Genomic DNA, 62,683 nt, shown 5'->3' on the forward strand with positions numbered 1-62,683 from the left:
ACTCGAAAAAGTCCTCGGAAAAGCTCATGTTTCCACAGCCAATAGATCTAGATCTAGAAGCTTTTCGATCAAACGCAACTTGATATGGGCTCTTATTCTCCCCCACTACCACAAACTCCTCTCTCTTGTTCGCCGACATATACGAGCAAGATCCAATTGAAGAAGCCTCTACTATTGAAGATGCCTCTACTATTGAAGATGATGTGTAGTAAATCTCTTTACAAGCATATGAAGAACTCCATTTGCAATCCACGATATACATATACATATATAAATATATGTGTGTGTATATATAAAGAGAGAGGAGAGAGAGAGACAGAGAGAGAGAGCAGAGAAGGGGGCTTACACTTGTGCTATGTGTTTTGTATTCAAAAGATGGTGATGATTTTGTTGTGAAAAGGGAAGAGGGATACGGAAATAAGGGTGGTGAAACTGGGTCTTGGTGATCTGAGGAGAGTAGAATAAGGGCCAGACAACTCCCATCTTCAGTCCATAAATTCTATAGTAGTGAAGGGATGAGGAGGGTTAGCCACCACCACCAGTGGTGGTGGCTGGTAGAATTGTAGAGGTGTAAAATAAGAGAGGGTGAGTTTGGGTAGGAGATGGTGGGTTTGCATCTATCATTTGAAATTTGGTGCCAAAAAGCAATTTTTAAAACTTTTTCCTTTTCAAATTTGATGGCAGGAGTGAAATTGATACGATTTCAAAAACTTTAGGGATAAAATTGAAATTATTCGAAGTCTGGGAGTGTCATAAAATATCGTGTGAAAGTATAGGGGTACAAATGAAATTTGCTCATTATTTTCGACCTAGCATTGGCTTGACTCGACTGAACCCTAAAACATATGAGTTGGGCTTAGGCTAAAGAATATGAATTCTAGGCATGGTGGGCGTCTTGAGACCTGACCCAAAACTCGACCCATAAGACCATCCCAAAAGCCCACATTGGACCCATATACACAAAATAATTGATTTATTTTTTATCTATTCCCCCCCTCCATCTTACATGTATGAATATATGCATTTTTAGTAAGTAATAATTTTAACAATAAAAACTGAGTGTCTAGCATGCCAGCGATATGAAACTAGTAATTAAATTTCTATGAGATTAAAGATGCATACAATTCATAACATAATCATAACATATGTAATTTTGTATTTCAATAATTAAAGATTTTTTTTTTAAAAAAAAATCATGATTCAAAAAGTGACTATAGTTGTTTTAATGTATTTCAAAATTTTGTATTACAATTCTTTACTTTTTAATAAATTTGGAATTTAATAAAAAAAATATATGAATCAAAGTCGAAACTTGTATCAAATTAGGGCCATATGAGCCAAGTCTATTATTGACCGGTCAAAGTTTGTAGACGTGGGCTGTGTTAAAGCATTCAGCTTAAAAACAAATTGATTAAGAGTGGAGAGACTCTAATCACGCTAATGTTGTACTATTAGTTATATTCATGAATATTTCCAACTGGACCACATAAATTGAAATTAAAACCTTTAAGGACTAAAAATAAACGAAGTTGATAATGTAAGTATGAAATAAATAAAATTGTGATAAAATTATAATTAACTCAAAATAATTAAAATAAAGAAGTATTTGTTACTTAATATTATAATACAAAATTAATGACAACAAAATAAAAATATTAGCTTTGTGTTCTTTAATCTTATTAAAAGAAAAGTCAACATAACTACAGTTAATTGGTGAAGAATCAATTCCTGCGGGGTCACATGTTATTTAGTCTAAGGTTTAATCTTTTTTTGGTAATAAGGACATGTGTTGAAAAGTTGTCTTTGTCGAAAAAATCTTTGGAAAATTGATAGAAAAAGTAGCCTGTGGTTAGTGGCGATGAAGTAGACAGATACGTGACATTGAATAGATGGGTGAATAAATAGGTGACACGTGTACAAATATGTGAACATTTGAATAGATAGGTGATATGTGTACAAATAGATAACATTTTGAACAGATAGACAAATAGCTAAGATTTGAACAGACATGTGTCATTGGTCAAATAATGGCCCAACAAGGTTTAAGGTTGGGCCTATTGGCCAAAAAGTTTCAAGAATGGACCTTCAGCCTAAGAGCATCCACAATGAGCTTTTTAAAAGAGGCATGTTGGTTATTTTTTTGATCAGCAAAAAAAAAAAAAAATGATTAAAACATGAAATTAAAGATACAAGAAGATGACAAGCATCGAGAGAGGCATGTTGGATATTGTAGCTACCATTATCCTATTTTACCACCTCCAATGGACTAGCTACGACAAAAATCATTTTAACAAATAATTTCAAAGCTAGCTACATATGGAGAGTTTTGGAAGGCTCTATAAACAGTTTGTGTGGTTAAATAAGTAAAATAAAGAGTAGCGTTGTAGTTTCTCTACGTGCCCATATAAACTATACCAAATTTATAAAATTTATTGCATTTTTTTATATAAAAACTCAAAAAATTATAAGATAAATTATAAATATATCCCTTGACATTTACATAAAAGACAGATTATCCCCTGTGATTTTGAAAATTACATCTTACCTTTTCAAATTTCTATTCGCATAGTAATGACCTGTTTTAGTTTCGATTGGCTAAAGAGATTGGGGCTAAATTAGCCACTAAAACACAAAATAAGCTAAAAAGTCAATAAGACAAAATGTCACATTCAAATTATAATTATTTCATTTTTTCTCTCATAAAAGTCAAAAAAGCAAACCCAAACGAACTTTTTAGTCCCAAGGTAAAAAGGCCCCAACTCAAAAAAGCCAACTAAAAAAGTTTTTGTCAAACGACAACTTTATTAATAAATCATCAGCTCAATTAGTAATTTTTAATGATGTCATAAATATATTTTAAAATATGGAAAAATTAGTGAAACATCCTCTACAACTTTGTATAGTAAGAGAGTTCCAAGATATTTTTTTTATTAGCTAAGGTCCCTCAAAATTTTCACAGAAAATTCGACTCAGAGAAATTTCACCCGACTCAGAGAAATTTCACCCGACTCAGAGAAATTTTGGTCCTGCCTTAGAGAAATCTCGAAATTTCTCTATGAAAATTAAAATTTCTCTAAGTCGGGGTGAAATTTATCTAAGTCATGCAAAATTTCTCTGAATCAAATTTTCTCTGTAGAAATATTAACCGACCTTCACTACTATGAAAATATTATATGTCCTTTATTTTATAAAATCTTAATATCAGGGGCCTTAAAAAAAAATTTCTATTTTTTTTTCTTGGGGCCATTTATAATTTTGAGGTAATAAAAGGGATTTTTGTATTTTTTGATAGTGTAAGGGAATTTCATAATTTTGCCAAATTTAAAAGAGGAAAATTTTTAAAATCTTAATGCTCATACGATTTAGGATAAATTAAACTAATCTCCATTAAGATAAGTACACAAGTTTGGTACAATTATATTTATATTATAACCGGAAAAATAATTTTCATAAAAAATATTTTGTCCTTTAATCATGCTATTAGTACCTGAAAAATGATAATACCAACGTTTTGACATTAAAATTTTTATGTTTTTTTATTTAATTATACGTGTGTCTATATATAATTGGTATTAGTTATACTTGTTTTATCACCGGTGTTAGTTACACTCCAGTAAATTTTTTGATAAAACATTAAGAATCTTTAGTATTTTTTTTTCTTTCAAAAATAACATTTCATGGAAGTTATTTGAAAGGGGAAGGAGGGTCTCTAATTCACTATATGAATCGAATGGTATTGTTAGACTCGTGAGACTCATCACGGGTCCTATTTTGATAATTCGAACCGTTCAATGTGTAGAGGTTGTTGAGTACTTCATTTCTATAAAAAATCACATTAATCTGATAAGGATAGTCCTTTGATCAGAATACATTTTTATTGACAATTTATTTTTAAAATCTTATTTACCATTAACAAAAATACGATTTGATCAAGGGACTATTGATATTTTATCAACGTAATTTTTTGCAGGGATGAAGTACTCGGGGAGCACTACACATTAAACAGTTTAAATTATCAAAATAGAATCCGTGGTGGAACTCACAAACCCAATAATACCGTTCAATCTATAAAGTGAATGGAGACCATCCTTTTTTTTATTTGAAAATATCATCATTGCTGCTAGCACTTTTCCCTAAACATCTTGTACAAGATTACAATAGTTAATTATTGTCTCCTAACTATTTATTTTCTTATTTGTTATAAGTTGACATATTATTTCTCTATTGTTTATATATATATTTTTTTAAAAATATAACGCAAATTCTAAACCATCCAATATGGGAGATTATAGAAAGATAAAAGAAGTGTCATCATTATATGAGACAAAGAGTACTATTTAAAAAATTTCATTATTACACAATAATAACAAGAAGGGTGATGTTATGGTACACACCCTCAAAAGTTTGGGAGACTTATGTGTAGGTTATAATAAGTGAACTTATTATTCAATAGGTCTTATGATAATTAATGACATTTTTTTTATGAAACACTATTAAAAAAATTCTCAATAATTGTTAATTTTCAGTGACAATTTGAAAATTTTGTCACTAATTATAAGTTTTAACGACAGTTTAAAAAAATATCACAAAAAAATCACTAAGTTTTAACTTTTAGTGACAGTTTGAAAAATTCGTTACAAAAAAATGTCACTAATTGTAAGTTTTAGTGACAATTTATAAAAATCGTAACAAAAAAGAAAGTCACTAATTGTCAATTTTTAGTGACATGTGTAAACAATTGTCACAAAAAATTACCTTTAGCGACGATTTTACTAAGATTTATTTTCAATAGGATTTAATGAAAATTAAGTCAAATTATTATGACCTATTGATAGTTTATCCAAATGTTATAAGAACATTGTCCATAACCAACAATGTATTTTTGCTATATTAAAATATATATGTTTAAAGTTTAACAAATAATAGATTCATGATTCTATTCCCCATTTACTTCTTTAGTTGTTGGGCCACCAGAAATAAAGCTTGAAGATAGTCTACCACCTTCTTGTCCACTTGGATTGCCTTGGCAACAACATCATCAGAAGTTTTTGGATTCGACCCTAACACTACATTTGCAATGGTAATAACACTAGGGTTTTGGCTACTCAGACCAGAGATAGCCACTGCATTAGTCTTTCCCTCATTAAATTGGAAGTGAATGAGACCTTTTAGAAACAAAAAAACATCTTTTGGGTACAAGACCTTGGTGAAGAGATGATTTTCTAGATTGGAATTTACGAAACCAACGTAGAGGTACCCTCCAAGATCACAAGGATCTCAGTTTCGCGAAGGTGTGTATGGGGTGGGTTGAGGCCGAAAGGTGCGAAGTCGATGCAAGCTAAGGAGATGCCGAGAGTGTTGAGGCCTGGGATTTGCATAACTTTTACAGGAGTGACAATCGACCTAGCTGGGGTTGATGTATTTTGGGGAGTAAAGAGGCCAAAAAAAATAAAAATAAAAACTTGCTTTTGGCGAGTTTTGGGTCATTGTAGAACTTGCCATCCACGAAAACTGCATGAAAATGAAATATAGATGTGTTTCAGTAAGTATTTGGTGAAAGAAATAAAATGTTAAACAAACTAATTAGCTTCAGTAATGTTACATGATGAGAAAATAAAAATCGACCCTTCATAAAACTAAAACAATTAAAATTTTGGGATCAAAATGAAATAAAATTGTATAGTTTAGGAACCAAATGAGTAATTTTTTATTTCAAAAATACTATTTATTTTGACAATGAATATTGGCGACGTCAACTAGTGTGACAACTTTAATGCATATTTTGATAATGAAATTGTCAAAATTAAAATGTTGAAAACTAAAATGACACCAAACATATATTTTTGAAGGCACAATGTTATGAGATAGAAGTGAGTATATAGTATATTAGTAGATTTGGAGTCCTTAACATCAACACATAAATCTTGTAGAGAATCGGAATCAAGAGCAAAGATAAGTGTGGAGGCCAAGGCCACTATGGCCATGGTTACAAGGAAAAAGTGAGTGGACATTTTAATTGAAGCAAATTGCAATTGATTGAAAGAAGGATTAACGATAACTAGCATGGCAATTTGTCATTATATTTTTGACAACACCAAGTCTTCAATGGTTAACTTTTTTTCTTCAATCATCTTGAAATGATGAACCATGAACCGTTCTTCAACAACTTTACTAGTTTATAATTTCTTGTTGGGAAAATTACGTGGATAATCCTTATATTTTATTTTTTGTATCATTTTAGTTCTTACATTTTCAGTTTGTTCAATTTTTGATATTTAATTTTAAATTTTCTGTCCATTTGGTCTAATTGAGTATAAGTTCAAATGACAACATGCAGTCTCAAGATGAAGGACAGCTGCCAAGGCCACAGTTGCAGCAACAGATGTAGCTCTCTCAACACAGGTGTATGCCAATGTATGGCATAAGGAATACGTTAGAGACAAGAGGTTCATGTAGTGAGAGAAATGTAGGAGTGGGTTAGATTCAGTTAGTTAGATATAGTTAGTTAAGAGTTTGTTATAACAAACTCTTAACCACTTTGTATAAATACTTGTAATCAAGATATTTTGGAAGAAGAAAACAAATCATTCAGTTTTTTTCTTTTTTTTTTTTCATGGTATCAGAGCCCTGAGCTCTCATGAGCACCAAAGTGCTTCAATGGAAAATCCTCTTTCTTGTATCTCTGTTTCTCCATCCATTCCACAGAACCTAAACCTTCTACTTTCAAACTTCAATTCCTTGGTAACAGTAAAATTAGATTCTACAAATTTTCTGATTTGGAAGAATCAAGTTCAAAATATCTTATGAGCAACTGATCTTCTTGAGTTCGTTCTTGGATCGGTTTCTTGTCCAATCTCTGAAATCCTTGATTCATTTGGAAAAGCTACAGTCAATCCAGAATTTCTTCAATGGAAGATGATGGATGCACATCTACTCAGTTTCCTCACTGCTACACTATCATCTCCTATATATGCTTCAGTGCTTCAATATCAACATCGCTTTGAAGTTTGGCTTGCTTTGGAAAAGCGATACACTTCTCTATCTCGTTCGCATATTCATCAATTGAAGAATAAGCAGCAGAATGTTACGAAAAAAGGTTACATCGTGAGTGAATATCTGACTCAAATCGAAGAGATCTCAAATCAACTTCGACTTGCTTCATTAATGATTGATGATGAAGATCTTGTGCTCTTAACTCTGAATGGCTTACCAGAGGAGCATGATGCTTTCAAAACAACCATACGTGCTCGAGTAGAATCCATTACAATGGATGATCTGTGTTCACTCTTAAGTTCTGAAGAAATTCATATTGAGAATAAAGCTAAAATTGTTGTTCATGACTCTCCAGTAGCATATGCTACAACCAAAGGTTCTGAAAATTCACAGTCTTATCCTCAAGCTTCAAGATCACATTTCACAACTCCTCAAGGTTACAGAGGTCATGGTCAATCTCGTGGTTATAGAGGAGGTTGAAACAAAGGTGAGGTTTAATAATAGGCCTAACAAAGGGAGATATGGAGGAAATAGCTATCATTCAAACAGTAATGGTTGTTAGATCTGTGGAGGTTATAATCATAGTGCCTTTGAATGTTGGTGGCGAATGGATCCTAATTTTCAACCTCTACATTCAAATCCTTCCTTGCAATCCTCTTCTAATGTTGTGTCTCAACAAAGAGCTTATTCAGTCATAAGTGCTTAATCCTTTTCTTCATCTGCTTCTCCCACTCCTTGGTACATTGATTCCGCAGCCACAAATCACATTACCAATGATCTCACCAATCTTCAACTCTATCAACCATATCATGGTCAAGATTTGGTCACTGTAGGTGATGGACAAACTGTTCCTATACAGCACATTGGTAAGGGTTTGTTACTAACTCCTCACTACTCCTTTAAACTTAATCATCTTCTTCATACTCCACATATTGCTTCAAATCTACTTTTTGTTCATCAATTAGCCAAAGACAATAATTGTTTAGTTACTTTTGATGCTGATTCATTTTTTATTCAGGACAAACATACGAGCTAAATACTGCATAAAGGATCTAATGTGAATGATCTGTATCACTTTGATGTCTCTACACCTGCATCTTCACCTTAGGCTCATCTCACTCAATCACAAGTTTCATTATCTGTTTGGCATCAAAGACTTGGTCATCCATCTCCTTTAAATTTTATCATGTTGCCAAGCATCTCCCTACTGTTTTTCAGAATAAGGAATACCAGAACTTTGTTTGTACTCCATGTAGTGTTGCTAAGGTCCACCGATTGCCTTTCAAATTGTCAAGTACTACTGTTAAACAACCTTTTCCCCTTGTTCATAGTGATGTGTGGGGACCTTTTAATCTTTCTATTTCTAGTTATAAATACTACTTGTTGTTTGTTGATGATTTTACCAGATTTACATGGATCTATCCTCTTCATGTTAAGAGTGTAGTGGTTTCTACTTTCTTACACTTCAAATCTTATGCTGAAACTCAGTTTTCTACTTCATTACAAGTTTTAAGAACAAATAATGGGACAGAATTTGTTAACAATCAAATGCATGATTATCTTGTTGCTAATGGTATTCTTTGTCATCTTACTTGTCCATATATTGCTGAGCAAAACAGAGTGGTTGAGAGAAAACATCAACACATCACTAAGACTGCTATTGCTTTGTTGTATCAATCCTCGGTTCCTTTTCAGTTTTGGTTTGAGGCTATGGCTACTGCAGTCCTTCTCATCAATAGATTGCCTAGTTTGTCTTTTGGTCATAAGTCTCCTTTTGAGTTACTTTTTAAAACCTTACCTGATTATACCTTCCTTAAAGTCTTTGGTTGTCAGTGTTTTCCATGGCTTAGGCCTTATGTAGCTCACAAATTGGCTCTAAGGTTTGTCCTTTGTGTGTTCATAGGCTACCACTCTACTGTCAAAGGCTACAGGTGTTTGGATCCTACCTCAGGAAAGATTTTCCTCTCTAGACATGTTACTTTCAATGAAACTTGTTTTCCCTATGCTGCTAATTCGTCCCACTCTTCTAGCTTGTCTACCATTCAATCTTTCTTTCAAACCCCTTTTGTTTCTGCTAACCCTATTTCTCCTATTCTTCCTAGCTCTTCTTCTATTCCTTATTTTTTTCCTCCTGTTCCCCTTCTATCAGTGTCAGTTCCCTTTATATATGTGCCTTCTACTGACTTACCTACTACTATTCCTGTTTCCTACCACTATCTACATCTATTTGTCTATCTCCACCTTCTGTCCCTACAGCTTCTATCAGTCCTCCTCCTGTCTCTCCTATCCCTAGTTCTCCTATTCCTATTCAATCAATTGTTATTCATCTTCCTAAGCTCCCTTCTGTGCCTACCCTTGACACATATCCTATGATCACTCGGTCCAAAGCTTGTAATCTTACTACTTCCTCTCCTCTTGATCTCTCTACTACTGAGCCTACTACCTCTACTGCTCAGGCTCTCTCTTCTCCTCTATGGACTGTAGCCATGAATGCAGAATTTCAGGCCCTTTAACAGCAGGGTACCTAGACATTAGTCTCCTTACCTCCTCATAAAACTGCTATTAGTTGCATGTAATCGCCCGTATTTTATTACTCGGATAACCTTGTCAATATTCATTAACTAAGTCTATTTACAAATAACATTTCAAAAAAATTGCTTTTTTGAAATCAATCTTATCTTTTTAATCAAAATTAATTTAGGAATTTTGCGATTGAATTAATCTAATATCACATTTGTCCCTGTGGATCGATACCTGGACTTGCCATTATTCTGATAGAATTTGGTATAGTTTAGTGATTATTTTTGGTGTGTTCAACGACCCATCAAATTTTGGCGCCGTTGCCGGGGACTTCTGGCGAAATTAGTTAATTTAGAGTTACATTCTTATTTTAATTTTTAGTTTAGGATTTTATGCTTTTGTGTTGCTAAGTGTGTAGAGAGTTTGAAATTGGAGCTATCACCGAAGTGCAAGCGGAGCACAACCGAGTTTAAAAAAAAAAAAATGCAGCACTAAAGTGCGTAAATAGAAGCAAATACTTGCAAGCAAAGCACCAAAGTGCTAAAAAGAAAAACGAAGCTCAATTAGAGGTTGGAGACAACGTCTACACGTCAAGCACTCGCAAGACGAGTAAAGCGTTTTCGTTAAATCGCTATGAGTATTTCTCCCTTTAGTATTTTGCTTTCGTAACTTAGTGTACAGAGTCGAAACTTTTTGTGTGTGTGGGTAGTGTATGCACGGGCGTCGTTCTTGTCGCCCTGAATTGTGGAGTTTGGACCTTGAACTAGAAAGGACCCTTAGGGGACTTAGGGCCTTTGCCCGTGTTCCTAGGCTTGAATATTCATATTCATACATTGAGCCATTAAAGATGGCAGATCCTGATGTCCCGAATGTGCCTAACCGGACCCTTAAGGATTATTTCACATCCACTGCATATACATCACCATCATGCATCCAATTACCCATCACCACTGCTGCTCATTATGAGATTAAGTCCAGCACCATACAAATGCTCCCCTCATTCCATGGACTAACTCATGACGATCCTTGTAAGCATTTATTTGCTCGACATTGAGGATTCAGAATTTCACAAATGAGGCCTTAATGTTATGATTGCTTTCATTCTCATTAAAGGATAAAGCCAAACATTGGCTAAATTCTACCTGCTAATTCAATCACAACTTGGGACCAATTACAGCAACGGTTCTTGAAGAAGTACTTTCCCATAGGTATAACCAACCAACTTAGGCGAGCCATCACAAACTTTGCTCAAATGGATGGTGAGCAATTCCATGAGACCTGGGAAAGACTTCGAGACCTTCTCCAACAGTGTCCCTGCCACCAAGTGCCTAATTGGCAACTTGTTCAAACATTTTGTTATGGCTTAACGGAGCCGCACCGCCAAATAGTGGATTCGTCCTGTGGTGGGACATTCATGTCTAAAAATGATGTCGAGGCATGGCAATTGTTTGAGAACCTAAGTGATAATTCCCTTCACCATGCCTCTGCAGCCCGGCAAGTCTGGCAACCAATAGTTGGAGCCCCGAAAAGAGGGGGCATTTATGAGGTCGGGCAAAACTTAGAGTTAGCCCAACAAGTAGAGGCATTGTCCCGCAAGATGGACCAATTATTAGCTACGGGACGTGCCCCTACCCAGCAAGATCAACCTCAATTTCATGAGGCATGTGTTATTTGTGTGAGCCCTGCTCATGACTTGAGTGAGTGCCCTTCGGCATCACAATATCCGGAGTTTGTCCAGGAGCATGTGAATGCGGCTCAAGGATTCTCCAACCTGGGTAATGATCAATATTCCAACACATACAATCCAGAATAGAGAAATCACCCTAATTTCTCATGGAGACCCCCTTCACAAGGCACTTCTTACAATCCTCCACCACCAAGGTAGAATTTTAATAATTTTGCCAACCAACATCTTACCGACCACCGCAACCTTATAGACCCCCACAACCGTATCGGAAACCATAACCCCCGCCCGTTCCTCAGGGCAACTCTGCCTTTGAGACTCAGGTGTTGGAAGTTCTCTCAGAACTTAAGGGGTTAGCACCGGTAGTTCATTCCCACACTCACTCTATTGCCAAGCTAGAGACCCAATTGGGTCAAATGGCTAACAACATGAATCGGAGAGAGGAGGGGAAATTACCAAGTCAAACTGTGGCCAACCTTAAGGGACAATACAGGGCAGAGAGTTCGGGTGGGAATGGAAAGCACCATGAGCAGGTGCAAGCAGTGATTAGTTTGATAAGTGGGAGGGAGTTAGAGCCTCAGTCAGTTGTGTCTGATGCAACTAGAGTTAAGAAGGGTGACCACGGTGGTTCACTTAGTGAGAGCAAGGGTGAGGGGGAAACACTTAAGAGGGATGACTTAATCCCTAACACTTCACATGAGCCCAAGGCACCATATGTGCCTAAGGCACCCTTTCGCCAATGCCTTGATACACCGTCCCCTTTTAATAAGATGGCGGCATCTATGGAGGCAATGATGGAGGTCTTTAAACAGGTAAAAATCAACCTCCCCTTGTTGGAGGCGATTAAGCAAGTACCATCCTATGCCAAATTTTTGAAGGACCTTTGTACGCAAAAGCGTAAATCTAGGACACATGTGTCCCAAAAGGTCCTACTCACGGAGCAAGTAAGCTCCATCTTGTTAAATGACACACCTCCTAAGCTTAAGGACCCGAGTGCCCCAACCATTGCATGCATTATAGGGGACCATTTCATTGATAGGGCCTTGTTAGATTTAGGGGCTAGTGTCAATTTGTTGCCGTACTCTGTGTACGAGGAATTTGGGCTTGGCGAGTTGAAGCCCACTACTGTCACTCTTCAATTGGCTGACCGGTCCCTCAAAGTGCCACGTGGCATGATTGAGGATGTGCTAGTGAAGGTCGATAGGTTTTACTTTCCTGTTGACTTTTTGGTTTAGATATGGAACCGGTATCCAGTTCTAGGAAACAAATCCCGGTGATCTTAGGTCGACCTTCTTGGCTACGGCCAATGCTTGTATTAATTGTCGGACTGGGGTTATGGAAGTTTCATTTGGTAACATGCAAGTGAAACTTAATGTTTTCCAAGCATCCCAACAACCTCATGAGAGAAATGAGTTCTTATTAGTGGATGTTGTGGATGAGATTGTGGAGGAGGCTTTGCCCTTCATTCTTGTAGAGGACCCTTTAGATGCTTGTCTAGCTCATTTTGGGTTTGAAAATTTTGATATTGATGGGTCAGTTGAGGAGGTGAATGTCTTTCTTAATGCTTCTTCTACACTGGATTTTCTTCCGTGAAAAGCCCGGTTTGAGTCACTTCCTCCTATGTTGAGAGAGCCTGCCATACCATCTTTGGTCACACCACCTACACTTGAGTTGAAGCCACTCCCGGCCACACTCAAGTATGCATTTTTAGGGCCCCAATATACTTTACCAGTCATCATTGCATTTGACTTGACTGTAGAGCAGGAGAGTCAGTTGATGAGTGTTCTCATGGCACATCAGAGTGCTATAGGGTGGTCAGTGGCTGATTTAAAAGGGATAGATCCCTCTGTGTGCATGCATTATATACACCTAGAGGAGGATACCAAACCTTCTCACGAAATGCAACAGAGACTGAATCCTAATATGAAAGAGGTGGTGAAAAAGGAAGTATTGAAATTGTTGGATGCAGGTATCATATACCCCATCTCAGATAGCAAGTGGGTGAGTGCCACACAAGTGGTGCCCAAGAAATCAGGCATCACCGTTGTTGAGATTGAGAAAGGAGAGTTAGTCCCCACACGAACCACTACTGGGTGGCGAGTGTGCATTGATTATAGGAGACTAAATTCCTCGACTAGGATGGACCATTTTCCCTTACCTTTCATTGACCAAATCCTAGAGCGGTTAGCGGCGTAGGGTTTCTATTATTTTTTTGATGGCTACTCGGGATATAATCAAGTCTCGATGTACCCCGCTGACCAGAAAAAGACCACATTCACATGCCCTTTTGGCAATTTTGCTTACAGGCGCATGCCCTTTGGGCTATGTAATGCACCAGCGACTTTTCAATGGTATATGATGGCCATTTTCTCCGATATGATGGAGAAATTCTTAGAGGTTTTTATGGATGACTTTTCGGTGTTTGGACCGTCTTTTGAGGAATGTCTTAGGAACTTGACTAGAGTGTTAGAACGATGTACTGAGGCAAACCTAATCTTGAGTTGGGAAAAGAGCCATTTTATGGTTCGTGAGGGTATAGTATTGGGACACATTGTGTCCCCTTGAGGTATAGAGGTAGACAAGGCTAAGGTTAACCTCATTGCAGGCCTTCCTCCACCCAATTTCGTGCATTAAATTAGGTCTTTCTTAGGGCATGCAGGTTTTTACTGTAGGTTCATCAAAGACTTTGGTAAGATATCACGTCCTTTGTGTAGTTTACTGGTTAAGGACGTGCCTTTTATCTTTGATGAGGCATGCTTAAAGGCATTTGAAACACTGAGAATGGCCATGACCACTGCCCCAATCATGAAATCCCTAGATTGGTCGCTTCCTTTTGAAATCATGTGTGATGCCTCCGATTATGCTGTTGGGGCTGTGTTGGGCCAAAGGGTCAATAAGGCACCATTTTCTATATACTATGCTAGTTGCACTCTCTTGGATGCACAATTTAATTACACTACCACCGAGAAAGAGTTGCTAGTTGTGGTCTTTGCCTTAGACAAATTCCGATCTTATCTCCTAGGTTCCAAGGTCATAGTCTTCACTGATCATGCCACTTTGCGGTATTTACTATCTAAGAAAGAGACCAAACCTAGGTTGATTAGGTGGATTTTGTTGCTTCAGGAATTTGACTTAGAGATCCGTGATAAGGAAGGATCTGAGAATGTGGTGGCGGATCATCTCTCCTGAATCCTCGTTGAGTATACTAGTGACCCTCTTATTTTGCATGATTCATTTCCGGACGAACAACTCTTTGGTTTGCACATATTGTGAATTACTTGGCCATTGGGCAAATTTCGCAGAATTGGTCTAAGCAAGACAAAGACCGATTCTTTTCGTAGGTCAGGTATTACTTTTGGGAGGATCTGGAGTTGTTTAAACATTGCTCCGACCAAGTGATCTGACATTGTGTGCCGGAGAGTGAGGTGCATTGCATTCTTACATTTTGTCATTGTTTTGCTTGTGGTGGTCATTTTAGTGGGCATAAAACGGCCGCCAAGATTTTACAGAGCGGGTTTTATTGGCCCACAATTTTTAAAGATGCCCATCAATTTTGTAGAACTTGCATGCACTGTCAGCAAATGGGTTCGATGTCTCGGCGTGACATGATGCCAATGTCCCCTATTCTTGTGGTAGAAATATTTGATGTTTGGGGGATTGATTTTATGGGCCCTTTCCCATCGTCGTTCGGGTTTGAGTACATTCTCTTGGCAGTAGATTATGTGTCTAAGTGGGTGGAGGCAATAGCTACCCGAACAAACGATCATAGAGTGGTAATCAAATTTTTGCATGAAAATATCTTTAGTCGTTTTGGGTTTTCTAGAGTCATAATAAGTGATCAGGGTACACATTTTTGTAACCGGTTCTTTGAGTCGGTAGTTAAGAAATACTCTATCACTTATAAAGTTGGCACTCCATACGACCCTCAAACTAGTGGCCAAGTGGAAGTCTCAAATACAGAGGTAAGGCAAATAATTGAGAAAATGGTGAGGCTGGATAGGAAAGATTGGTTACAACGGTTAATTGATGCATTATGGGCTTACCGCACTGCTTATAAGACACCCATTGGGATGTCACCATATAGAGCGGTGTTCGGCAAAGCTTGCCATCTCCCGGTTGAACTTGAGCACCGAGCATTGTGGACCATAAAGAAGTTTAACTTCGATATGGCCGCGGCTGGGCTCAACCGGAAATTGCAACTCAATGAGCTGGAGGAAATCCGGAATGATGCATATGAGAGTTCGAGAGTTTTTAAAGCTCGGACTAAAGAATTCCATGACAAGCACATTAATAGAAAATCCTTTGAACCCAGCCAAAAAGTGTGGCTTTTTAATTCAAAATTGAGACTCTTTCCGGGTAAGCTAAGATCTAGATGGGATGAACCTTTTGTGGTGGTTGAGGCATTTGTTCATGGCACCGTTGAGGTGCAAGATCCAAAGAATGGCCACACTTTCAAAGTGAATGGCCAAAGACTGAAACCATATATAGAGGGGATTGGGAATGGGGATATGATTGAGTCCATTGCTTTGATGGACCCTTTTTACTATGATTGAGAGATTAATGTCTTCTTTTCTTTTCTTTCCCTTCTATTCTAGTCTATTTTTCTTTATTCTTGTTGTGCTTTACTTGCATCTAGGAGACTTTAAATCCTCTAAAGGTGTAATTCCTTTGGTGTTTGTCGTGCCCGAACGGCATCTAACGGTCTGGTATAGCCACCTAACCGTGTTTGTAGTGAGTTCCTAGGAGACCAACTGAGACAGTGGAAACTAGAGTTCGAATGGCAAAGCCTAGAACACAAAGGTTTGGGATTTTCGAGACTAGAGTCTGGTTTAAATACCTAGGGGTGTGGAGATTGTTTCAAAACTACCTCGGCTTGAACTCTGTATGGCAGCCCCATAGGTTAAGGTAGCTTTATGCGCCTCGATTCTGGATACCGAATCAACCTAGTCTGTCACCCTGTTGGAGAAGAGGGAAAGTTACAAACACAGTTAGGGAGAAAAGTAGTACCCGTGGTTTTCGCGTGAAGATTATATCTTTAGTAGGCATTCTGATATTTTCTAAAATGCTATACTTATTTCGGATGTCAATTGAAGGTAGGAATGGTTAAGTATACTTTGGGCTGTACTTGGTTTTTGTTAATTGTTGTTTTTGGTTAGTAGCTCGAAGGCTATAAACTACGCTGGGTATTATTACCTGGGGGATTCTGAAGTGGCAACTTTATGCCATAACTCTGGTGCCTTTTGTTAGGTGGTGGGAGTTAGTTTTTCATTTTCTTGAAGCATGTACGCTTGCGAGTGCTTCTTTTTTTTTGTTAAACTATGCTATTGCAAAGTAGCAGAAAAAGGTCATTGCATGCGTGTGGGTAGAAGGGACCTTCCGTAGCCTGCGTAAGGCATTGATGTGTGTTTTTATTTTTAGTTTGTGGCACATCTCTTATTAATTAATTTCTGAGATGCTTAGCTCTTTGTGGTCTCAGTCATATTTAAGAGCAATTTAAGGTGCTTAGACTTTTGTGGCATTATCTTATTTACAGTAAGGCAACCTTGCATTTTTCTTTTTCTTTCTAGTAAGTTTTCTATTAAAAAAATAAAAAATAAAAAAAATTTGTTATACCTGTTCAATTTTAAACAAATACATATATAAAAAAGGGGGTTATACTTGTGCAATTTAAAAATAAAAAAGAAAAAAGAAAAAAAAAGAAAAAAGAGAGGCAGCCCAGACCGCTCAAGCGGCCCAACGTGAGATGGGTACTGCTTATCGCTGCTGGAGCGTCCCAAATGCGCCATAGGAGCGGCCCAAAATCACCGCTCATGCGGCCCCACTTGGCGCACGAGTGGCCCAGCTCGAAAAAAAAAAAAGAGCGCACGAGCGGTGGGCACGCTGCACGAGCGGCCCAACCCAAATCGGCTACTGTCTAACGCCGTAGGAGCGGCCCAAATTAAAAATAAAAAAAATGCAGATTTTGTTTTGTTTTTATTTTTATTATTATTATTCTTATTCTTATTTACTTATTAAAAAATTGAAAAAAAAATTGTTTTGTTTTTCTTATTATTATTATTATTTACTTATTTGAAAAAGAAAAAAAAAATTATTTCTTTGTTCCACTTCTTTTATTTATTTTATTCTATTTATTTTGTTTTATTTTCGTTTAAAAAAAAAGAAGACAAAGACAAAGACAAAAATTGACCTTATCTACACACCAAACACACACTCCCAATCTCAATCAATCTCAGATTTCGTTATCTCTCTCTCTCTCTCTCTCTTTCACAACCCCACACAAACCCACATTATTCTTTTTCTCCTTCTTCCTTTTTCTTCCCATTTCTTCTTCTTTCTTCTTCCTCACCACCATCATCTCACTGCCGACATCACTTCCCTCTCCGTCCGACGAATCTCCGGCGACCACTATTTTTTCCGGCGGATCTCTACTCTTTTTCTCTCTTTCTCCACTTTTTCAAGGTAATTTTTTTTTTTTTGTGTAGATTTATGAGTGTAGGAGTTAATTTGTAACATCTTTATCTTTGCTTGTTGATGATCTGGTTCTAACTTTCCCAAAAAAAAAAAAAATTTGCAGTGAAGAAGACGATCGGCGCACGTGCGGGCATCTCCGGCGCACGTGCGGGCCAAGCCAAAAAAAAAAAAAAAACCTCAGAAATCATGGTGCTAATAATAATACTAATTTAGTTTTTTTTTATTTGCTATATTTGTTTAGTTTAAATTGTTTCATTGGTGAATCTGGTTAGTTTAATTAGTTAGTGGATTGTTTTTATTTTTATTTTGCTTGTTTAGTTAGTGATTTCATTTTTATTTTTTTATTGTATGATGTAATTGTTCATTTAATTATTAAGGTGTCGTTTGGTAATACTTACGTTTTCAGTTTTATATTTATATTTACAAAAATTTTAAAAACTCAAATAAAAACTTGTTTGGTAAATTTTTAATTTATAAATCAATGCTCTCAGTTTTTAAATTTGGCTAAAAAATATAAACTCAAAAAATATGTTCCGGTTTTGAGTTTTGAGTTTTTTTTTTTTTTACCACCCAACACTAGCCACCACCCGCCACCATTTTTCACCGCCGTATTTCGTCACCACCACCCAACCCCCACCACCACCCGCCACCCACTCGCCACCACCACCCACCCCCTGCTGCCACCACCCACCCGCCACCACCCACCATCCACCCACCCACCCGCCGCCACCACCACCACCACCACCACCCACACCCACCCGCCACCGCCACCGCCACTACCCACCTGCCACTCACCCGTCACTCGCTACTACCATCCATCCGCCCGCCACCACCCGCCACTACCATTCATCCGCCCCCCATCACTACCACTACCTACCACCCGCCACGTACCCGCCACCAGCCACTTGTCACCACCATCCACCACCTGCTACCATTAGCTACCAGCCACCACCACCCACCAGCCACCTACCACCCACCCGCCACCACCACCCACAACCCACCACCACCACCACCATCACCCACCACCCACCGTCTTCCGCCACCACCACCCGCCATCATTTTCCACCACCGTTTTCTGCCGCCACCACTTGTTATTTCCCACTCTTTTTTATATTTTTAAACTTTTTAAGTATTTTGTCTAAGCCAAACGCATTTATAGTTTATATTTTTGTAAAAATAAATAAAAATTAATTTATAAATTTTTTATAAATATAACTCAAAACGTAAACGTACCGCACAAACTAGGGGTGTTCGCGGATCGGTTTTGTGCGGTTTGCGGTTCGGTTTTGACCCGCCCGCATCTATGCGGTTTGGGAAAAAGTCAACCCGAAACCGCCCGCAGTGCGGTTTGCGGTTTGTGCGGATAGGGTTTGCAAATGCGCGGGCGGTTGCGGGCGGTTTGCGGTTTACACTTTTTTTCTTTAAAAATTAATTTTTGAGTCTTTTTTTCCCAGCGAATTTAGGCATCAAATTCATTTTATATATTTGTGATAACAATTTTTTGATGAGTTTACAAATAAAAGTTGAATATCAATGCATTAAATGAAAGTACCCAAAACAAAGAGACCCTACACTAACATTTTTGCCAGGAAAAAAATGTATATCAATACATTAAAGGTTGTACTCAATTAGAATTGCCAGTTCAGTAATCAATAATCAAACTATAAGTTCCATCAACCATTAGAAGGAAAATTTTATTAGGAAAAAGTGGATGAATCACTAATGAAAATCATATAAGAAATCAAGTTTAGGACTTGATAATTCTACGGCATTAAGAAAGTTGAGAAATACTTAAAAATAAGGATCCTATAGTGTCATAGATAATATAATGGTACTCTTGTAAAAGTTACAAAGTTGGTATATAAAAAGTAATAATAATAATAATAATAATAATAATTAAAGTGCGGGCGGTTTTTGCAGGTTGCGGGTTTACCGCAACCCGCCCGCAACCCGCAAATTTGTCATATTTTAAACCGCATCCGCCCGCATTATATTTGCGAAACCGCCCATTTATATGCGAATTAGGCGGATTGAACGGTTTGAGCGGTTCGGATAAACCGTTGTCCATCCCTAGCACAAATATGCAGTGGCAACCATTTTCCCCTGAACCTCCCTAAAACCCAATTCTTCCTCTCTCTGCTCCCACCGCAGTCCAGACTGTCACAGAGAGAGAGAGAGAGAATGGCAGTCTCTCGCCTCCTTCAAGCAAAATCAGAACTTCATTTGCAAAGAGTAGGTAAACCCCAATCTCACACAAACACAATCATTTGTTTCCGCACCACACCCAAATGTTGGTGTTGTTTTTGAAAAATCACCTCTTTTCATGTTTCGAACTACAGTGGGTTTTGATTCTATTTGTAGGACTTGTCAGCCCAACAAGGTGGTTTTGCTCCACCTCTTCCAATAATGGCGATGCCCAGAAGTCATCGCAGTCCAAGAAACCGCCAAGGAACAGAAGACTCTCGCTGTTGAATCATTCGTGAAGGAGTGAGTTTCTTTTCAAAACCCTTGATTATAATCTCTATAGAATTTAGTTAGGGTTGTGTTTTTATCAATTGCTTCAAGTTTAAGGTTGTGTTTGGATCTTGGATTTGTGCAAGAATATAAGATTCAAACACAGCCTAAATGATAAGAAAATTGAATTTGCTAAAAAATAAGTAGTGGGTATTTTAATTTGAATCCATATAAAGGAATTTGTCATTTCTCTATTGATCACTTCTTGTAATATGCTCTTAAATACCTTGAATATATATATATATATATATATATATATTTGTTTTTTGAAAAATGCGTTTTGTTTTCCAGGATCCAACTTATGTATGTATATATTTTGTTAGCTCTACAAAGTGATGCAATCTTATCTGGAAGTAGGATTGTTTTGGCGCATGGAACGTGAACTAAAACTCGGTACCCATTATACTCTATGATATGGGCGGGGTTATGTTGACCACATAGTTAATTTAATACATTTTGAGGTACTTTTATTTCTTTCTAAAATTGACTATTAATTAGACAGTTATTGAAATACTTGAGTTATCTATTTACATTTAGAATTTTCTTTCTTATATTAGAATAAATCATGTAAAAATGGACAACTAAGTCTATTTCAATGCTTTGTCCCTTTTGCAATCTACTCCTGCCAAACCATACATTGGCTTTTAGATTAATATGCTAGAATTATTTATTTTACCTCTTAAAATGTATAAAATTGGGAGAAGAAATAGGAAAAAAAAATTGGATTACAAATGTAGCATATTAGAATGGAATACCATTTTCTAAAAATGTGTATGATGCAGGTATTTTTGTATTTTAGGGCTAGACTGCAAGGAAAAAGTGGTGGCCTGGAAGATTTCAACTCTAGTTGCCTGTTATTGCAAGGGGGCCATTATGTATATATTTAATGAACTCTACAGATGAGAAGAAACTTTCTTAAAGTTGTCGCATAGAAACCATAATGGATACCAACTCCTGCAAAATAGGCAGTTTCTAAACAAGTAACAGGTTGGATTGTAGCTTAAGAATAGACTCATAACCAACAAAAAGTAAAAATCTTAAAAAATAGGAAACTCTCACCAAACTGGAATCTAAAGAACATAGAAACCTTAACTAAGAAGGATTTAAATATATATATATATATATATAATGAAATAAATAACCCCAATTTGTAAGAACACTGGAATGCCACTATACAATAACTAATTACTTGTGTTTGGGATGGGATTTTGTCTTATTGTCACTCGCACATCAATGCATTTAAAACTCAAATCACTGTATAATTGTGGTTTTCAATTGCTCTGCTATTATGATCTAATTGGTTTGATTTAGTCAACATGGTTACTTCCATAGAGGAGCATTGTCAGTCAAAATATTGGATTCCTTGAGAAATGCCCCCAACACTTGTTGGATGAGTCCATTATAAGCATTTTTACACTTTTTCTTAAAAATTTGGTTATTCCTTATTATGTGAAGACTTAATTGTGAAGTTGCTTAATGCTTTCCTTCCTCCTCTGCTCCCTCAATTCAACCCAACATAAAGAACAAAAACCACCTTCCATTCCCTAGGAATACTTCCTCTACCCCTCCTACTTTTCCACCTCACCAATTTTATTTTATTTTTCTTGGTACAAGATACAGAATTAAACACTTGGCTGACACAACATCATGGCCATTTCTAATGATCTTGAAAATGAATGGCGACACAATGCAATATACACAATTTAATCCAAGGTAAATATTTTTTTTTTATAAAGTTGATATAAGGTTAATGTCACTATGAATAAAACAAAATAAGTATGATATTTGTATCTCAACATTCTTGGCTTGTTCATGTCCTTTTTTACATTTTTCATTTTCTTGTTTTCACATTTTTTCCCCCTTTGGTAAGCTTTTTTTGTTTTATGTTCGTATCTATGTATCTTTGTTGTGTTGTGTGTCCATGCCTCATTTTATGTCTATGCTACCAAGCTTTAGTGATCTTTCACTTTGCAATTGATTAGAATTTAGCATAATTTTCCCATTTGCAAACTTTCACGAGAGGCACCATGAATGCCTCTTCTCTTGATATCTCAGCATTCAGCTGGTTCAACTGTTTAAAAGGTCAGTTGAGGTGTTTGTATACAAGTATTGACTATCTGCATGTCTGTGTGCTCTTGTGGGTGAGAAAAAGTGCCCAGATGGGTGTTTGCAACATTTCTCATAGTCTCATAGTTGCAACTGGAGTCATATCTGAAACCAATTGTTTTTAAGTATATGCTCTCTGAACCCTTTATATTGTACTTTTTGAATTTACAGATATATGGAAACACATCCAGGGACCTTCCCTAAAGCAACACAAGTCCAGAACAAAGTGGGAGGATCATGGTACACACTGAAAGACGTTCTCTCCAACCTAAAGGAAAAGATGTTGGGAAATCCTCAACTTCAGAATCATGCTACCAATGATGCATCAGATTCTACAGTTGATGCAACAGTTTTGGAGGTTATTACAACTCATAATAGTAAAAATCTTAGTGAATTTGAGTTTTATTTCATCAAAGATTGAATCTTTTGTCCATTTTTCGTCAAGCGATCTGAGAGTTGTTGTCAGTTGATTTTTGAGATTTGATGTTGTGTTCTATGCCGTAGTACTCTTTGTAATTCAGTTTTGTTTTCTTCTGTTTTAGATTTTGTCTTGAATATGATCTAGGACGATTGGAATCAATGCTTGTTCAGTTAGTACACTTTTGATAGTACCTTGGATTTTTGTATTTTAGGTGTATGCTATGCTTTTATGTTCATTTCACCTATCCACTGTGCCAAAGGTGTGGTTTTGCATCATTCAGTTAGATTCTTTCCATTGATTTTTCGAGAATACATGATAAATTTGTTTGCCAAAATTTTATAGATAAAGCTTGTCGAGCAATGAAGCGTTATAGATTATTTGGAGGATGTAGATCCTAGGGACATGGTTTTGCCTCTAAATTAATTATATTTAACTTGGTGAATTGAAGTTGAAGTGAATTAGTTACAGAACAGTTTGTTTTTTAGTACTTTTGCTGATAAAAATTTTGGGAATGATTGGACTTTTATAATGGAAATAAATAGAAAAGGAAAACATTTTGGTCTAAGAAGCACGAATTCAAACTCAGGACACATACACGACACAATACAAACACATGAACACAATAATTTTAAAAACAAAATAAAAGTAGGACACTAGTCGACACAGGTAATTTTTGTAAAAATAGGATTAGACACTGCTAGGGTACACATGAACGTATTAACTAACTACATTTTTATTTTATTCTTTTACTTTACTTAGACCATCTCCAACGGTTCATCAAACCTGGTATCAAATTTCAAATTTGATGAAAAAGTCACTTTTTTGAGCTCCAACGGTTTCACCAAATCGATATCAAATCGAAAATTCAGCAAATCTTTTACCAAAATGAGAACAGGTGAAGCATTTCACCAAATCACTGCTCCTGACCGTTGGGAGAGACCAACCGGTCAACCAGCCGGTTGCCCGGCCGGTTGACCAACCGGTCGACCGCCTAAAGGTTCAAACGGTTTGAAGAAAAGGTTCAAACAGTAAAAAAAAAAAAATTTGCCTAACCGGTTGACCAGCCGGTTGAACACTAAAAGGTTCAAAAAGTTCAAAAAAAAAAAATTTCACTTAACCGGTCGACCAACCGGTTGTCCCCGGCACAAATTTGATGAAAGTGCACCGTTGGAGCAAGTGGTATCAAATTTGGTAAAATTGGTCATTTTTTACTCAAATTTGGTGAAAAATCTGATTCACCGTTGGAGATGCTCTTACAAATACATTTAAATCTATCTGTAAAAATTGGGAAATTATTTTCTACATTGTACATATTGGAAAAAGGTATGAACCAAAAGTCGTAGTGTCTATTTTAGAAAGTTTTATTCATAAACAAATTGGATGTTTTGGACTTTAGAATTCCTAAAATAAAAAAATAAAAAAAAGGGAGTAGGGATTTATTAAAACAACAATGATAGAGATCACTAATTTTGGAGTTCTAAAAAGAACACTAATGACATGGCACTCAATAAAAAAAGAAAAAAAATACAACACTAAGGCCAAAATATCAAATCATTCATGGTGGGACCCACTGTCACATCATTAGTGGTAGCACTAATTAGTGCTCTCACTCATTTTCCTTATTAAAAAAACATGTCCAAGCCGAGGATGCTTTAGAACATAAAAGGATTGACGGGATTGAACAAACAATTCCCCAATTTAGCGACTAGTGCATATCATGCAGTTGTTTGGCTGGAACTATTTACCCATAAAAATATTTATCTTGTCTATCATATCCTCTTTCTTTTTTCTTTTTCTTCTTTTTTTTTTCTTTTTTTCCAGTTTTTTTTTTTTGTGCTAGATAAAAAAATTATTATACTAATGGATTATGAGCTTTTATTATTTGAATCAATTACTTGAAAAAATTATTAATTACTGCCAGCATTTTTTGAGCTTTGAATTTCTGATATAAATTTAATCCGGTCATTTTCTTCTTTTTTTTAGACATATGTATCACTAATACCTGCTAATTTTTTACCGTAATCTTGTCTGACTTGTGAAATCCTTTCAAATTCAATAAAAAATTCACTAAAAAATATTTGCCCCATTACATGTCAAATCTTATCAATTTCAAATAGTATAAAAGCTTTATTATTAGGAAAAATTACACAAAATAGTGAAAAAAAAAGTAAGAAAAATATTTACCATTTAGTGGGATGCTTTCTAAAATTACACAACAAATAATAAAGATGAAAATACTTCCAAGGACGTGAAATTTAGAGTTACATTTATCATTTTTCCCTCACCACTCGCACTACTTTTGCCTCATGCACACGTTTTTATACGTATGTGTTTCTCTCTTTCTCTACCTCGCACACACTTCACTCAACACACAATTGTATATCTACATCTCTCTCTACATTTTTTTTTTTACTTTTTATTTTATTTTGATAAAACATATGTAGTTTTTTAAAATGTTAATCCAATTTTTATAGAATTAATACTATTAAAAAGATATCGATGATACCTTCAAAACTAGACTTATATTAAATATATTTAATAAAAAAATTAAAATAAAATAATCACTTTGTTTGGTTATGTTTTCAAAATATTTTTTTTTAAATAAAATTAATTTAACAAAAATAGTATTTAAAATTCTCAAAATTTTCTTTCATTCTTAATAGATGAATGAACCACATAATGAAAATTTCAAAGCATTCATTCTTTTTATATTATTTTTCTATTTATACAAAAGTAATTTTTAAAAATGATTTTTTATAATGTCTACTTTTACCAAATTAAATTTTAGTAGTTTTTTTAGAAAACTGACAACTAAACAGATACCTTTATTGTTTCCTTTTCACCAAAAAGGCAAAGACAATGGTTAATCCAATGGTTAAAATTTTGTGTACTTCAACCAGAGGCCGTAGGGTTCTCCCTTCACCTTCCATGTATTAATATTAATAATAATAATAATAATAATAATAGTTTGAGAAGCGTTAAATTAATATATTTTTTGACTTTTTATAAAAAAAAATATAAAATATGGGTTGGGTTTTAGGTAATGTAGTAGAGAGGTGATGCGACTTCAATAAGATGATTGTGATCTAAATAGGATAATATGCTAAAATAGTATGTGCTATTTTAGCACATGCCAAACAACCATTTAAGAACTCATTTGAAAATTGACATTTTAGTAAATTTTTTTATTAAAATCTAAGATTAAAAAAATAATATACTTGGAAAGAATCTTTCTATAAAAGAAAATGAAAAAAAAAAAGAAAGAAGTAAAATGAAAGGAAAAAATCTTTGGCTGTATTTGGTTGTGCTCTCCAAATGTATTTCCACCCTCATATTTGCTCTCCAAAGTGTGGCTATTCAATGTGATTATTTTACCTTTGACATAAGATGTTAGATTATTCTCTCCAACTTCTCCCTCTCAAGTGAACATAAAATAAATACACAAGACATGAATATACTTTTTGTAGTAAATTGATTAAATTTAGTCATCCCATCGTCTCAAGTTTGTTCACCAACAGAGGATCATATTGACGAGGGAGATTTACCCTTTTTGCGATAACAATTGGTCGGTTGTTCAAAAGCTTGTTCATGATTGTAAGTGAGAAAATCAACAGTTGGATAAGCCTGTTGTTGCTGTTGTTGGCGTGGTGGAGGGTTAGTGGTTTTACCATGTTCTGGTCTTACTCTTTTTGTTCTGGGCATGACTTCTGAAGGTAAGCAAAAGGTATGGAAGGTTTCGGTTGCTGCTGTGAGGAAATAGTGTGCAAAAGGTCAGAAACAGGATAGCCAAATGAAGTCTCAGGTTGAGCAAAAAAAAAAATTGTGAAAAGGTGGAGCCGATTGACCGGTCGGAAGACCTCCGGTTGATCGGTTCTTTGATGGATTCGGCTCCTGCTGCTATTGTGAACCTCTGCTGCTGTTGTGAAGCTCTGAACTTAATCAAAGCTCTTCATCTCTTCTTGTTTTACATGGAAACTAATGTAAATATATTGATTGAATTTGTGAAATTAATTGTAGAAGGTAGTGGACTGAATTTGGATTCGGGTGTTGTTGTGAAGCTCTGTACAAAAAGAAAGCTCTTCCTCTCTTCTTGTTTTACACGATCAAGATTTGTAAATATATAGACTGAATTTTTGAAATTTATTGAGGTAGGTGGTGAACTGAATTTGTGAAAGTAATTGAGGTAGCTGGTGGAGGAGCTGGTTATATGTTTCAAGTTAGTGGTGGTTGTATTGACACTATTCAACGATGAAGATAAATGAAGATGGTGAAAAAGTTGCTGAAGGCATTGAAGTAATGAAAGTTGTTGGGTGTATTGAAGTCAGGCTATGAGGCTATTATAGTCTCAATTTCACAACGTTCCAAAGAGCTTTACGCATCATTTTTTGTTTTTTTTGTTTTTTTTATCAGAAACTGAGGTTTGGCAGAAAAGGGCCATGAGTGTGCAGGACAGGTTTGCAGGTACATAAGGTTTGGTTAAGAGTGTTCACAGGTTTGGTTCAGTCATCAGGTGAGGCACAATAATATAAACGATGAAGGTACATAGGGTTCACTGGTTTCCCATGAAGGTACATAGGTTTTTGGTTTCCCACACAATTGATGAAATTTAACAAATGAAAAAATTCCAATAATATTGAATTATGTGTGATAAATTGTGTAGATACGAATGAAATGATATTTTAATTTTTGTTTGACTATCAATGTATATAATACTTTCTAATTTTGTGGCCATTTGTTTGAAAAATAATAATATAATAACTAGCAAATGATTTGTGATAGTAATTATTAAAAATATAAAAATATTTTAACTAAAAAATATTGAAAAAAATATAATTCGAATCAAATATACAATCATGAGTTCAGTATGATCAGTAATTGAATATTTATTGTGACCTTCAAATTATTTTGTTTATAAAATTTTGAATAAAAAAAATTTTAATTGAAATTTTTTTATTAATAATCAATTTTTTGAATTGAATTTGAAAAAGAGTTTGGTTATGACTATTATTTTTTTGTTAATCATTAATTTTTTTCAATTGAATTTTAAAAAGAGTTTGGTTAAGAGTGTTCCTTTTTGTTAACAATTAATTTTTTGAATTGAATTTTAAAAAGAGTTTGGTTATGACTGTTGATTAGAGATTTTAATGGAGTTTTTTTCACACCCCGACTTTTATTATCCAAATCCATTACCAAATCCTTTATAACAATTCCATCTAGTTGAGAATAACTAGAATAAATAATAACATTCTCTCACGATAACAATGATGATATAAATAAGACATGATACAATGCCCTTAGGCTTACATTGAATAACCACAAATAAAATAAAGGGATTTACTCTTATACAATACATGGCACTCGACCTACAAATAAAGGGCCCCGTGGCCAACAGTTAAGAGACTTCAAATCATACACGATTCCTCCAGCATTGTACCTGAAAAAGGTCATCAACACGTGAGATGAGCAATAAGCCCAATAGAGATCCCGAAGATCCTAACCAATCACAACATATAGATAAAAATGATCATGAATGCATCAGGACATACCGTATAAGTAATGTGACATTTATTATACAAAATGTACTCATATAACTGTGTTTTTCTTGAAATGTTCCTCTTGACACAAGTCAATATAAAATGATTTCTTTTCTTTCTCATTCCCATCATTACTTCCAAAAGAAAATGTTTTAAAAACCTTATCTTTTTTGTAATAAAACTTCTCATTTCAACACAAAAAATCTCACTTAAACAACCATTCTCGAAATTCAACTCTGCATGCAAATCATAATCAATATCCAACCTCTCTACACACCATAAACATTCATGTCCCAACATATAAATACACTAGCGTATGCCCGTGCCTGAAGGCACGGTGTAGATAATATTAAGATTATAATATAATTGTAATTACAACACTATTTAAATTTAAAATTAAAATGTAATTATAAAAATCTATTTAATAGAGAAATACAGTCTCAAAACTAAGTCACTCTCTCACTCTGTTTTTCTATTTCTCTCTTTAAATTGAAAAACAACCAACACCAATGAGAGGATGTCAAAACACTGTACAGAGAGAGTGAGGGAGAGAGAGCCGATGTTAAAACACCCACCCAAACCATTAAGATCTCAGTGTATAAGCTAAAGAGAAATACAATTTCAAAACTAACGCACTCTCTCACTCTGTTTTTCTATAGCTCTTCAAATTGAAGAACACCCAAGACCAATGAGAGGATGTCAAAACACTGTATAGAGAGAGTGAGGGAGAGAGTGCCAATATCAAAACACCCAAACCATTAAGATCTGTGCATCAGATCAGCTACAGAGAAATAGTAAACTAAAGGGAAAGATTTTTTCGAAAATGGTAATAGTGGTTTTTTGCAGCAGTGATATAAAATATCCAGTGCAAGAGGAATCACTGAATTCTTGAAAACAACTCCAAAAAGACAGTCTAATTTTAACTCAAACTTGCTGGATTTGTAATAGCGAGAGATTCGTGCCATGCTTCACATTTGACTATGAATTGGAATTTCTAATTGTTCTAACTTAGCAAGGCTGTTTAGGAGTTTGCTAAACTATTGAAAGGGAAAGAAAGTTTTTCATGCCATAGTCAGGACAATGAAGTTACAATACTGACTCTTTACTTTCTCAAATTTGACTCTATACAGTATGTACCAGAGTAAGACCAAGGATTGGGCCAGTAGATGAGGTGCTCCCTTGCCAGGGGTAATGGTTGGGTTCGAGTCTTACCTGTTGTGTGATGCAACTTCCTAGGATAATATTTACATTATGTAATGGTTATTATAGCATTTTCTGTCAAATTTTTAACAAAAATTATTTTTAAGATTCAATTAAAAAAAAAAACTTAAAATCTAAAAAATTAAATAAAAAGATGATTAAACATAAATGAGTATAGTATAATTTATCAAAATATTTTTTTGTTGTTTACTATTTAATTGGCAAAAATGGATGGTCATAATTCAATGGTCAAAAAAGGTTCCTTCCTCATTTATCCGATATCATTCTATGTATTTGTTTCCACAATCCGTGTTCAATTTCCATGATCCATACTTCCCATACCAATTCCATTGAAAATTGGATCACCCATTGTTTTCAAAATAATATCATTATGGTGTAACTTACATTTTATTAATTTTAAATCAATTTCCATGATCCATACTTCCCATACCAATTCCATGTTGTTTTCAAAATAATAACATCATTATTATGTGACTTACATTTTATTAATTTTAAATTTATATTGTACACTAAAATTTTGAAATATTTTCCAGGTTAAAAATTCTGGATTTATACCATTTCCATTACCAAAAAATTATTACTAATTTAGAAGAGAATTATTCTTGAAAACAATATTCTGCACCAATTTGGCAAGCAGTAAGGTTGCCTTATCCAATATTTTTTTAAGGGTTAATTTTTTGTTGATTTTTTTGTTGGTGATTTTTTTTTTTAAATTATATAAAATATTTTTACATTTTAAAACATGACTGCCAACCTAATAGTTTTTAAGAATATTGAAGTTAAACCTCCTTTATAAAACTTGGCAAAACAAAAAAAATTCCTTTATAAAAGTTTGTTAATATTTTATAAAAAGAGAATGAAGTATTGACATGTAACATTTACATAAAAAACCAAAATTCAAAATTTACACTTTTCTTTCCTCATTTTTGATAAATAACTTGGTTATAAAGACAAATGAACCCCAAAAACATACTTAAATAAAAATGAATATACCATCGAATTGCATATTTTTATACTATTTTTCAAAAGAAAAACTTATTGTTTATTTTTTTGGTTATCAATCATAAGTCATTGATATCCGATTAATATGATTTTTGGTAGACATGAAGTACTCAACAAACCCTACAACATGAATAGTTCAGATTATAAAAATAAATCCATAACGCACCACAAAATGAGGCACAACAGTCAGTGACCCCAATTCCTATTCGAAATTAACATTTGCATATCATAAATCAAAATGAAATGAAGATGCCATGTTTTAAGGTTGTGAGACTGTGAGAATATATTGTGTATATATGGCATTGTATATATTAGGAATAGGTAAGAATAAGGCAAGGTTGTGGTGTAAGTAAACAGGAAACTTTGTATTTCCTTTTTCAATCATAGATTTAGGTATGTCCCATGGGTAACAATATTTGAGAACATTTTGAGGAGCCCTGTACTCATTCATTGTACTTATTTTGCATAATCAGAGTCCAACTTTTGAAAGTCCTAGAGGCAGAAAAGTGTACTGCAGAAAGAACAAGGCATGGCCTTTGCACATGTAGTAGCTGCTGTTTTTTACATTGATCACATGGCGCCACTGGTGTTATTTGCTGAATGCCTTGGAGCCTCGCGTTTAATGTAAGCAGCAATTCCTTGTTTGCAGATTTTGATTGCCATCCCCCACCTCCTCACCCCCTTTCTTACTGATTTTCTTCTTCTTTTTTCTTTTTTAATTCATGTTTGTGCTCATGGAGCCCACTTCGATATTGCATTGAATGGAGCTTTTTATTCCCTCTTTTCCACAATTGTCACGCCAGTTTTTCTTTGTAGATACCATTTTTTTGTATGATGTTAGATTTGCCCATGCTACAGGGATGCATGCTCGTGGTTCATAGATCTGTGGAAGGGAAAGCATGAGACTGGACAGTGGCTTGAAATTGAAGCAGCAGAAGCAATGTACAACAGATCAGACTTCTCTGCCATGAATGCATCAGGCATTATGCTTTCTAGCATGGCCAACAAACAGAATGAATCACATGGTGACTTGGCTTCGGAGGACAATGGAAAAGCAGCCATTGATGCAAGTGCAGGTACGTACACCAAGTCATAAATGAGTGGTCCTACCAACAAAAGATGTTATCCTTTCTTTCTTCTGATCATATCACAGAGTTCACTGGACTCCCCTTATTCCATTTACACCGTTCCTTCAAATTTCACACCGGTTTGGTAGATTTCAGGGCTTTAAAGGATTAAGCGATGAACATGAAGTTTGTACTCTGCTGCAGTAGATGCTGAATATATTAATTTTTAAATTTAATTTATTTTTTATGGTATTGAGTTACATTCAAAATTCTGGGCAGGCGACAAAACCGTGACTGATGCTAATGAGGAAAGAGCAATTGTTCTTTACAAGGTAACTCCACATCAAATCAAGTATTGTCTTCAAATGTTGGACTTATCATATATGCAATCATAATATGGTTTCTTGTACTGGCAGCCTGATTCGCATCCACCTGAGGCAAATGGTTCCATCGCACAGGAAGGAAATTCAAAGTATATTCTAGTGCTACGTTGGGTGATAAAATTATCTGTGAAATTTCTTTTGTTACTCAAGGGTTTAAACATTAGGGTGGTTGTAATTTTTCTCTAATAATTCTAAATTGATTTTCATCGATATAGATGGTTATAATATACTTTGCCGGGTGCACTGATAAGTACGAACTAAATCTGGACATAACCAATGTCAAATGGTATCCAATAAGCACAATTTAATATAAATTGGAATGTCAAAATAGTACGGCAAGGTTCCCATAATTATGCTTGTATTGCATCATTGGGCACCCATATACACAGAATAGATTCATGCAGCCTCTATCTTTAAATTTGTCTCAAGTTTTCCTAATGTCACAAAACTGCTTTGGATTCAATACCATTTCATTTCTGCTTGACATGTAAAGTATACTTGTATTACTATCTTTTAGTTTGAATGCTGAAGAGGTAAATGCAACTCAATGATCTTTTTGTCCTCAAGAAGGAACGTGGAAACTTTGATTACAGTGGTATGGGTGAAATGTGTCTTCAAGTGTGTTTCACAAAATCTCATTTGCGGCTGCACAGTTGTTGTGTTCAAGTGGCTAGATTCTGGAGTTTTGTTTTATTTATTTATTGTTTTTTTATGCCTGTCTGTTTCCAAGTGCAATCGCTGTGTGTGTCCCCATGGATATGGCGCCTAAGCTATTTGCCTGAATGCAATGTAGTTACTAGAATATCTCTATGGATGATTCTATTCCATGTCACTTATTTGCTCTAGCCTAAGTATTGTCTTTGATAGTGGTTCAGTACCTTACACCTACCTATATAGTGGTGGGCCAGCCTAATGACATAAGTTGTATAAATATACACGCACACACACAAAAGTCTCCTTATTGTGTGGGGAAACCTGAAAATTCATTGATATTGGTTCTGCATTATTTGCTTTCTTATTCATACTCATATAAATTTGTGAAATGTCCAGATGTTTCTTTCTCAAGAATGAACCAATTTTATTTGAAATAAACATTTGCATATCACAAATCAAAATGAAATGAAGATGACATGTTTTAAGGTTGTGAGACATGTTGTCATCTGCTTGTATGTCCAATGGGTAACAATATTTGAAAACATTTTGAGGAGCCCTGTACTCATTGTACTTATTTTGCATATTTAATCAGAGTCCAACTTTTGAAAGTCCTAGAGACACGGAAAAGTGTACTGCAGAAAGAACAAGGCATGGCCTTTGCACGTGCAGTAGCTGCTGGTTTTGACATTGATCACATGGCACCACTGGTGTCATTTGCTGAATGCTTTGGAGCCTCGCGTTTAATGTAAGCAGCAATTTCTTGTTTGCAGATGTTGATTGCCATCCCCCACCTCCTCAACCCCTTTCTTACCGATTTTCTTCTTCTTTTTTCTTTTTTAATTCATGTTTGTGCTCATAGAGCCCACTTCGATATTGCATTGAATGGAGCTTTTTATTCCCTCTTTTCCACAATTGTCACACCAGTTTTTCTTTGTAGATACCATTTTTTTGTATGATGTTAGATTTGCCCATGCTACAGGGATGCATGCTCGAGGTTCGTAGATTTGTGGAAGGGAAAGCATGAGACTGGACAGTGGCTTGAAATTGAAGCAGCAGAAGCAATGTCCAACAGATCAGACTTCTCTGCCATGAATGCATCAGGCATTATGCTTTCTAGCATGGCCAACAAACAGAATGAATCACATGGTGACTTGCCTTCAAAGGACAATGGAAAAGCAGCCATTGATGCAAGTGCAGGTATGTACACCAAGTCATAAATGAGTGGTCCTACCAACAAAAGATGTTATCCTTTCTTTCTTCTGATCATATCACAGATTTCACTGGACTCCCCTTATTCCATTTACACCGTTCCTTCAAATTTCACACCGGTTTGGTAGATTTCAGGGCTTTAAAGGATTAAGCGATGAACATGAAGTTAGTACTCTACTGCAGTAGATGCTGAATATATTAATTTTTAAATTTAATTTATTTTTTATGGTATTGAGTTACATTCAAAATTCTGGGCAGGCGACAAAACCGTGACTGATGCTAATGAGGAAAGAGCAATTGTTCTTTACAAGGTAACTCCACATCAAATCAAGTATTGTCTTCAAATGTTGGACTTATCATATATGCAATCATAATATGGTTTCTTGTACTGGCAGCCTGATTCGCATCCACCTGAGGCAAATGGTTCCATCGCACAGGAAGGAAATTCAAAGTATATTCTAGTGCTACGATGGGTGATAAAATTATCTGTGAAATTTCTTTTGTTACTCAAGGGTTTAAACATTAGGGTGGTTGTAATTTTTCTCTAATAATTCTAAATTGATTTTCATTGATATAGATGGTTATAATATACTTTGCCGGGTGCACTGATAAGTACAAACTAAATCTGGACATAACCAATGTCAAATGGTATCGAATAAGCACAATTTAATATAAACTGGAATGTCAAAATAGTACGGCAAGGTTCCCATAATTATGCTTGTATTGCATCATTGGGCACCCATATACACAGAATAGATTCATGCAGCCTCTATCTTTAAATTTGTCTCATGTTTTCCTAATGTCACAAAACTGCTTTGGATTCAATACCATTTCATTTCTGCTTGACATGTAAAGTATACTTGTATTACTATCTTTTAGTTTGAATGCTGAAGAGGTAAATGCAACTCAATGATCTTTTTGTCCACAAGAAGGAAAGTGGAAACTTTGATTACAGTGGTATGGGTGAAATGTCTCATTTGCTGCTGCACAGTTGTTGTGTTCAAGTGGCTAGATTCTGGAGTTTTGTTTTATTTATTTATTGTTTTTTTATGCCTGTCTTTTTCCAAGTGCAATCGCTGTGTGTGTCCCCATGGATATGGCGCCTAAGCTATTTGCCTGAATGCAGTGTAGTTACTAGAATATCTCTATGGATGATTCTATTCCATGTCACTTATTTGCTCTAGCCTAAGTATTGTTTTTGATAGTGGTTCAGTACCTTACACCTACCTATATAGTGGTGGGCCAGCCTAATGACATAAGTTGTATAAATATACACGCACACACACAAAAGTCTCATTATTGTGTGGGGAAACCTGGTAATTCATTGATATTGGTTCTGCATTATTTGTTTTCTCATTCATACTCATATAAATTTGTGAATTGTCCAGATGTTTCTTTCTCAAGAATGAACCAATTTTATTTGAAATAAACATTTGCATATCACAAATCAAAATGAAATGAAGATGCCATGTTTTAAGGTTGTGAGACATGTTGTCATCTGCTTGTATGTCCAATGGGTAACAATATTTGAAAACATTTTGAGGAGCCCTGTACTCATTGTACTTATTTTGCATATTTAATCGGAGTCCAACTTTTGAAAGTCCTAGAGACACGGAGAAGCGTACTGCAGAAAGAACAAGGCATGGCCTTTGCACGTGCAGTAGCTGCTGGTTTTGACATTGATCACATGGCACCACTGGTGTCATTTGCTGTTGTTGGGAGAGATTCAACTGAAGCACAAGACGGGAGGATTACTGAATTCCATAAAGCTAGTGGAAACGTGGCTCGGATGTTGAGGGCATCAAATGATGAAGGTTTAATTTCTAGAGGAGAGGGTCATTATGGAGATGGTATAGGATCAACTGATGACCAAATGGATATACAATTTACAGAAACAAATAGAAGAAAGGTTTTGTATAGGAACAATGCAAATGATGATTTTATGATTGTTGGACGAGAAAACCAATCACATTTTTTGAGTTCATCAGATCCGCTGGTTGTAAATGGATTCACGCGTGCCACCAATAATTTGGATGGGAGTTCACCACAAGATATGATTGATGAATCCTTCATAGTTCCATTCCGGTCAATGTCACTAGATCATGTTGGAACTAACGATAGAACTGCTATTGACATGGATTCTGAGCTTCCTTCAACAATGCAGAGGTCAGAATATAGTTCTAATAGGACTGGAAACCAAATTAACTATGAGCCAGATGATTTGAGCTTCATGCCTGAATGCGGGACAGCAAAAATGACTACTGGATATGACCCTGCTTTGGACTATGAAATGCAGGCTCATGTTGAAGATGCTGCTTCACTAGATAACAAAAATAAGGAAGTTGTAGTAGATGTCAAGCAAGGGTCCAAGAAGTCAGACAAGGATCGGAAGTCAAAATTTGCTCCAGATGCTTTAGATAAGAAGACTGTGGGACCAATAAGAAAAGGGAAAACTTCAAAAATGCGTCCTTTGGAAGATGCACGAGCTCGTGCTGAAAAACTAAGAGCTTTCAAAGCTGATATCCAGAAAATGAAGAAAAACAAGGTACATTGCTTATTATACTTCAACACTCCACAACACAGTGAGAAAATTAGCAGCAAAACTCCTTGTGATACTTGCGATATCACATCATGGGTTTGAAAAAGAGAAACAGCCTCCCCACATGCAGGGGTAAGGTTGTTTAACCCTTCTCAAACCCCGCAGTGGCCGGAGCCCCATTCACTGGGCTGCCCTTTGGCTTTAGCTTCATGTTCTTATAGTTACAGTGCAATTTTTCTTTTGCCAGCTTAGCATGTTTGGCATTCCAATGGACTTCTTATATCTTCAAGTTGTTTCTTTTACAGGAAGAGGAATATCGCAAGCGACTGGAAACTTTGAAGATGGAGAGGGAAAAGAGAATTGCAGCAAGAACTGCTCAGTTGGCATCCTCACAGAAAACCCGAAAACAATTGCCAACAAAACTTGCGCTAAGCTCTGTCAAAGGAACAAACGACGACCAACACAAACCAGTAATTGATAAGACAGTTCTTATTGTATATTCAAATCCACTTTTCCTTTGCCAAAATTGTTTTATACTGCATTGAATCTTGTCTCATAGTTAATACTAAGCATGTGAAACTATGAACTCTTGTAGTTATATTTAAGTAGCAAACAAAAATCAGGCATTGAAATGGTTAGTGTACAGAGCATCTAAGAGTACATCACTAGATGTCTATCAGAAACCTAAACATGCGCTAATTTCTGCTAATTTCTTATGTAATTATTTGGTATTTTGAGAATTTCATGGTGATCGTATGGCAGCATGGATCTTCTAGAGTGATCATACAACACATCACTTTATGATAAAAAATTACTCTGGAGGATCCATACTTCGATGGCATGCCCACCCAATAACAAAGACTATTAAACTCCATGATCCAAAAAAAATAGCGCCTGTGGATAATTTCTGCTTTTTTGCACTTCCAATCACTTTTATCCTAACCAAACTCATGTTTTTATCAAATACAGGCTTGAAGAAACTTATGCTTGCTGCTCCGAAATTATTGAATGATATATATAACAGGATTGGTTATGTTGTTAAAATTTTGCATTTAAGGTGTTTTTTGGGGTGTACATAGAAAAATTCACCATAATTCTGAGACTCCATTAATCAAATCTTCTGATTCTCCAACCCATGTAAATAGTGTGTGTGTACACTCACATGTATGTATAGATTTTGAGAGAGAGAGAGAGAGTTACCTTGAGCTTGAGATGAAGACCCTTAAACCACATGATTATGCTGAAACTTGAGATATATATGTTTCACCAAATGAATAAATATGGTATTTGAGGATGATAGTAAGATTAAACATTTTGATTTTCAAATCAAAATATAGAGAGATTTTCTTTGGAAGAGATATACTCCCATATAGATCTTGGTTATATATACATTTTTGAAATGTTTTGAAGTCAATGAGGAGATAACAAACTCTGTATCAGAGTCTATTCTTTCTTCTCAAACCACAACTTCTGAGCTTTTAGATGTGCGCACTTTAGGCATGCATATGACACCTAATAAGCAGAATAAAATAAAATTCTATTTCATTCACTTTTCTTTTTCTTTTTTCTTTTTTTTTAAACATAATATATAATTGATATAATTGGAGTGGGGGAGAGAGTTGCATGCCTGGAATGAATCTGAGAAACCAGTGTCTTTTGGTACCTTGTTGTTGCCTCCTACTGATCGGATGAGCTTCACCATCTCTGCACACAACAGCTCTGTATTCACCCATGTTGGCCATCACAAGCCTCTCCCCATTGATGACTATGGCAGATGCTGAGCCCACTTTCCATGTCTCCTCTGCTTTCTCTGCCTCCCTGATCTTTACTCTTGCGCCCAGATACGCCTAGATACGCCTTTGTCAGAGTTTCTTTGCTCTTCTTCCTCAACTTAGGCTGTCAAACATTTTTGCATATATGTGGATGAGCAATTCTACATATCCAAAATGGGATCTCATCTTATTGGACCTTTAAAAAATTAGGACCTTCTGTAACATTTTTTTTTTTTTAATAAAAAATTTAATCTCCAAGCTTTTTCTTTAGCATATACTTGCCTCTTTGGGCTTCTATCAAACAGACGTGATTGCATGTACTTGGTGACTGCATCTCCAATTTTGGCATTGGAAACTTCAAAAAACCACAACTCAAGATCTTCAATTTGCTCTCTCTGCACCATAACTTTCAAGTTGGGCTCATCATTAGCGATCATCTACATAACCATGTGACACTGGCACCATCCATGAAGGCCTCTTTCGAAACTCAGTCTCTCTTTTTCCATTACCTGACACATCTCCATTGAAAAATCTTCTCACTCGAAATGCCTGCCCAATTCATTAACAAAATTACCACACAAAATAGAAAGTAACAAAAGAAAATAAAAAAATATATATCATCACATAATGAACAATGTTTTGGAGCCGTCCAATAAAAAATTAATTAACATTGTAGTGATCTGCAGTCTAGTTATATAAATTGTAAGTGGCTTCGAAAAACAATGAAGGAAACATCTAAAAAAAACAAGAAACAAGAAAAATAAACTTGGAAGAGCAAAAAACATTGAAGAATTTTCGTAAGAAAATTGGTTATTTTTGTGAGAAAAAAAAAATCCTGTATTTTTCTAAAGAACTTGAAAGCCAAGCTATCATGTCGACATGGATTGTACAAGAAATTTAGCTTCAATCACTCTCATACTTGACAAATTTAGGAAAAGTTTTGATTTTCTCTCTTTTTCTTCTGTAAATATTTGGTATTTTGAGAATTTCATGGTGATCGTATGGCAGCATGGATCTTCTAGAGTGATCATACAACAACACATGACTTTATGATGAAAAATTACTCTGGAGGATCCATACTTGATGGCATGCCCACTCAATACAAAGACTATTCAACTCCATGATCCAAAAAAATAAAAACTGTGGATAATTTTTGCTTTTTTGCACTTCCAATCACTTTTATCTTAACCAAACTCATGTTTTTATCAAATACAGGCTTGAAGAAACTCATGCTTGCTGCTCCTAAATTATTGAATAATATATATAACTGGATTGGTTATGTTGTTAAAATTTTGCTTTTAAGGTGCTTTTTGGGGTGTACCTAGAAAAATTCACCATAATTCTAAAACTCCATTAATCAAATCTTCTAATTCTCCTACCCATGTAAATAGTGTGTGTGTACACTCACATGTATATATAGATTTTGAGAGAGAGAGAGTTACCTTGAGCTTGAGATGAAGATCCTTAAACCACATGATTATGCTGAAACTTGAGATGTGTTTCACCAAATGAATATATATGGCATTTGAGGATGATAATAAGATTAAACGTTTTGATTTTCAAATCAAAATATAGAGAGATTTTCTTGGGAAGAGATATATACTCCCATATGGACCTTGGTATATATATGTAACAACCCTCATACTGTTTACTGATTAATGACCGATTGATTACCGATAATCACCGATTACTGTTAAACGAAACTGATAATGACTGATAACTGACTGATAATTGAACTGATTAAAAGTACTGAACTGACTGACTGAAATTGGAAACCGAATTGATTGAGTATATGTTAGTTAAATTGCATTCTATCTGTTTGATTGTATGATTATCTGTTCTTACTTATATGTTTAAACTGCTAATTGAAGGCCTTATCGGCGGCCGAATTAGAAACTGATTGATGTTTAATGATCATCATAATTAATGTGATTTTATGGTATAATTATCTGAAAACTGATTAGGTATGATTAAATTAGATTAAAATAAGCTAATTAAAGAGTTTGGTTTATTTGCCATATTGCCACCCTTAGTGGCACACTACCTAGTGATGCTAGAGCCTTGCATCCTTGACTCAAAACATTTCCATCAGCCATTTCTCCTGAGCTTAGCCGACCATGAGAGGAGAGTTAGAGAGAGAGAGAATTGTTCTTGTTGATTTGGCTTGAATTGCTTGGAATTGAAGTGTAGATTGCTATATTGAACCTCTAGACTTGCATTCGAGGAACCTAGGTATGAATTTCATCTTTTGATTTTGTCTTTAAGTTGATTCATGCATGGTTCATGTTAATTTGTAGAGCTAAGTCATGATTTGGTTCATTAATGGTGGATTGAAGCTCATTTCTTGCATGCATGTTAGTATTGTTGCATTTTGAGGTTGATTACATGGACATTAGTACATGCATGCTCATATTGTTGTTATAGACCATGTTTTCATCTAGTTTTGAAAAGAAATGAGCTCATTTGAGCAAGCTTTGGAGCTTTAATTTGGTTTAAAACTCATGCATGACATGTTTGAATGTTGTTCTTGAAAATGGGTTTGAATGTGGTTTTAATTGACTCACCTTTGGGGCTTGAATTCATAAATTGAGCTTTGAAACTTGTTATACATTGAATTTAGTTATGTTTTCCAGAATTTGGGCCCAAGAGGTCGAGTTTGGAGTGGTAGAATGCTTGGTTTGAGCTTGGGAGGCAGATCTGGAAATTCCAGATTTGGCTTCCTCGCTCGAGCGAAGGATTCCCCGCTCGAGCGAGCACCTTTGTCCAGGGCTCCGCTCGAGCGACCATCGAGCGACCATCGCGCGCAAAATCACAGCATCCAGTATTTTTACTGTTTTGCAGACCGCTCGAGCGAAGGATTACTCGCTCGAGCGAAGCCTTTGATTTTGGAATCCCGCTCGAGCGAAGAAAGTCTCGCTCGAGCGAGGCTCCTAGTTTCAGCAAACTTTGCGAAATGTTTTCTAAGTGTAATTTTGCATCCTCCTCCCATCCTAGGCATTCTTAGGCCTAGTTTAAGACGTTTAGATGAGGATATCGTTGTAGAACACACCAAGGCAAATTAGGGATTAAGTTATGTTATTTCCCAACTGTGTAGCTTAGTGTGTTCAATCTGTTAACTGTGTAGGGTTGGCAACTGGGGAGACACGCTCTAGCATACTGTAGCCGAACTCTGTGAGTAACAATTGTGTAAAGATATGTTCAACTGATATCTTTTGAATACTGAACTGAACTGTTTACTGAACTCGTATTACTGAATGAATGTATGTCCTTTATTTCTGAACTGTACTGTGGCATCCTTAGTACCTACTGTTTACTGTTACTGTTACTGTTACAGAGATCTCTGTCGGTTCCCTCGTGGAGCCACTACTGTTTACTGACTGATGGCCATCATTACTGTTCGGTCTTTTAAGACCTACTGTTACTGTTATGCTAATGGATGTACCACATATGACTGTTTACTGTACTGAACAACTGAAATACTGATTGAATTGAACTGTTTTCATTACTGTAAGGACATTCATTCTAAACCCCTTTACGCATTATGTTATTCACTGGGCTTTAGCTCACTGTTTATATATATATATGTAGGTGCTCAGCCACCAGATCGGAGCTAGGAGCGTGGGTTAGACTCCAGTTTTGTCAAGCCAGCCTTTGTACCTCACTGCGAGGTTCCGAGTTGCCATGCTATGGTTTTGGGGTGTTTTGTTTGTTTCCCCCGTCTGTCTCCATACTGCTTGGATTACTGTATAGACTGTCAGTTGCTAACTGTACTGTTATAAAGGGATTAGGTCCCTGTACTGTGTGACTGTAAATTTTGTATAGACTGTACTGTATGTATAAATGCATGAAAAATCTTTTTGGCATACAGACTGCCACAGCTCATTGGACATTGTTTAATTACTGTTTTGGCTTCCGCCAGGCCCTGTACTCTGTTTTACTGTATTACTGTTCTGCAGGCCTTCGGTAATCTTAGATTACTGGCCGGTTACGGTGCTAAACCCATAGGGCCGGGTTTGGGTCGTGACAATATACGTTTTTGAGATTATTTTGTAGTCAATGAGGAGTTTAATGCTATTAGGAATTTTCAATGCACCTCCTATTTTTGGGCCAAAAAAAAGAAGAAGACTCTTATCTAAATTAATTGCTGCCAACATTTTATGAGTTTTGAATTTCTGATATAAATTTAATCTGGTCATTTTCTTCCTTTTGTTAGACATACATATCACCAATACCTGTTAATTTTTTATCGTAATCTTGTCTGACTTGTGAAATACTTTCAAATTCAACAAAAATTTCACTGGAAAAAAAAAATAGCCACATAACATGTCAAATCTTATCAATTTCAAATATGAAAGCTTTATTATTAGGAAAATTACACAAAATAGTGAAAAAAAGAAAAAATATATTTACCATTTGGTGGGACGCTATCTAAAATTACACAACAAATGATAAGGGTGAAATTTAGAGTTACATTTACCATTTTGTCCTCACCACTCACACTACTCTCGCCTCATGCACACTTTTTTATATGTATACGTTTCTCTCTCTCTACCTTGCATACACTTCACACAACACACACTTGTATACCTACATCTCTCTCTACATTTTTTTTTGTTTTACTTTTTATTTATTTTTTTGATAAAACATATATAGTTTTTTAAATGTTAATCCAATTTTTATAGAATTAATACTATTAAAAAGATATCGATGATACCTGTACAACTAGACTAATATTAAATATATTTAATAAAAAAATTAAAATGAAATAATCACTCTGTTTGGTTATGTTTTCAAAATATTTTTTTAAAAAAATAAAATTAATTTAACAGAAATAAACACTAGTATTTAAAATTCTCAAAATTTACTTTCATTCTTAATAGATGAATGAACCACATAATGAAAATTTCAAAGCATTCATCCTTTTTATATTATTTTCTTATTTATACAAAAGTAATTTTTAAAAATTTTAAAAATTATTTTTTATAATGTCTAGTTTTACCAAATTAAATTTTAGTAGTATTTTAGAAAACTAACAACTACACAGATATCTTGGTTGTTTCCTTTTCACCAAAAGGGCAAGACAATGGTTAATCCAATTAGGGGTGAGCATAGTTCGAATTGGATCAGGTTTGGATAAAATCATGACCAATCCGTTATCTTTGGTTCATGAAAAATTAGAATCAATCTAATCTATTTAAACCGTGGAACCAATCCGAACCAATTCATTTAAATACGGATTAGATCGGTTTAAGACCATAGATTTACATAATTAAATAACAAAAAAATATATATAACACTTTAATTTCATAAAAATATAAATATAGCACCATATTAGTTTCACAATAGCGACATGTCTTTTCATAATAGTAATATACTGTTCTAAAATTTAAATAACTATAAGAAAACTGGTTACACCATAAGTATTTAGACCATTACAAATTAATACTAAAAAGAAGAAAACAAAAGTATAATAAAAGAAAATATTATGCGAGTTTAGGTTTGGATTTTAGTTTTTTATGAAATAAGAGAAGATACTATGTAAAAGGGTGTATAATAAAAATATAGATAATTTGTATACGGTCCGGATCGGTTCCAATCCGGAACCGTGGGATTCAATCCGGAACCAATTCGTAAACTACGGATTTTTAATTTTTCAATTCGAAACCGAATGACGGATTCAAAAAATCAATCCAAATCTACTAAATTAGACTGGACTGGATTAGATTACTTTCACAAATTCTTTACTCAATCCTAAATCCAATGGGTAAAATTTTGTGTACTTCAACCGGAGGTCAAAAGGTTCTCCCGGGCCTTTTCCTAAACTAAGCCTCTGTTGCCTCATATTTCCCAAACTAGGCCTAGTTTTGACAGAATTCCCAAACTAAGCTAAAGCGCTATTACAAATCGCGCTTTAACTGTTTGGAGGCCAAAATTTGATGAATAGTTAAGGTGCTATTGTGAATCGCAAGTTTAATTAATAAAACGCTGTTCGAAATAGCGATGTTAGCCTCAATTATAAAACACTATTATGAATAGCGCTTCATTTGCTATTTTTCCGACCTCAATTATAAAACGCTATTTTGAATAGCGCTTCATTTTCTGATTGGTTTAATAAAGAAAACGCTATTACAAATAGCGAGTTCACTTCTGAATAAAACGCTATTGCAAATAGCGATTTTAATTGTGAATAATGTGATTCATAAAATTTTATTGGCTTTTAAAGCCATTGTCATGTTAAATTTTTTTTTTTCTTTTGTTTTTGTTTTTGTTTTGGTTTAGAAGGTGTAATTCAAAAATTTTACATAATATGAGAAAAACCTCTTTTCATATATTTATTTTACATACTATTTTTCATATATATAATTTTAAAATCATATTCATTTAGATATTATTAAGCCAATCAAGTTCATTTACAAAAGTCATGGTTTCACTGTTCACTATTGTAAGTATGGATTGAAACCACACTTTCACTGTTCATTTAAATTAGATTTAATTTTTTTTGTAAATATTTTTTTTTCTGTTGTCATTGTTTCGGTGATAATGTAATTTATAAATTTTGTTTGGCTGTACTGAAGCCGTTCTCATATTAAATTTTTTATTTTTTCTTTTGTCTTTGTTTTGGTTTAGAAAATGTAATTCAAAAATTTTTTTGGTCTTTGCTAAAGCCGTTTTCATGTAAATTTTTGTTGTTTATTGTTTTGTGTTTTTTTGGGTTAGAAGGTGATAATGTAATTAATAATTTTTTTTTTTTTTTGCTTTACTAAAGTCGTTTTTCATGTAAATTTTTTTTTTCTTTTGTCTTTGTTTTGAGTTAGAAGGTGTTATTCAGAAATTTATTTTGGCTTTACGAAAGCTGTTTTCATTTAAATATACATATATATTAATCCTTTTGTCTTTGTTTTGGGTTAGAAGGTGAGAATGTAATTCAGAAAACCAGTTTAGTAAAACCGTTTTGTACCCGTTTTCATTAAAAAAAAATATTTTTTTGTTTCGTCTTTGTTATGGGTTAGAAGGTGATATGCATGTTCTACAGTCCGAAGCACACCCACACACTGTGCAGCTCGACGAGCAACGACGAAGGGTGAGACGCGAAGACCACCGTGGAGTAGGCCAAGAAGAAAAAGGCCACAGCGAGAGCTCCTAAAATAAATTTTGTCAACATTTTTGTAATAAATCTTAATACATAATATACAAAGTCACTAATTTACTAAATACTCATACAAGCATGAAAACAACATAACTGAAGTTGCAAATGTAATAGTTTTCAGTTACATAGGTAGTACAGACATAATTCTCCCACAAAAATACATTCTGGACACCATGAACTGAACACATATTACATACATCCTGGACATCCCGAACTGAACACACAATACATAAACATACTAGTTAGACAGACAAACACATAATTCATGACGGAATATTGCATATTAATAGCCGCAACATTTGACAGACACAATACATAAACATAAATATAAACATAAACATAACATAACAGTTATACTTACTCTAACACAAACATTACATATTAATGCATGACCTAATATTGCCGAAGTGTAGACATTAACACCTAATTCGCGCTTAAATCGGCAGGTGCCTCAGAGTCTGAATAATCCGAAAGCTCAGCATCAGAGACAAGCTCAGGATCCTCCATGATACCGTTGATAGCCGCAACATTTGGTTCTGTTCTGTTCTGTTCTTCTGGGCATCCTTCTTAACTATGTATAGCTGCATATCGCGGGCTAACCTACGGCGCATTTGAGAAATCTCACGTTGTAGTCTTTCACATAGTCGATCAACATTATCAGGATCTTCCTTTTAGATCTCAACAGAACGTGCTTTTGGCACCTTCAGTCGATTTTCCCGACATAATCTTTCCATTTGCACGCGCTCTATAAATAGTGCAGGCCACTTCAGAAGTCTAGCGTTTGCTAAACCATATCCTATTTGATTATCTGATGGATCCTCCACCAAACCACATGGATCTCGATAGTATTTGGGCATGACAAAATGTCGCTTCCCAAACCTATCATGATAAGCACAAGAGGCATCTAACAAAGGAAATGGTGTTTCATCTTCAGCATTGCCACTTCCTCTTCCCCCTCCTCGTCGTGAACTGTCACCCCTTTGCAAGTTCCTACCACCTCTGCGATTCCCACTCCCTCCCATGAACCATGTAGCCATGCTAATTTTTTAAAACAAATAAATGACAATTTCGTAGAGCGAAATGAGTTGTAAGGTTGTGTCTTCACCTTTAGCCGTTTATATAGTTGATTATGAACGGCTTTAGAAAGATGCCTCTGCATCACAATCCCACATATATGAACAAGGTATGAGTGTCACTAGACTGAAAAAACAGAGAAAAGCAAATACTGTATACGAAGTCACGTGACTTGACAATCCATCTGCATATACGGACAAAATAAAGGCATGCTGACTGTACGGTAAATCAGTGAATTCACTGTTGCCATGTGACATTCTGAATTGAGAATCCCACATATATCAATAAGAGATGAGTTGTCACAGTAATTAAAAAATCGAGAAAAACATCAACTTGACCAAAGCCTGTGCACCAAGTCACCTGACATGACAATCCATCTGCATATACGGACAAAATAAGGGCATGCTCACTGTAAGGTAAATCAGTGAATTCACTGTTGCCATGTGACTTTCTGAATTGAGAATCCCACATATATCAATAAGAGATGAGTTGTCACTGTGTATCAAATAATCGAGCAAAATATCGAGAAAACCAAAGCCTATGCACCAGGTCACATGACTTCGCAATGACAAGTCTCTCCACGATTTGACTACTCAATGTTTTAAAAAATGAAGCTTATGTAGGCAATGTTGTGTTTCACTTAGCTATGCATCATTCGTTGTTACGACCTACTATTTCTATCAACAGGAAAAGTATGACTATTTGAATTTCTATTGTCATTTGGAATTATTTTAAAATCAACTTTTGAATATTCGATTTGTAATATTTTGGGAAACATTTACAATCTCAACTTTTGAAATCAACTTTAAAAGAATGATGAATCTTGTGAGTGAAACGTGGGTTACGTAGGAGTACTTGGCCAACAATGTTTATGAATATCATGGTGCATTCAAATCTGTCCAGAAAAGTGGTCCATTCAAATCTGTCTCGAAAACTAGTATTACACAGGAATGTCGGAAGTGTTGTTCTCTTTGGGTATAAATCCGAAAATTAACAAATCAGCGTCATTAGAACTGATAACAATTCTAGTTTCTATACTAAGAGAATCGTCAATTTCTTCAAAAATGTGCAGAAAACAATCTGTTTGGGTATAATTAATTCTAAATAGTGATTCATCCCAACCAAATCAAATAAAACCAATTGGGTTTTAAACTTAGTCCCCCAACTGGACCAACCACTTGGGTTTGAGCTTGTTTGTCCAGCCCCTGAAATTAGTTTTCTGTCAACCCCCCATTCCTTACCAGAGTCATCATTTGTACTGGACTTACAAGAATTAGAAGGTGACTCTTTCTTCTTCCCTGATGGAGATTGGAATTCTTTACGTAGAGGATCCCTATTTAACGAGGCACAGTTAAGGCAAGCTTTTTACCGAGCTACCTGTTCTGTTTTATGCGTTATTGAAGGCGGTAGTTCGTTTGTCTGAACTTTATTAGTCCCCCAACTGGACCAACCACTTGGTTTTGAGCCTGTTTGTCCAGCCCCCGAAGTTTAGTTTTATGTCAACCCCCAATTCCTTACCAGAGTCATCATTTTACTGGACTTCCAGGAATTAGAATGCGACTCTTTCTTCTTTCCTGATAGATATTGAAATTATTTACGTAGAGTAAAATGCCTTTGACGAGGCCCAGTTACGGGAAGCTTTTCATCGACCTACCTCCTCTGTCTTATGTGTTATTGAAGGCGGTAGTTCGTTTCACCGAGTTTAATTTTCTGTCAACCCCCTATTCCTTACCAGAGTCATCATTTGTACTGGACTTACAAGAATTGGAAGGTGACTCTTTCTTCTTTCCTGATGGAGATTGAAATTCTTTACGTAGAGGATCCCTATTTAACGAGGCGCAGTTAAGGGAAGCTTTTCACCGAGCTACCTGTTCTGTTTTATGCGTTATTGAAGGCAGTAGTTCGTTTGTCTGAACTTTATTAGTCCCCCAACTGGACCAACCACTTGGTTTTGAGCCTGTTTGTCCAGCCCCCGAAGTTTAGTTTTATGTCAACCCCCCATTCCTTACCAGAGTCATCATTTTTATTGGACTTCCAGGAATTAGAATGCGACTCTTTCTTCTTTCCTGATAGATATTGAAATTATTTACGTAGAGTAAAATGCCTTTGACGAGGCCCAGTTACGGGAAGCTTTTCACCGACCTGCCTCCTTTGTTTTATGTGTTATTGAAGGCGGTAGTTCGTTTCACCGAGTTTAATTTTCTGTCAACCCCCCATTCCTTACCGGAGTCATCATTTGTACTGGACTTACAAGAATTGGAAGGTGACTCTTTCTTCTTTCCTGATGGAGATTGAAATTCTTTACGTAGAGGATCCCTATTTAACGAGGCGCAGTTAGGGGAAGCTTTTCACCGAGCTACCTGTTCTGTTTTATGTGTTTTAATTATTCACATAATTGATCCGCACATTAATCTATTCATTAATCCAGAACATTCATTAACTCATTGCAATTCAATAAAGAAAGTCATGAACTAATAACTGTAAATTACTATAAATGTAGTTATGTCATAAACTTCAGGTTCATAAAACAAATACTTGAAATAGATCCATACGTAAGATGAACAACAACATTGTCTTACACTCCAGTAACGAACATACGACACAACGTACATACAAACATATATGAAAGATAACAGTGTTTGATTTCTTATTCCTCATCTGACATGTAGTAGTCAGAGAGATATTTTTCATTGTTTAAGACATTATTTCGCTCAATCACTGTCAAATCTCTGTTGTTTGCTTCGGCCATTTCGGTGGCTAATTGAAGCATGAAATATCGACATCTCCGCATCAACATTCTGTTGTTCTCCTTCTTAATTCTGCTAACTGCTTTTTCATAGTCACTCACATTTCGTCTAGCCATGGTCAATGAACGACGATGAGGTACCGGTGCCCCAAAGTTACGTAGATCATTATACAATCCTTCTTGCTCCGTTACCCTGAACGCCCATTCTGCTCGGATACCAGCATAATAATCCTTCGGACTCGAGTACTTTTCGCTCTTGTAGTCATAGGTAAATGGAGATAGCAGCCACACTTTCGAATTTCTTTGCCGGCGTGAACTTTCTGCACCTCTTGAAGACATTGTTGATAAAATAAAAAATTTAATAATAATAGTAATTGTAGATATATTACTATTGTTATGACTTCAACAAACATCATACTGGGGTATTTATAGACATCATAGTGGGGCTTAACTAGAGATGATCTGGTGACGATAATGCGTGCTAGGGCACTATGGACAAAGTTATACACGTGATAGTATTTTATGTTATTCATTTCATGTAATTTTGAGTACCCGTGACTTTGTGTACCTGTGATGTAGTCACGGACATGGTTGTCAGATAAAATCATAATTGTAGGCCAGAGAATCAGAATGCAATCCCTTCATATTCGAGCAGTGAGTTGTCAAATAAAACAAAATGCAGTGAGTTGTCACATCGCCACATGAAACTATTTTGTCATGCTTACTTTTGTAATACAGTAAGTAGTCACTTGGAATTGACGATTTCAATACGTGTAGGTGTTTTAAAAAAAAATTAATTGAAATCTGAAAATGAAACACCGACTTTAATTTTCTTTGTTTTAAAGTAATATTGTTCGTAAACAACTATGAAACAAAATGCAAGTAAATACATAACCGTCCAACTCACTTCGACCTACAAAACAATCGTTGTTTTTTTTTTCCAAAATAATAAAATGGTCACCTGATATGTAAACACGATTGGAACTTTGCAGCCTATATTTTATCTTATTTTCACTTAATGAACTTCACAGTCATCCCATTTTCATTGTTATTACACAACCGTCCATCATGTTTTTTTCACCAACATAATAGCATTTTCTGCTTCTTTTCACAGTCGTTTTAATGTGACTTAGATGAATTCTGAAATGTGAGGAAAAAACAAAGCATGTAAGTTGCGCTGCAGAAAGTCACATGCATCACGTAATGTGAGGAAGCATGGCAAAGTCAGAAAGTCACATACATTACTCCATCACTGCATAAAGTGACATGCATCACTGCATCACTGCATAAAGTCACATGCATCACCGTATCACTGCACAAAGTCAGATACATCACTGCATCACTGCACAAAGTCACATACCTACCTACTGTGCCCATTGGAATTATGCAATTCATACAAATTTTGAGGGGGTGTCAGAACAAAATAACAATAAATTAATAACCATTACAATACACGTAAAAAGTAAAAAAATTTGCTAAAAAATAATAAATTAAGAAATACATAAAAGTAAAAAATATTGTAGAAAAAGTGGTTTGAACAATGGGTAGAAAAATATATTGTAGAAAAATATTGTAATGTGAGGAAAAAATATTTTGATCATCCCAAACAACCTCTTAATTTTCAACTTCCATTTGAAAGAAGGTAAAGTTACATTTTTACAGTAGCCAGGCTGACACCATCTGCGGCACAACAGCCGATGCTACAGGCCTTTGATTCGTTCATGACTTGACAAAAGTCGAGTCCTGCCAGCCGAATGCACTGTATAAGGTCAGTGGCATGCATGTGATCCAACAGGGAATGCTCATAAATTGGTTGAGACAAAATATTATAATAAATTAAAATATTTTAGTACTTAAAATTATAAGTATATTTCAATGCAATGTTGTAGTCAAAATTCAGGCTGTGTTCAGTTATATTTGTCAATTACATTTTTACCCAATTTTACGGCCGTGGTGTTTGTTTTGCATTTTTAAATTATAATTTCACATTTATTTTTTCAAAAAAATTTCAAGCAGAGAAATTTGACTAATTCAGACGTTTAGTCGGTTGATTAGCTTGCTTGTTTTTATTTTTCAGAAAATATTTTCCAGAAAATTCTACTTTCTTAATTTTCGTGTTTTTCTTTTATTGAATTTTTTTAATATGTTAAGCAATTTTTTTTACTTTTTAGACACACCTAACATAAATACACTTAAAAAGTAAAAAAATTCTAAACAAAATCTTTTAAAAATTCACTAAATACCAAAAATATTTTTTAAAAAAATACAAGCATTCAGTACATTTTTTGTATTTTCATGTATTTATTAATTTCTTGAAATATTTTTTCACAAATTTGTTACTTTTTGTTTTCAAATAACAATAAATTATGCAATTCATAAAAGTCGAAGTGACAACTCCTATCAAGTTGATGCATAGTTGTTCAGGTCATCAAAGTTGACGTGACAACTCTGATGCATAGTTGTCATAGTTGTTTACAATAATTTCATACATACAGCTACCATGTGTATATATGGTATAAATATCGCATGATACCACAACAAAAGTTTTACAGCTATTTCGAGCGATATCATCATGAAATATACGGTGGTTGATCTATATTCAGCAATGGGTCGCTGTTGGGTTGCGGATGGAGATGAATTTCAATACCCATTAAATCCAAATTTGCGTTACTCATGTGGCACCGTCAATACCATGAGAGCTGAGTGGAAATTTCGCATAACTCGAGCAAACGTTCTCGTTGAGTTATGTCGTGAAGTTAATATTAAATTTCCTCGCCGGTTAGCCATGCGTATGCCAACTGACACTCCACAGTTGTTGCAAAGGGCATTGCATCGTATCCATGACGAAGTTAATCGCATGACCCAACGTTTGCAAAGGTCCTCACTAATGAAGACCGCAAATGAGCGTGCCGAAGATGGGTTAATGGATGATGCACACCAGTATTACGCGTGGAGCATGGATGTTATGTATGAATCTGATATTGAGATGTCAAATGATGATGATAATGAATGAAATTGTTTGGATGAATGACCAAACCATTTATGTTGTAATGAATTTGTAATGCTCATCCACGACTTATCAATGAAGGGAGATATTTCAATTGTTTTTAGGCTTGAAGAAACACATTTTTTAGGCATGAACAAACATATTTTTTATTTTATGTTTTTATGGGTTGTTTAAACATTTTGTTCAAACCAAACGCATTTGTAATTTATGTTTTTCTAAAAATAAACAAAAATCAGTTTTAAATTTTTTTGTAAACATAAACCAAAAACGTAAACGTTACCAAACGCTACCTTATTTATTTTTATTTTAGGGTTTAGGATTTATAATTTAATTCTTCAAATTTATTTAAACTTCAATTTTATAAATGGTTGTCTCAATTTGTAAAATTGAGGAAAAATCGTAAATTACTATAAATAATGCACAGACTACGGATAATGAGAGAGAGGTAGAGATGTGAAAGAGATTTGTGTGATTTATCAATATAAGTAAGAATAAAAAATTATGAAATTATAATTGCGAGTAAATAAGTATGACACATTTACATCAGATGTACAAGTTTGATTTACAAAAACTATAACAATTACCAAAAAAAAAGAAAAACTATACAGTCCATATCACAACCGCTAATGCCCTAACCTGCCCCCAGTCCCACAACCCCGACCGTGGACCTCCCTCCTCGGTCTCCTGCGGTAGACTCTCTGAATATCTGGCACTCCCTCCCCTGCATGTGGCCCTCCAGTGATTGCCTGTGGCGCCTGTGAGTGTGACCCCCCCTCTCCTGCATCTGCTGCCCCTGATCCTGTCTGTGCCTGCAGATCGGATACTGTTGTGAGCTGTGAAACTCCCTCATCTGGTACAACTATGTCACGATCTGCAGCTCGACCTCGACCTCTGCCTCTGCCTGCACCCCGACCTTGGCCGCGACGTCCCTCACAACCATAACCTCGGCCTCTTCCTCGCGCTCTGGGGAAGGGCTCAATATCGGCCTCATCATCAACGTGGGAGATATCAGTGAGAACTGCATCATGTGTACTCATGGGCGCAGTCGAAATAGTCCCCAGAAAAGCAGGTAGTAACTGGGTGGGTGGGGTAACAACATCATGCATGAACCGGGGCGCGATTGAAGTACTCCCCAAAAAAGCAGGTGGTAACTGGGTGGGTGGGGTAACAACATCATGCATGAACCGGGGCGGTGTCCAATCAGGGTCAGGGTCAAGGTCAGGGTCAGCATGCTGGGTAAGATGTACGTGTGGGAAATCTGGAGAAATGTATGGGGTATAATGCGGTGGGGTGACTGAAGTCCAATGACCTGCTGTGGCTGGCGCTGAAGTGGGAGGCACTGACGTGGACGAGACTGATGTGTCTGGAGCAGCTGCTGCACTGTGTACACCGTAGTGACGGTGGCCTCACCGGTCGGGAAATGAAATGTATGAGTCTCTGTGCGCCACATCTCAACGAGAGCAGTAATGAGTGGGTGGTCCAGTCTGATATGGCCTATACGATATACACCATAGAATCCCGCGCGTAGTAGACACTGCAAGACTCTATGGTCCAATGGATGCTCCCACAGGCCGGAATCTCCCCGCCGGCATGCTACCACGGTGCGTGCCTGGTCCTGCATAACAGAATGAGTAGTTTAAATTATAGCATTATCACGTAATATAAAACAAAATGCAGGATATTTTCATTGTAAGCGTAAAGTCCAACAAACGTTATTGCATACCGGGTCCTCCCATATACTGTCAGCCCGATGTGGATGACTCAAAAGTAGGACCTCATCAGGTAGATGTGCCATGAAGCCTGTACAGTTAAAAAACTAATACATTTTTAAAAACTGTATTGGTGAGCATGTAATTTAACTATAACAATTAAACTCAAATTATTCAGTACATGACGTCTTGAAAAAGTATCAAATTTGTGTGGTCGATTATTTTAAAAGTATCAATTTGTATGCCATTAACATGGAAGCAATTCACTAAAATCTGAAGTTTGCATATTATGTGCCATAAAATGTGATAAGCAATTCAACAGAACCTATCTTTATGTACGCTATAACTAATATAGAAATCTTTTACAAAATCATTTTACGGTCTCAGTTACATAAGCTTAATAACGACCAGTAACATGTGGATAGTTTTCGTACATAAATAATTGCGAAAAACAAGAATGAGAATATTTTTTCCAAACCTTCATTATTGATTTTGGCATATTTGACAAAACTTCATTATTGATTTTGTAAGGTTTTTTTTTCCAATAAAGTATAAAATTTGTAAATTACGTACATCTAGTTCAGAAATTGTAAATGTACAAAATGCTTGCATCAGTCAAACTATTAAAATCTTCAAATGGTAGAAGAACTATGTGATTTTAACTAAAATTTTGTAATAGACATTTTCAATCAAGTAGAGAATAAAAAACATAGGCCTATGTGGTATAGTTAAATGTTTTTGCATTGTCATTTAGTTTAATTTATTTGTTTAGTATGTTAGTTGTAAATTTTGTCAAGGAAATCAAACAATTACAATATATAAAGAATTACAAAATAGAAATAATCTATTACAAATAAAAAATTATCTATTTAAATGTACGACCCCGTTTACAAATAATGAATTACAAAAGAAAATAAAATTATCTATTACAAATAAAGAATTAAGAAATGATCTATTACAATATGTAAGTAATACATAGTCTTCATCGACCAACTCGTGCCGGACATGTTCGCCTATCATGACCTGTCTGCTGGCACTCACTGCAACGAGCGGTCAAACGCCTATCTGATATGTCCATCTCATTCGGAATACGAGACATAGATGCACAACCCCGTTTTACTTCTCGCAGACGTAGTACATTAGGCATTAAGGTCCACTGCGGATCAACCCAATAATCTTGATGCGGTATTGGATTGAATTTAGTTTCCCAAACCCTCATGTATACAGGAAGCCTATATACTAGATCAACGTACTCGAATGGATTGTCATCGCATTCAGACATTACAGCGAGCATATGAGAACATGGATAGTGTCGTATCAAATATTTCCCACAACTGCATGTGGGTTGATTCATCCGCACAATTTGTGTATTGCGACCTCGTCCATGGTAAAAAGATGTTTGCACCTCAAACACGCGGCGTGGCCTATTAGAAAATTGTAATAGAAATTAATCAAGTTCATGTTTTTAGGTGTACTTAACTTGACAACATAATAACAACAATTTAGTTTATATTACAAACTAACCTGTCATATGATATCAACCTGAAAGTATTTGCCCTTGCGATGCCATCCTCAATAGTTTTTTGCATCTCTCTAGGGTATTGAAACTCATTTCGTACATCTATTTCAGCTTGGGCTCCCATCTCGTCAAAATATTTTACGAGCCGCCGAAATGTAAATTCAACCATAGCTGAGATAGGTAAGTTCCTTGCACCTTTCAAGACGCTATTGAAGCGCTCTGCATCATTGCTGGTCAATACCCCCCACCGATGTCCACCGTCACACGAAAGGGCCCACTCCTCAGGATTCATCTTGTAAACCCAATTGATGGCTTCTTAGTCAATAGCCTGTATTTGTTGTAAGTAACCATTACACTTCCGTCGTTGATGAGCACTCCCTGCTTTCCATAGAAGTTGTTTGAGCTCCTTATTTTTGAACTTAGTGTTGAAGTTACTACAAACATGTCGAAGGCAGTGCCGATGATATCCAACAAATTGGAGCAAGGGATTCAGCCAATGCCACCTCACAGCAGCTAAAATACTCTCAGCTCGATCAGATATCAAAGTCACTCCCTGTTGATCCATGACAATATGTTCCTTGATATTTGCAATGAAGAACGACCAAGACTCCAAACTCTCCCTGTCGACAACAGCGAATGCAAGCGGTAATATTTTGCCATTGACAGTGACAATCGTTGCTACAAGCAACACACCAGTGTATTTCGCGTATAAAAATGTACCATCTATGGTTATAACAGGCCTACAATGTCTGAATCCATCGATGACGGGTTTGAAAGACCAGAAAACAAAGTGGAAGACGGGCATAATGGTTGTATTTCCGGTATATCTATGCTTCCATTGCACAATGGTGCCAGGATTAGATGTTTGTAATGCATACATGAATTTAGGCAACATCCTATATGATTCATCCCAATCCCCGAATACCATTCTAATTGCCTTTGCCCTTGCATGTCACGCCTTCTTGTATGATATACTATAGTTCATGGTCTTTTTTATATCTTCGATGACATTCTTAATGGGCATATCAGGTTCATTCTGCATACGACAATACCTATGAGTTAGATTATTTTTGTGTGAACACTTTAAACAAACAAATATGTATATAAATGTAAACATTTATTTTGTATACTCACCGCAACTTGTCCCAAAAGATGAGAAGCAATGTAACTGGAGCTAATATTTGTGTGGTCTCTATTCATTCGTGGGTATAAACAATGGTGAGGACCCCTGTACTGCATTATTTCAAAAAGACCATGTATCCTACTAAGAGATGCACGCAACCACCATCTACAATCGTGCTTGCAAGCACACACCCAAACGTCTCGCTTGGAGGTTACGACTTTATACTCTCGATTATTTGTTGCATGGTACAATTTCACAGCATGTACGAGTTGCTTCTTATCAACGAAAACCATCCCTTTGTCCAACTCTGGATTTTCAGCATTCCAGATTCGGTTACGGGAAACGGCATCGCGGTTACTAATGTCAAAATCACCACCCATGCGAATGTTGTCATAAAAAGGGATTTCAAGTCTAAGTGGAATGGGGGCATTCTGAATATCAACGGGAGCGTCGGCATCATCTTCATCATCATCATCATCTGATCCGCCCAATACATTTTCTTCATCACACATTTCATTCTCATCATTGTCTAGGGCGACATCAGGACCGTACATGTCACTGTCAGCAAACTGCATAGAATTAACCGTTTCAGCCATATTACCAGCAACTTCAACTGGAGTAGTATGATGGCTGTAGGTGGGCACATCTTCAGTGTTATTGTGAAATTCAGTCTCGTATCCACCACGTGAACTTGATTCCCCACCATGGCCATGAAATGTCTGTTGTGTGTAGCCAGCTGCATAACATTCACTTGATTCATACATAGGAGACTGAAACGCTGTCGTGTCAATCCCATGTGTCAGCAATGTAGTGAACGGATGAGGATCCATCTGTGTTATATTCGGAAGATTGTGTACAATCTCTTTCTCAATGTACACTTCCAAACAATTAGGTGGTTGGAAACTTCCACCGATACTTATTATGGTGTTCAATGCCTCATCGTCATTTATCGGTAATATTTTGTATTTGCTGGTTGCTTGCCACTGGCGATAAGGATATTTACATTTGAAGATCAATCGGACTGTTTCCCCGTAACTTGCCACCTTGGGCATAAACATCTCCTCCAAATTGCCAAGTGTGGTGCCAAGTTGCACCCCATATATCCCTTTTGGCTCAGCATCATATGACACACCTTCATCAGGATCCCGAATTATGTTTCGCCCCCAGTAGAAGATAATTGGAACAGTTGCCATATACTTGCTTCAATGAAACAATAAACATTAAAATATCAACAATATACATATATCGAATTCTACTTCTAAAACAAACATTAAAAGAAGAACAATAAATTTTCAAGAAGTCACATTTATATCATAAGTGACATTTTCCTATCAAAATCAACTCTCTCATTTTTTGTCAATTTATATTTTCCAGGATTGAAGGAACTGTAGAGGTGAAACATTAATTCAATTTATATTTTTTCAACTGTATATTTGTGTCTCAATTTGATTATTACTGTTTATTTTCTCATTTTTCTCACTTATTTTTATTCGTATAAAACAACAGCTGAGATTTCATCTCTACGTGGAGTTTTCATTTACTTCCTATGTGAAGACTCCTATCTTCTCTACGTGAATGTTCTTTGTTGTCATTGCTCTCTTGTCTTAATTTAAAAAAAAACATCACAACAAGTATACTTCTTGTGTTAATTCTTTTGAATTAGTGGCGAAAAATAAATTTTGAATCACATTGCAGCAATAACTTCATATGTGATCCCTTCCTTAATATGATCAATTTGTAAAAGGCATTCACTGAAAATAAATAAATAAATAAATAATAATAACGACTCTACACAACCGTTAATTTAGGCAATGATTTAATCGTACGCATGTAAGTGGGACCAATTTTAAAAACACGTATTTTGTTTTCTTTTCATAAATCTTGATCTATTTTTTAGTATTTTCATAAGGTAGACAGATATATCACACATTTAAAAAACACTTCATTGTATGAAGAATTTTTTTTATGCAGTGAGACTGGACAAAATTGGACAAATCATACAAACATCTTAAATCATAGTGTAAGTTTTGTAGATAATTAAATATTTCTTCCATTGAGTTGAAAGAACGCGATTGATTTGGACAATATAAAATAGAAGTTGCAAACATTGTTATTAATTTTTTAAAACTGGTGATCCAATTCTTCAGATTCAAGGACAATATAAGTTAATTTGATTTGCTCAAACTTGTGCTTAGGGACCTTAATGACAAAGTTATTTCCTATGTCAACTAGTAACCCTCGTCCTCTTTGTAGAGGTCATAGAGGCTTTCTTATAAAATTAAAACAAAAGCTCATTTGGGATCGTTCTGAAAAATAAGAAAAAAAATTTAATTTATTTACTCCTTTTTTTCTTAAACATACAAAAACAAAAAAATAATTAGAGAGATAATTTATAATGGCCAAAAATTAGAGAGAATTAAATTGAAGTTGGTGGTTAAATGTATGGACTAAATTTTGGATAGTTAACCATGTGAATCTATCGGGCCATCCGTACCAATTATTTGGTATTACGAAACACAGGCTTGCCCATCAAAGTGCCATTTTTTTTTTCCTTCTTACCCACGAAATTGCTATGGACTATTAATTAAAATAGTTTAAGACTCTTTTCATGCATATATTATAACTAGTCTAATAATGACTTGTAATTATATAAATAAAAATAAAAATTATTAAAACATAATGTTTAGATTTTCCTTTTCAATGGTGGTGGACAGTCACAAAGCGGAACTGGCGATAAGTCACTTCGTTCAATACCCTTTAGAGAGAATTAAATTGAAGTTGGTGGTTAAATGTATGGACTAAATTTTGAATAGTTAACCATGTGAATCTATGGGGCCATCCGTACCAATTATTTGGTATTACGAAACACAGACTTACCAATCAAAGTGCCATTTTTTTTTTCCTTCTTACCTACGAAATTGCTATGGACTATTAATTAAAATAGTTTAAGACTCTTTTCATGCATATATTATAACTAGTCTAATAATGACTTGTAATTATATAAATAAAAATAAAAATTATTAAAACATAATGTTTAGATTTTCCTTTTCAATGGTGGTGGACAGTCACAAAGCGGAAGTGGCGATAAGTCACTTCGTTCAATACCCATTAGAGAGAATTAAATTGAAGTTAGTGGTTAAATATATGGACTAAATTTTGAATAGTTATCCATGTGAATCTATGGGGCCATCCGTACCAATTATTTGGTATTACGAAACACAGGCTTACCCATCAAAGTGCCATTTTTTTTTCCTTCTTACCTACGAAATTGCTATGGACTATTAATTAAAATAGTTTAAGACTCTTTTCATGCATATATTATAACTAGTCTAATAATGACTTGTAATTATATAAATAAAAATAAAAATTATTAAAACATAATGTTTAGATTTTCCTTTTCAATGGTGGTGGACAGTCACAAAGCGGAACTGGCGATAAGTCACTTCGTTCAATACCCATTAGAGAGAATTAAATTGAAGTTGGTGGTTAAATGTATGGACTAAATTTTGAATAGTTATCCATGTGAATCTATGGGGCCATCCGTACCAATTATTTGGTATTACGAAACACAGGCTTACCCATCAAAGTGTCATTTTTTTTTTTCCTTCTTACCTACGAAATTGCTATGGACTATTAATTAAAATAATTTAAGACTCTTTGCATGCATATATTATAACTAGTCTAATAATGACTTGTAATTATATAAATAAAAATAAAAATTATTAAAACATAATGTTTAGATTTTCCTTTTCAATGGTGGTGGACAGTTACAAAGCGGAAGTGGCGATAAGTCACTTCGTTCAATACCCATTAGAGAGAATTAAATTAAAGTTGGTGGTTAAATGTATGGACTAAATTTTGAATAGTTATCCATGTGAATCTATGGGGCTATCCATACCAATTATTTGGTATTACGAAACACAGGCTTACCCATCAAAGTGCCATTTTTTTTTTTTCCTTCTTACCTACAAAATTGCTATGGACTATTAATTAAAATAGTTTAAGACTCTTTTCATGCATATATTATAACTAGTCTAATAATGACTTGTAATTATATAAATAAAAATAAAAATTATTAAAACATAATGTTTAGATTTTCCTTTTCAATGGTGGTGGACAGTCACAAAGCGGAAGTGGCGATAAGTCACTTCGTTCAATACCCATTTCAAAAACTTTTTCAAATTTTCTTAAGTTTTCAAAGGAAATTTTAATTTGTACTATAATGCTATTATATGTATTACAAATTCAGCTCATTAACTTTTTTAATCATATTCTGGGTGCCTGACCCCAAATATAGTGAAATAAACCAAACGAAATTAAACCAAAATTTTTTTATTTAAATAAAATAGAGTCAAAATTAAATATTTTGAGACAACATGATATTTTCATATATTATTTTCAAGTCAATAAAAATATTTTTTTTGAATAAAATAGAGTCAAAATTAAATATTTCAGAGAACATGATCTTTTATTTGAGAGAACATGATCTTTTCATTTATTATTTTGAAGTAAATACAATTTTTTTTTAATAAAATACATTCAAAATTAAATATTTTTTGTTTAATAATTACATTTAGTAGAAATTATACATTTTGATTCAAAAAATATAGACATTAACAATTTCTGAAGCATAATTTGATTAAAAAAATATAGACATTTTGATTCACAAGCATAATTTCAAAATTCCAATTTCTGATTTCAAATTTCAAAATATAGACATTTTGTAATTCCAATTCAACAATTCTCAATTACATGAATTTCGTAATATGACATTAACAATTATGAATTATATGAATTTCAAATTTTTAAATTTTATTCTTAATTAAACAAAATTACTTTTAAAACCCTAATTTCAAACCCTAATTTCCTTTTAATTCCTCTTAACAAGCAAAAAAAAAAAAAAACTCACAAGCATAATTTCAAAATTCCAATTTTTGATTTCAAATTTCAAAATATAGACATTTCATAATTTCAATTCAACAATTCTCAATTACATGAATTTATAATATGACATTAACAATTATCAATTATATGAATTTCGAATTTTTTAATCACGATTCTTAATTTAAAAAAATTACTTTTAAAACCCTAATGTCAAACCCTAATTTCCTTTTAATTCCTCTTAACAAGCAAAAAAAAAACAATTTCCAATTCAACAAATATAAGTTGGTTTATTCAAAATTCAAAATATAAACATTTTGATTCACAAGCATAATTTCAAAATCCCAATTTCTGATTTCAAATTCCAAAATATAAACATTTCATAATTTCAATTCTCAATTCTCAATTCTCAATTATATGAATTTCATAATATGACATTAACATATTTATGATTTATGAATTTATGAATTTTATAATTCCAATTTTCAATTCTCAATTCTCATATTTATGATTTATTTAAAAAATTCAAAAAATTAAAAAAATTCCAAACCTGATTTATGATTCAAAAGCATAAAAATTCACAAGCATTACAACCCTTAATAATGTGAAACCTAAAATGTCATTCTAAAAAGATGTGTGAACAATCTGATATCGAGCAACAATTATCATTAGAACCCTAATTTCATAACCACACTGATAAAGCGTAAAAAATCCAAACCCAAATATTCAATTCACAAGCAACATCCAAAAATTCAAAAGCATAAAAAATTCCACAAATTCAAAAGCATTCACATTTCTGATTTCGGATTTCCAAACCCTGATTTCTGATTTCAAAAAATTCCAAACCCTAATTTCAAAAAAAAATTCAAAAAATTCCACAAACCCTAATTTCCAAACCCTAATTCCACAAACAAATTCAAAAAATTCCAAACCCTATCACATTTAATAATTCACATATAAAACCCTAACATTCACAGCAAATTAAAACACATCACATTTTCACAAACACAAAAAATAAATACATAAAATTAGGGTTAAATGTCATACCACGGAGAGAGAGAGAGAGAGCAGAGAGCAAAGATCAGGGTGAGAGCAGAGAGCAGAGAGCAGAGGGAGAGCGATAGTGAGCCAAAGCAGAGCGAGATCGAGTGAGTCTGAGAGCAGAGGGAGATGAAGAGTGAGAGATGGAGAGTCTGTAGATCGAGAGACGAAAAATGTAAGTGTGAAAAACATGAATGCAAATGACGGGGTTCGTCTTTTATAGCAGTGTGAAAAACGCTTTTTCAATTAGCGTTTTCATTTAGCTACAGTGAAGTCGCCATTAGAAATAGCGTTTTATTGCACAGTGAAGTCGCTATTCTGAATAGCGTTTTCTCAAAATGAAGCG

General features: G+C 35.0%; 2 protein-coding genes, 1 long non-coding RNA gene and 1 pseudogene across 5 annotated transcripts; 3 read left to right on the forward strand and 1 right to left on the reverse strand.

Moving 5' to 3' along the window:
* The first annotated feature begins 17,427 nt into the window (after positions 1–17,427).
* Positions 17,428–22,961, forward strand: LOC145793117 (uncharacterized). 3 transcript variants are annotated; one of them, XR_014333704.1, is made up of 7 exons: positions 17,428–17,656; positions 17,772–19,904; positions 20,030–20,155; positions 20,506–20,643; positions 20,965–21,147; positions 21,797–21,895; positions 22,460–22,868. It is a non-coding gene; the product is annotated as an uncharacterized LOC145793117 (long non-coding RNA). The 3 variants fall into 3 exon arrangements; XR_014333703.1 differs by lacking the exons at positions 20,506–20,643; positions 20,965–21,147; positions 21,797–21,895 and having other exon boundaries at positions 17,772–19,900; positions 22,460–22,961; XR_014333702.1 differs by lacking the exons at positions 20,506–20,643; positions 20,965–21,147; positions 21,797–21,895.
* A 7,767-nt stretch (positions 22,962–30,728) lies between these two features.
* On the forward strand, positions 30,729–34,351 carry LOC145792492 (uncharacterized). The gene is made up of 8 exons (XM_082873172.1): positions 30,729–31,090; positions 31,325–31,542; positions 31,813–31,865; positions 31,950–32,005; positions 33,163–33,315; positions 33,550–33,767; positions 34,038–34,090; positions 34,175–34,351. The coding sequence occupies exons 1-8, from the start codon at positions 30,996–30,998 to the stop codon at positions 34,325–34,327; spliced, it is 999 nt and encodes a 332-aa protein (XP_082729298.1). The 5' UTR covers positions 30,729–30,995; the 3' UTR covers positions 34,328–34,351.
* Positions 34,352–35,349: 998 nt separating this feature from the next.
* LOC145792493 (uncharacterized) lies at positions 35,350–36,950 on the forward strand. The gene is made up of 3 exons (XM_082873174.1): positions 35,350–36,061; positions 36,113–36,324; positions 36,624–36,950. Exons 1-3 carry the CDS (start codon positions 35,422–35,424, stop codon positions 36,861–36,863), a joined length of 1,092 nt encoding a protein of 363 aa, XP_082729300.1. The 5' UTR covers positions 35,350–35,421; the 3' UTR covers positions 36,864–36,950.
* A 110-nt stretch (positions 36,951–37,060) lies between these two features.
* LOC114272755 (putative protein phosphatase 2C-like protein 44) lies at positions 37,061–39,565 on the reverse strand (annotated as a pseudogene).
* Positions 39,566–62,683: the final 23,118 nt, after the last annotated feature.

The sequence above is a fragment of the Camellia sinensis genome, chromosome 6 (genome assembly GCF_055761805.1).
Source record: "Camellia sinensis isolate YWXY chromosome 6, ASM5576180v1, whole genome shotgun sequence".
Classification (NCBI taxonomy): domain Eukaryota; kingdom Viridiplantae; phylum Streptophyta; class Magnoliopsida; order Ericales; family Theaceae; genus Camellia; species Camellia sinensis.

What these genes read in the sequence shown, in the direction of transcription:
- LOC145792492 (XM_082873172.1), top strand. Translation starts at nt 30,996, where the DNA reads ATGGCCTTTGCACATGTAGTAGCTGCTGTTTTTTACATTGATCACATG. An exon ending in AGCCATTGATGCAAGTGCAG is followed by an intron (nt 31,543 to 31,812) that starts GTACGTACACCA and finishes AATTCTGGGCAG; the next exon opens with GCGACAAAACCGTGACTGAT. An exon ending in GAGCAATTGTTCTTTACAAG is followed by an intron (nt 34,091 to 34,174) that starts GTAACTCCACAT and finishes TTGTACTGGCAG; the next exon opens with CCTGATTCGCATCCACCTGA.
- LOC145792493 (XM_082873174.1), top strand. Translation starts at nt 35,422, where the DNA reads ATGGCCTTTGCACGTGCAGTAGCTGCTGGTTTTGACATTGATCACATG. An exon ending in TGGATATGACCCTGCTTTGG is followed by an intron (nt 36,062 to 36,112) that starts ACTATGAAATGC and finishes TAGATAACAAAA; the next exon opens with ATAAGGAAGTTGTAGTAGAT. An exon ending in AGAAAATGAAGAAAAACAAG is followed by an intron (nt 36,325 to 36,623) that starts GTACATTGCTTA and finishes TTTCTTTTACAG; the next exon opens with GAAGAGGAATATCGCAAGCG.